The sequence below is a fragment of the Haemaphysalis longicornis genome, unplaced genomic scaffold, assembly GCF_048455015.1.
Source record: "Haemaphysalis longicornis isolate Haplotype H1 unplaced genomic scaffold, Haemaphysalis longicornis Haplotype H1 scaffold_9, whole genome shotgun sequence".
Classification (NCBI taxonomy): Eukaryota; Metazoa; Arthropoda; class Arachnida; order Ixodida; family Ixodidae; genus Haemaphysalis; species Haemaphysalis longicornis.
In genome coordinates this window covers 143,198,698-143,270,786 of record NW_027526460.1, presented here as the reverse complement: position 1 = coordinate 143,270,786, position 72,089 = coordinate 143,198,698, and the positions used below count along the sequence as shown (strand labels likewise).

Here is a 72,089-nt window from a genome sequence, read left to right as displayed (position 1 = left end):
CCATGCGCTCACCTTGAGGGCCAAGAGATTGTGACTTGGTGAGTGGTCCCTGCTGCGCTCTGCGGGGCTGGCTAGACAGCAGCACCGACTTCGGATGGATGGGAGAGGTACGGTACACACGCGGTTTGTCTGGAGGAACCTTGCCCGGTACGGTGACGCTGGGGCCCTCTTGTCCATAACCTTGCGGGGTAGTAGTGGACTGGGGAAGGTTCTGCAATGCTATTTTTGCGTAGGTTGGCGTGCGGCGCTTGAGTTGATGTCTCCTGGGGCAGTCCGATGAGCCGGTGAGATGGGCGCCACCACTCACGATGCATAGGGTGTGGCATAGGTGTTGCTCCGTGGGGTTGACATGATTTCACGGGGAGCAACGGGGATGGGGGTGCGGGGGGGGCAACTTGGTGCGGGATGCAGACGTCCGGCCTGCAGCCTGAAGACCAGCACAGGGAGCACGCTTCGGTTTTTCGTCGAAATGGACGGAAAGGGTACGTCGTTGAGCGATGTCGGATCCAGAAAAATACCCTTGTGTTGTGAAAAAGAATCTGGGCCATGTCAAGGTATTCACACTTTTAGCGTCCAAAATTGGAAGGTCAGGGTTGAACTCGCAAATACTCTTGTAGACTTGCTTTTCGGTGTCGTTTTCTGGGATAGAAAATATTGCTCCAGTGACCGTGTTGGACAGAGTGGCTACATGGGTCGAGACTGGGAAAGGCTGGCTCTTGATTTGAAAGGAGTTTATTGCCGCATACGCTTTTGCGCGTCCTTCGGAGTGTGTGCTCACCAGGATATAACTGGCGATCCTGTGCGGTGGTATTTGCTCCCCGTGGCTCAGGAGGAGATTGGCCGGAGTCAGCACTGCGTCGGCAATAGTAGCGGGCGGTAGCGCGGAGGCATCGAGACTACCGCGTGGCCTGAGAATGATCTTGACATCCTCGGAGGACCGAGGGATTACAGCAGGCGACCTCGCTGCAGGGAGTCGACGACGCAAGGGGGGGGGGGGCGGTGGAGGAGGGCGGACGCTGATTCTTGCCGGCATTAGGCTTGGTGGCCGCAGGAAAGTCGGCCTGGCGATGGCTTGTTTGGAGCGAACGTTGGCGGCGGCGGACATCCGTCCAGTCAGGGTGATTGCGCTCTTCGATGTCCACATCCACCCCCTTGACAAGGATCTCTATGGCGACGCCTCCGACGGGTGTCCGTGGTGGAGAGACGGTGCCGCTGGAGGCGGTGAGCACGTCGGGGTCAATCTAGACCTAGTAGGCCTAGGTGTTGGAACACCGTGGTGGAACCATCAGGCGTCGATGATTTAAAGAACGGAGGTCGAAATCACCAAACATTGGTGTCAGGCGGCCACACACGTTGTAGAGGACTCGATCGCATGGCACTCAACCTGGTGGAAGGCATTAGGTATGGTCTCGGCCGCAACCGCTCGTCGCTGCTGTCCAGAATCAAAGCAACCGCGAAAAGCGAGCTACCCGTGCAAGAGAGTGGAAGATAGTGGTGTCAAAAGAAATGCTAGGGATTGTCATTTCAGGTTATTTTGAAAGCAGGGATAAAATTTGTGCCGATATGCGAAGCCTACGCTTCTCTACGCCAACCGCACGGGCAAACTGGTCAACGGCGGCAACTGCACCTGCTCGAGCACGCGATCCGACGAATGGCCCAAGGATGGAGCTGCCTGTACGTAAGAAGAAACACCGCACAGATCTGTAAAATAACAATCAACGTAAAAATAAAATTCCACATGTGAGCAAAGCGATGCTGGTGAGGTTAAAAACTTTGATGAGGCTTGTCATTCGCAATTTTAAGATAGGAGCGACCACATCTCAGCCTTGATTCTAGGCCCAAATTTTCCAACACCAGGGGCACCATTTTCGACTGCATTTGTTCATGGTCAATTTCCATGTTTTTTAGTTAACAAAACAGAAGCAATCAGTGACGTGATGCCCGTATAGCCATGACGACATGCGTTTAACTTGATGCTAAGCTTTAAAACCAGCACTAGTGACCAAGCTATAAATTATTGACCCTAAAATATATAGAAACGCCTGGCATCTATTATAAAAATTAGGTCGGCAGCTGAGGTTGGCAAGAGAATCATTTCTTCAGTTTAAAATTGGCGTCAACTTTATAAGGCGATCAAGTAAAGTTGATCCGAAGGAGAGTGAAAGGCAGGTATAAAGCTAAAGAACATGACACATTCTCTTTTGCCCTATCTACTTATTTATTTCAATCGCTTTTAGTAACACAATTGAGCTTTCTGATTCAACTGCAGATTTCGTGTGTTATCACCTTCCCGGCCATTACCGTCACCACGCTATCGGGTGCTGCTGTGTTGCCAGTTTATAGCGGGTTTAAGGGAGAAAGACTTCCGTGACTATCGGCTGTATGACGCAGTAAGAACAGTGAAACGCTACGCCCGATAACTGCGCAGCGTACCAATGGTGCTCATTCACTCATTAGTCCAGGTCAAATTCAATGAGCGCAGTTATGAAGGAAACACCTTTGGCTGCCTTCACCGCACTTTCTTTCCTGCACCTACATCTTTAAAAACACTTATATGAGTCATTCGTTAGTCCCAAACTTGATCATGCAGCATCCAACCCTACCCGAGCCACGGCGATCTGGTGACAGCACTTCAGCTCGTGCAAAACAACGCAGCAAACATTATTCTTGGCAACATCACCAGTTCAGCAAGTGTGACGTACATGAACAACTCGCCTCAATTACCCTCTCTAGCTTTACGTCGCAAACACTTTCGCCTTCCTCTGTTTCACTAAATGTACTACCAAAATTCTCACCTGTACAGCGAGTTACTTACCCCTCACTTCTATATTTCTTCTCGCATTAACCACGAACATAAAGTAGGAACAATGTCGTGCAACACCAACGCTTTGCAGTCATTTATTCCGCGGAGGTCACAAGAGTGGAACCGCCTTCCCGGACTAACCGCCGCAACTGGAGACAACAATGGACTCGTGTCCAGGGGTCCGAATTATATAGCTGTGAGCAAGGTGCCGGGTGGTTCGCCACAAGGTAGCAAATTGGGCGAGTTGGATAGCATTCATGGTGGTCAGTGCGAATGGAAACAACACACAGATAAGAGACTGCAGTTCGCGCTGTGCACAAATTTCGCATTAGATAACACAGTAGTCGTTAGCCATTTCTTTTACCATATTGCTGACCACAGTTTTTTCAAATCAGGCTTTTCTGATGTAAGCAGACACTTTGTACTGGTGTAGTAGGGATCATTTCCATTCTGAAAACAGTCACACGTAGTTATATTTTACTGAATAACGTTACACAGCACAATACCATTGCATCCGTTGCTTACTGTAAGGCGACTCGTCATTTACTGGACCTTCAGATATCGCCAGTGCTTTTAGCAATCAATTACCTACTATTCGTTGACAACTTCCCTTGTGCCTATATTCGTCTTAACTATTGTGCAGCCCCGAATCTTCCTTTCTTTATCCCGCGAGTGAAGAAATCGAGACTACTGATGCTGGATTAAAGGCTACCGGGCCTGGCTTAGACGGTCTCATGGGTTCCACATCAAATTGTAAATCGACGTGTTGCACCTATTCTTTGTTATATATTGATTTTTTTTAAAATTCACATCACTTTCCCAAGCACATCACTTTCCCAGGCACTTTCCTCAGCGCCTGTGTCGTCTATTCTTTTCTCTGTGTGTTGTTTCCGTTCTCGCTGACCACCATGAGATTCGCCATACAGTCAAAACAAGTTTGGTTGCAATGGACGCAATATCGAGCGTTGTGGAACGCCTGTAATAACTGTAACATGTAGTGCTGTTCATGTAGTAATTAAAACTATTGTTGTTTATTTAGTGGAAAGCTGCGCAACAAAGTTAGGACAGGACCTGTTGTGCCATAACTCTCAACTCTTGAGAAATCTAAAAAAACAGCAGCAGCAACGTCGCCGCGGTCAGCGAATGATGTAATTTTGTATGTTCGGCACGGAGTTGCAATGATAGTAGCTGGGGCAGCACGAAAACCAAACTGAGAAGTGGTGAGCAGGTTGGAGTTTTTAAATAGCTTGAAAGACGGGTCTCAGTTGCGTTTCCTAAAATCTTATCTAAGACGAAAAACATATGTTTGGGCCCATAATTACCCATGTAGCGCGTGTCACCTTCTTTTAGTAGAGGAGTAATTTTTGCGACTTTCAGTGCCTGGGAAAGTGATGTGTATTTTTAAAAAATCAATAAAGAATAGTGCAACACGTCGATTTACGATTTGATGTGGAACCCATGAGACCGTCTAAGCCAGGCCCGGTAGCCTTTATTCCAGCATCAGTAGCCTCGATTTCTTCACTAGCGGGATAAGGAAAAGAAGATTCGGGGCTGCACAATACGTGAGACAAATATAGGCACAAGGGAAGTTGTCAACGAATAGTAGGTAATTGATTGCTAAAAGCACTGGCGATATCTGAAGGTCCAGTAAATGACGAGTCGCCTTACAGTAGGCAACGGATGGACTGGTATTGTGCTGGGTAGCGTTATTCAGTGAAATATAACTACGTGTGACTCTTTTCAGAAGGCAAGTGATCCCTACTACAACAGTACAAAGTGTCTGCTTGCATCGGAAAACCGTGATTTGAAAAAAATGTGGTCAGCAATATGGTAAAAAAAATGGCTGACGACTACTGTGGTATCTAATGCGAAATTTGTGCACACCACGAACTGCAGTCTTCTCGGTCACGGCGCATGAAAAACTTCAGCCATTGCGAACGTCCCAAGGCCGAAAGACGAGGAGGGTGTGCGAAAAATTTCTCGGTCTGTGCGCATACTACCGGTGCTTCGTGGCAAACTTCGCACGCATTGCACAGCCACTCTCACGCTTAACGAAAGATAGCACTTCTTTTAGCTGGGCAGACGAGCAAGAAGCATTCTGCGAGCTGCAAAAACGCCTGCAAAGCCCGCCCATGCTCGCTCATTTCGACGAAGACGCCAAAACGGAATGCACACGGACGCCAGTGATGTAGGCTTGGGTGCCGTCCTTGTCCAAAAGCAAAGCGGTTGCGAAGAAGTAATCGCCTATGCAAGCCGCGGTCTGTCGAAGGAAAAGAAAAACTACTCAGCCTCTGAGAAAGAGTGCCTCGCTATTATATGGGCGATTTCAAAATTTCGCCCATACGTGTATGGTAGACCATTCAAGGAGGTTGTGACAGACCAACATGCGATGTGTTGGCTCTCAAATTTCAAGGACCCCACTGGGAGTCTTGGGCGGTGGAGCTTGCGCCTGCAAGAGCTCGACGTTACAGTAGTCCATAAATAAAATCCGGCAGGAAACACTCGACGCCGACTGCCTGTCCCGCGCCCCCGTCGACCCACCACCACAAGACTCCGATGAAGACAGCGCGTTCTTCGGAGTCGTAACTGAGAGCGACCTGGCGGCCAAGCAGCGTTCTGACCCCCATCTACGTGTCATGATCGACTACCTCCAAGGATGCAACGTCGCCGTGCCCAGGGCATTCAAACGCCATTTACCTGCATTCAGCCTGAAGAACTCTATCCTCGTGAAGAAGAATTTCAGCCCCGGGACGAGAACGAATTATCTTCTTGTCATCCCGGCAGATCTTCGTGACAAAATTTTGAAAGCGTGCGACGACGACCCATCTTCCGGATATTTCGGCACAGCTCGCACAGTTGGAAAAATCAAGGCGAAGTACTACTGGCACCGCTTACATCCGACGTCACCCACTACGTCCGGAGCTTCCGCGACTGCCAGCGACGAAAAACGCCGCCTATGAGACCCGCCGGACTTCTACAGCCGATCGCCGCCCAATTGAGGCCCTTCCAGCAGATTGCAATGGACCTTCTGGGGCTGTTTCCTACGTCACGACCCGACAACAAGTGGATTGTCGTAGCGACAGACTACATGACTCTCTACGTAGTGACCGCCGCTCTTCCTAGGGGGACTGCACAAGAAGTCGCGAAGTTCTTCATAAACCAAGCTGTGCTGCGTCTCGGCGCCACTTAAGTCCTAATCACGGACCGCGGAACGGCCTTTACTGCGGAGCTGATGCAAGGAATCTTACGCTACAGCCACACGGATCACCGAAGAATGACGGCGTACCACCCCCAAACGAAAGGACTAACGGAACGTTTGAGCAAGACAATTGCGGATATGCTATCTATGTACGTTGACGTTGAACATAAGACCTGGGACGAAGTGCTCCTATATGTCATGTTTGCGTACAGCACGGCTATCCAAGAAAAAAACGCAGATGACACCGTTCGAGCTTGTCTACGGAAGACGGCCGACCACGATACTTGACACCATGTTTCCCCACTTAGAAGACGACGACCTCAACGCCGACGTCCAAGGATACCTTCAGCGTGCGGAGGAGGCCCGACAGCTCACTCGAGTTTGTACAATGGACCAGTAGCTGGTGGAGTGCGGCCGCTACAACCTCCGACGCCGAGACACTGAGTACCATCCAGGGGATCGTGTATGGGTTTGGACTCCCATCCGACGACGCGGGCTCAGTGAGAAGCTTCTTCGACGGTATTTCTGACCCTACCGGATCCTACGACGTATTGGCCAACTTACCTACGAAGATATCCTCGATGGTGATTCTGGCACATCACGACGACGCACGCGACCCGAAGTCGTCCACGTGGTTCGCCTGAAACCTTACTGGGCAATATGACGGAATTTTGTGCTGTTGTTTGTTGCGACTTGCCGTTTTATTTTAGCATCGGGTCGATGCACTCTTCGAGGGGGAGTAATACCGCGAACTAGGCATTGGGTTTGTTTGTTTATGTTTTGTTTTTACTGCCCGGCCGGCCCAGCTGTGTTATCTGTGTCCCAAAAGACGCGCGTGTTCTATTTATTTTTATTCCGCACGGGTTATCTCATTGTGATATTGAGAGCGTTTCGCGCTACCGTCACTAGCCTAGAATATTCCTCTTTGATCTACAATGTTCTAGATGTAAATGGACGGTTCGAGAAACCCTCGCGGCGAAAGATAAAAGCCCGCAGCGCTGACGCTGCGGTATCCGAATCGCCGACGCTCGCACGCACGCGTCACTTTGTTGACTGCTGCTTCGCTGCCTGTGTATTATTTGAGTGCTTAGGGGGGCACAAGTTCACTCTAATAAACATGTTTTCCTTCAAGACAACTGCGTCGTCTTTGGCTTCGTGACAATATGGTAAAAAATGGCTGTCGACTAGTGTGCTCCCTAATGCGACATTTGTGCACAACACGAACTGCAGTCGTCTCGGTCACGGCGCATCACTGCTGCGTCTGCGGAAGCGCTCGCGTGATCAGCGAACGCACGGTGGCGCCTGCTACTTTTTCGTTATCTTGCAGGGTGTCGCCGCCGGCGACCGAGAGAGAGAGAAAGGGAGAAACTTTATTTGGCCAGTGCTTCTTGAGTCACGATTGTCGGACCCTCTTGTCCGGGGCTTCTGTTGGCCGACGTGTAGCTCTCTCTGCCCGGCCTGTAAGCCATTTCTGGCAAGGTGTATGCTGATTGAGCAGGGTGGCCTCCCGTTGTGTTTGGGATCGGTTGTTTGGTGTTCTCTTCTGCACGTTCGGATTTTATGTGCAGTACTACATCGTGTGGTATAAATCTCCCGTATGATCACACCGCAGAATTTTGGGGTTGGGTAGATGTAAAGGTGGTACATATGTAGGGTTTCAGGAATTTGAAGCGTGTTCGTGTGAAACTGTCAGAGTAAGACCTCCTCCATTCTTGTCAGCGAGGGATGAGGATCTGGAAATCTCCTCCTGCCAAGCCTCGGTTCAAGCAGTATGAAGGCAGTGTAGGTAATCAGCTAGCTTTCGTGCCTGGCGGGCAACCGGCGGGGGCGAATGCCTGGAATAAAGAATCGCGGGCTGACGCGTGCGCGGCAATTTCCGCCCGGTCTGTCCCTAATGGCCAGGAAACCATATGATCTGCACCACTTACGGCAGATGATTAGCAATCATACGAATGTCCTGGCGACATATCCTGCCTCCGATAAAATTTCGGCAAGCCTCTTGGAAATCGGTCATTATTATGGAGCGAGGATGAGCAGAGATGGCAGGATGATGGCGACGTCAGTCACTTTCATCGGATAAGTCGATTTGATGGTGTTGCGCAAGAGCACCCGGCCAAAATTCCTTGCACGGGGCGACGCGTTGGTAGCGGGGCCGATTCACGCCTCGTCCAAACCCGACTGATCCGCCCGCGGCGGACAGGCTGAGACATGCAGCGCCGCAGAGTCGCCTCTCCTTTTGCGTCGCGGTGGCTTGGCCGGATCCTGCATCGGGTGAACGACCGGCGACCGACATGCGGCTGCTTGTCTGGAGGCGGTGTCACGGACACGGCGTGGGCATCGCCCTCCCTTTCCCCATCGTGGCGGCTAGTCTGACGCAACCGCTTCGCTTCCATTCGTCGGAATATCAAACCTCGGTCAGCGGGAGTCCTGATTGGCGCGCGTCAAACTTCTCGGGGCTCCAACGAACATCCGGGGGTGTAAAAACCGTCCCAGAGGCACTTATTGTCGGCATTCTCCGGCGGCATTCTTCCGCGGCACTTTTCTGAGGCACCGAGTGGAGAGGTTCTGTCGCCTTTGTGCGAGCCATGTAACCTTTGTTTACCCTTGTACATACCCCATGAAACGCAAAAAGGGCTATTGTAAATCTAAAAGTCGTGTACACAAGACGGTTCGAACTACTTAGAGACGTCTCAGCCAAGAAGTTATTTGCAGAAGCTGTCCTGGCGAAGTCTTGTACCTGTGCTAATGCGACGCTTATAGCCGTCTATTTGTCGCTTGCAAGACGTCTACGGGACTTCTTGCAGGATGTCTCAGCACCTTCTTGTTGATGTCTATATAACTTCTTTTCATGCACTTTTAAAAAATTTTTGAGATGTTTCAGGAATTCTTTATCTGCGTTTACTCAGGGGTAACTTCGTGGCACATGCTACATGCTTTGTTTGTACACACAGGCTAGCCTGCAATATAGCTACGAGCTGTCCTCACAATTGACACACCCGGCAGCTGCTTTTGGAACACTGATTCGACTGCCCGCTGTTCTCCGAATAAATATATTTGCTTAAACTGGCACGCAGTTTAAAAGATTCTTAATCGGAGAAGGGCTAGTCATTGTTGGGTGTTCTGGAAGCAACCACTGGGCATGTTAATTGTTGACAGTTGGCAGCAACATCCACAACCGGCCTGTGTGAACAAAGGAAGCATCAAGCGGATAGCACAATTGAAGGTGATGTTAGCACAACTTAGATAAGGGGTATTTGCATAAACTCACAAGAATAGAGTCGCTTGATGCCAGGTAGGGCTTATTTTACATGTTTTGTGTCCTGTGTAGAATACAATGATAACATAAGCCTGTGATCTTTTGAAAACCAAGCTTTATTTGTAGTGAAACATTAGGTATATGCGTTCAAGCAGTAAGAATTACAGGAGAAAGCTCTCACGAAAAAAAAGTAACCGCCAGCCCGCTATATACTTATGAGAAGTGATGGTAGCTTCATGTGGCAGTCATCAGCAGTATGGCTTGTTCCATGAGTCTGAGTATCCTATCTTGTTGCCTCCAGCCGTGTTGCCTCATGCCAGCGGGATGCCTGGGTAGAACACAATGCACCGTGTTACTTACAATGTCAGCCAGTAGTGAGTAGTGAAAGTTATCAGACAGACAGCTACTTATTAAGGACACAGGTATATAAGATACATGTACCACCTTTATATATACCTACAGTCGAATCGCGCTAGAACTAAATCGACAAGACGTGCGAAAAATTTCGGCCAAATCTGCCCCAACACAACACAGAAGGGTAAGAAAAATAGCCCCGTATATTTCCGCATCATTAGCAGCATAATACAATGTTTAGAAAAAGGAGTGACGCGCAATAACATCGTGTTTATTTGGATAACAAACATAGCCATGACTATCTGTTGTTTCCTGCACATCAAGAGCGCGTTCCGGAGAGGGGGGAGGTGGAGGGGTGAAGAAATGCAGGCGCAAAACGTATTGCTGTACAAGGCGTACAAGGTAGCTGCTGGCCGATTGTGGCAGGCTCGCTTGTTTAAGGATGACACGTGTTAGGATGACACGTGTTTAAGACTAAACATGAAAATATTATTTTTTGCTTTTGACTTTGAGGAATTGTCAAAGGAAAACTTCAGGAACAGCTGCTCACGACGCATACACGAAGGTTCCGCGCCAGAGGAATGTCCAGAGAGGAATGTCCACCAGAATCTTTAAATTGTAGCACCTAGGGGTGGACACCAAGATGTCCACCTCTAGGTGTGTGGAGAGTGGGGAATGGCCATGGCAGGCAGATAGAGAGGAGAGACAAAGACGAGAGTGGGTATTGATTATGGGGTTACGTGCTTTTGCTTTTGCATTGTTGCTTTTTACCTCAATCAGAAAAGCGGCCGCCACAACCGAGAAGCAAACCTGTGACCGTCGGCTGAGCTGCACAACGCCTTAGCTATACAGAGCCACAGCGGCGGGCAGTGGGGTAAAAAGGTCACCGAAGCGAATTTGTCAAGCTCCTGTCTTTTTTAACTGCGTAGAATGGCTCAACTAAACACACTTTTCATCGTTTATCCTGTCGATAAGGCGATATTTATTTTATAAGACCTGAAAGAGGAAAAACTACAATGCGCGGTCTGCGGCAGCCACAGCAACTAATGTAGTGACGTCCATACAAGGTACTACGTGATTGAACGATGTCCAAGATTAGAATTAAAGACAGTTGTGTTTCAGTTCTCTAAAATACCGTATTTACTAGCATAATTTGCACACCCTTAAGTTTTTCCAGGTTTACAGAAACAAAATTTACCTACATATTTCGCACTCCGTAGCTCGCCCAAGACAACCCATCAGCGCGCACACCAAACAAGCACGCTTTGGATGGCGGCATGGCGCATCGGAGCGCAGCGATACACGATACTGCGCGTGCATAGCCCCTTCTTTCCGTCTCCTTGCTTCGATATTCCTCCCCGTCGCCCCTCTGTGACGGACCGTAGACGAGAATGATCATTCAGGGGTCCTACCCGGCCACATTCTCCCTCTCCGCCCTTCCCAACACATGCACACCACTTCTAGCCGCCGTGGTGGCTCAGTGGATAAGGCGTTGTGCTGCTGAGCACAAGGACGCGGGTTCGAATACTGGCTGCGGCGGCCGATTTTTTGATGGAGGCGAAAAGCAAACAAACCCGTGTTTGAGATTTCGGCGCACGTGAAAGATCCCCAGGTGGTCAAATTTATTCTGGAGCCCTCCACTACCGCGCACCTCCGTTGCACTGGCGCATTAAAACCTAAAATCAATTGAATCAATCACATCACTTCAATCGTCCTTTCCGCGGGAGTCAGAACTGCTCAAGCCTTCCTCTTCCTTTCCGTTCTCCTCCACCGTGATAATTCACACAAAACACGCACAAACGCCGTGGCGGAGTCGGAAGGACTAATTTCTGCATTGGAGGAATGAGAAGGCATACCAGCCCCGCCACGGTGTCGCCCCAGCCTTGCCAAGTACCGGCTCCACTTTCGTGCGTCTGCGCTGCGACGGAATCTTCTGCCTCTCTTTCCTGCACATGTCATGAGACGGACTCCACCCTATGTGGTCCAGTTTCGCCGCCAGTCAGTCACCTTTTGTTACAGTAGGGTGGGCTACAATAACCATACAGCGAAGTTCAAACTCAGTATCACTGAATTTGCCGAGGAAAAAGGAACCCTGCCGCCGCAAAGCACTTCAACGTGAACGACAGCCATGGTTGTGCGCGACGAGATGCCTTGGGTGCTCCATCCGTGCACCGAATTGATCGATCCGCGCACCGACCTAAACTTTCTGTGCACCGCAAGTGAGCGAAAGCACAGCCGAACATACTTGAAGGAACGTTATCTGGCTATGCCGTCAAGGAGGATACTTGCGTGCGTGCGCTTAGTGGCAATGCAAACTTTCTTAACGTTTTATTTTTGTTGGCTGCAAAATTGCCCGTGTTCTTAGCCAGTCCTTATTCCTTTTGTTCTTGTTGTCAAGTGCCAGAATGATTGTGCGTGTTTGCAGTTATAGCACGCATCAGTGTTATAGGTTGAGTTGTCTCGTTGTTCGTGGCGTTTACGCGCCCCGGAGACACGACCCAATTTCTTTTTACTCGCAATTAGTGTTTTTAGCATTTTAAATGCAGGGCATTTCTTAGCCTCGCCTCTTCCTGCGTCCGACGGTGTCAAAAGCTCCGCGTCCGCAGCAGGTGCGCCTCTCCTTCCCTCCTCTCTCTCAACAGCAGCTGGCGCGCGCATGCGTCGTAGTCAGCGCGTTCGCTCCGTCGCGGTCTCGGCGTAACAGGTGCGTGATAGCAGCGCGATGGGGCGTGGAAGGGCGCGCGCTGCTTGCGCATGCGCGCTCTCCCCCCCCGTACTGCTCTCCCTCTACTGCGCGCGCTGCAAGTATAGCGGCTAGCGGTCGCTCGTGTTTCAGTCACTGCGTTGCTCCTTCCTTCCTTGGTTGACGCTCGTGCCCACGTTTACTCGTGTCTGCTACTCCAGCGTCACGGAAGAAGCGATGGAAGCAACACTGCCTTTAATGAGTACTGAGGCCCCAATGCATTTACTCGTGTTCCCCTCGCGGGAAGGCGCGGGAATTTTTTTTAGTGTGTTCGGTTTGCTAGATTATTCCGTCCCATTAGGAGGGCCAGTGAATAGGTTGTGTTTGTAGGTTAGGTGAGAGAGAGTACGGATTAGCTGAACTGCAGAAATGTTAGGGGTCTCATTGGTGGTTAAACCTAGCTCCTTCGACGTGTTTTTTTTTGTTCCGCTGTTATTGCTGAAGGAGAGATGAAACGAGTGGCCCTTTTAAATTCTTTTCGGATTGACTGAACCAAGCGGTCCAGTAACCCTCTTAGAGGGGGGAGTTGTAAGGTCCACTTATGAGGTCAGTGGCCAGGCCCGCAGGCTGCGCGTGAGAACCCGCCACACTGTCTGGTGGCTTAACACTGCGGACTCTACGCGCCAGCCGTCGCCAATTCGTCGTGGCACGTATGGGCGCCGGATAGTACGGCCAACGGGATTCCGCTGGGATGATCCCTCATTCAGGACGCAGTCGTTGTCGACGGATTAGTCAGACACACTGATGAGGTCAGTGGACAGGCGCCCGGGCTGCGCGGGAGAACTCTACACTCTGTCTGGCGGCGTAGCGCTGCCAACACTGCAGAGCAGTCGACACCAATTTGTCACGGCACGCACGGGAGATGAATTGTCTAGCCGACGGAACACCGCGGGGATAATCACCCATTGAGAACGCAGACGGCGCCGCCGGGTTCCGAGATTCGTCGACGTGGCGCGCGGGGGAGGTGGAATTACCGGCGTCGGAGCGCGTGCCGCGCGAGACACCATTGTTAACGCTCTCCGGTCGGCACGGTGCGCAGTCGCCGCCTTTCGCCCGCACACCTCGGAGTCGCGCGCGCTTGCTCACCCGCGTGCGGGCCGTTGACCCAAAGATGTTCGTGCCCCATTGAATATTCCGTAGTGCGCTGAGTGACAGCTGTCTACGTGAACTTGGGCCCTCCCTTACGCGCGTACAAACGCTACATGGGCGTTCCCGAGAGAGCGTGATCTCGAGGCCTTAAAAGGCCGAACTTGGCCGTTAGAAATCGTTCTTGTCTGAACGCTGAGCTGGGCAGTTCCCGGCGGGACAAGGAGTCTCGACCGTTACAGCTAGGTTGGGATTTGTGAGCTTCCTAGGCTAAAGGTTAGGATCGCGTCGGAAGTTTAGAGTACAGCGCCGTACCGGGCAACTAGACGGATCCTGCGGCGAGACAGGGTCTCGCCCGTCGTTTCTCGAGAAGTTTGTGTACGCTCCGAGGATAGGAGAGTTAGACGAAGTTTGAGAAGCTCCAGTGATTTGTACGCACTTAGAGCTAGCGTCTAACTGTACTGTGAAGTTTTTCCCTTTATTACTAATGTACCCAGTTCTCCTACTGTAAATAGCTGTATATAAACAGTTCGTTTCATTTAATCAACCCCAACGCCTTGAGTTCGTCAATTCGACCGCCGTCTCCAAGAACTTCAACATCATCGTCCTGCCAGCCCCCTGCCAAATCAACCGGAGCCCGGGCGATTGGATTCCTGATCGACACCGGACTTCGGTGAAACGAACTACAACCATCTTTACTACACCTGTGAACAGAAACTCCTCCCAGCTTGGTGTGTGCATGTGCGCCGTAACGCATTCCCCAGAGCTGATGTAGCGATTCCCCTTTTTACCAGCTTTGTATGTGCTGACATGAACGAAAGCAGTCCTTTTTGAATCGAGGGCAATAGATCCAACACACATGGTCCCTGCTCTCCTCGAGCTCCATATACAAAAGCCGCATCAATCCCGCAACCGGTGCTTCCATTGTTTATGAAAAGACATCGAGGGTGGAATGAAACAGTTCAAAACACTTCTTCAACGTGATGTGTAGTGCCCTGTGAATTGAGCTGATACAGGACTAGGAAGTCGTCAACGAAGCGGAAAATCTTCTTGACGTCAGGGCGGAGCAACGGAAGCAACTGACGAAGTTTTCTGTCGAAATGTGCGAGCAGGAGGTCACTGAGTATTCGGGCAAGAAACGACCCTATACATTCGCCTACCTTAGGAACATAGGAACAGCCACATACCCCCTGAATTGGCTCACCTGGTTGGGCCGCGGCAACCGTCGCAGAGTCACAACCGCCGGTTGTGACTCTGCAACTTGCACCAGCCAGTGCAAGTGCAGGTTGCAGAAACCTGCCGGCTCCCGACGTGAACCAATATTTCTTGTCCAGCTTGAAGAGCTTTCAGAGCGGCAGTTTTGATGTCTTTCCCTTGAAAGCACCTGCCGGGGTTTAGGCGCGCACGGGGTGTGTGGGGAGGGTAGAGGGTGGGCGTTCACGCGCAGCTATACACCATTTTCCATAAGCAGTCGGGAAAGGACGAAAATACTCGCAAAACACTTCTCTCGGCGGCCCACGCGCCTTCCGCTTCCGGCGCACCAGCGTTGCCTGTGCGCGCTGGGCTGTTAACATCGCTCGGCGCAGTGTGCTCCGCTGCATAGTTCGCGAGTGTTTCTCACCTTGTGCTCCGTTTTTGCGGAACTTTCAACTATTTTAGCCAATGCTGCGATGCCGTTCAAGGTGCAAACGTCGCTTGGTCAGCACTGGCAGCAAGACCGCAACCAACCGCAACCTCACCAAGATCCTCAACACGTACAAGGGAGACGGCCGCAGGCTACTGGAAGACCTGAAGGCAAAATACCTCAAGACCGAGCGAGGCCAGTACCCGATGCCCGAGACGTATGGAGGCCCTGAAAACGAAGAGATGGACAGACCGTTCACCATGACGGAACCCTGGTCGGCCATTGACGACAGCAACAGAAAGAGCGCCCCCGGCAGGGACGCGATCACGTACAAGTTGCTTGGAAACATGAGTGAAGCGGCGGCCCGCGGCCTCCTGGTCCACATCAACGAAACCTGGCAGAGCTCGCAGCTGCCGAAAGAATGGAAAGAGGCAGAGGTTCGATTCATCCCGAAACCCGGAAAAGCGCTGACGATTGACAACATGCGGCCCATCTCCCTTACGTCATGCGTGGGGAAGGTGATGGAACGTATGGTCCTTCGCAGACTTCAAAAACACTTGGAAGGAACAAACCAAATGCCCGAGACCATGTATGGGTTCAGACAACACCTTGGCACCCAGGACGTCCTGATCCAACTGCAAGAACTCGTCGTCAAGAAGGCGACGGGGAACGCGGCGCGGGGGATACTCGCCCTAGACCTAAAAGGGGCCTTCGACAACGTGTCTCAAGCGAGCGTGCTCCAAAATCTAAACAAAACGGGATGCGGTCGGAAGACCTTCGGCTACATCAAGGACTTCTTAACGAGAAGAACCGCGACCATCAGGATAGGGGAAGAGAAGTCGGAACACGTCGAGCTCGGCGAGAGAGGCACCCCTCAGGGGTCAGTCTTGTCGCCCCTGCTCTTTAATCTGGCCCTCCTGCCCCTGCCCAGTCTACTCAAACAAATCGAAGGCGTGGACCACGCGCTGTACGCCGACGATATTACGGTGTGGACGAACCGAGCCGGGTCCGATGCCTGGGCGGAGGAAGCCTTGCAGAGGGCGGCAACTACCGTGCACGAATATGCAAAGACCTGCGGGCTGAGCTGCGCTCCCCAGAAATCAGAGCTGCTCATGGTTCAGCCGGGACGACCCAAGAAGGAACTGCCGCCGAACGTGACCATCACCATTGACGGCACAGCCATTAAACCGGCGCAACAGATCAGAATCCTGGGTCTGCTGCTGCAAAGCGACGGACGAGCGTCCGCGGCCGTCACGAAGATCAAGAACACCTCGGAGCAGATATTAAGCATGATCCGAAGTGTCTCTAACCGTAACAGAGGCCTGAAGGAAGACGACGCAATGCGCCTAGTGCGGGCATTCGTCGTGTCGAGGGTGACCTACTCTGCCCCGTACCTCCAGCTAACGAAGGCAAACAGAGGCACCCTGAACACGATGCTGCGTAAAGCAACCAAGCAGGCAATGGGCCTGCCGATCTACTCGTCCACGCAGAAACTGCTGGACATGGGGGCCCACAACACGGTGGAGGAGCTGATCGAGGCTCACCTGTCCAACCAAAGGGTACGGCTAAGCCAAACGGAGCACGGCCGGGTCGTCCTGCGGAAAATAGGATGGCAGATAGAACCACTGCCAACCAAGGCAGCCCTTCCCGAGCAGTGGAAAGAGGCCATTCAAACCAAGCCACTCCCCAGGAACATGCAACCGGGGAAGAACGAAGGGAGGCGGACCGCGCGAGCCAAGGCCCTGGCTCGACAGCTGGAGGAGAACCCTAGGGTACTCTACGCGGACGCCTCGCTCAGAAAACACGACGACCGAGCAACGGCGGTAGCCACGTCCATCGACAAGCTGATCGTCAGCGCGTCGCTGAGGACGACAGACCCAGCCGTTGCGGAAGAAGCAGCCGTGGCACTCGCACTCGTGCAACCGAGCGTGGACACCGTGGTCACAGATTCAAAGTCAGCCTACGGAAGCTTCCGAAGAGGAGTGATCTCTCCCGCGGCGCGAGCCATTCTCTCCAAGCACAAGCCTCCGGGACGAGCCATCGAGCTCGTGTGGGTACCGGCTCACTCGAAGGTGGAAGGCAACGCCCTCGCCGACCACCACGCCCGAGAACTGTCCATCCGGGCCGAGGACGAGCCGGCTGAGCTACCGCATCCCGTGACCAGCTTTAAAGAGATTACTCAGATGTATAGAAACGCGAGGTGCAAACTTCCCGAACCGCACCCACAGTTAATCAGGCAACAGCAAACGATCCTGCGGTGCATGCAGGCGGGATCGCTAGCGCATCCCGTTCTGTTACACCGAATGTACCTGGCGCAGCACGACACACTCTGCCCTTTCTGCAAAACGGAAAGAAGCACTCTGGCACACATCATAGCCGAGTGCAAAGACCTCAAGAACCCCCCACCACCCTTTCCCCCCAACACCCCCAATCCCCAACCCCCCGAGCGATGGGAGACCTTGTTGTCCAGCCCCGCCCTGCCAACTCAGATAGCACTGACGGCCAGGGGCCAGGAGTTGCTGGATACATATGGGTCCCGTGAATAGGGAACCACCCCGTCTGGTGCCTGCGCGCACCATCGAATTTTCGAGCTCAGTAAAGTTGATTCTCTCTCTCTCTCTCTCTCTCTCAGCACTGGGTGGTGGTGGGTTAACCAACAACCAGAGAAAGCGAGAAAAAGCCGCCGACGGTATGCATCTGCACGACACTGCATGGAGAAAATGCAGTGGGGTTGCGACGTGTTTCTGCTGCATCGCTTCTCAACAGACACCGGGTTGAGATATCGGTGGACGCCGTTGATAAATCGCAACGACTTTGTACCAACGAAAAACTCTAGGGTTTGTTGGGTGCACTTAGACGGCAAGCAGACGGAGCAAAATCCATTAATCACACGCAAAGCTGCGACAGGAAACAGAACCCCTGGAATGTTAGAAGAACTTTATCCTTTACAATACAGCATTGATTTATTGGTTGCTTGATTAATTGATTGATTATGGGGTTTAACGAGCCGACGCTTCATAGGTAATGAGGCGCGCCGTAGTGGAGGGCTCGGGATTAATTTTGACCGCCTGGGGATTTTTCACGAGCGCCGATACAATATATTACAATAACTTCTGGTTCCTTGTAGTCAATTTAAAATACCATATATTGTTTCGTCATCATAGCTGATTATCATTAAACAATCCCCTTTTCATCTAATCTAACCCTTAAAATTACGGCGTTTTCTTAACTTTTTTTCACGCGAACGCATTACACTGCCAAGCGATATGAAAGGATAACTTTCTCCATCGCACACTGCTGGTCGATAGCAGGATAAGCAGGCAGCCCATGTGGAAACGCAGCTCGAGATGCGTGAACGCTTCATTTGGAAAATAGCTCAACCTGTTCATAACGCCGTCAAAGGAAAAGCTTCTATCGTTGTCACGGAATATAAAGTACTACAATTACAAAACAGTTACTGCTGACCGCGTAAAGCATTTGTAGTGCAAGCAGCGGTTCCACAAAGGTTGGCTCCAAGCGACAGGCCACATGCGCTGCGCAGACTTAGGCCAATCATGATCATGATCAACGAATATTAATTCGCCCAAATGTCGATTCTTTCGCTCAACCTTCGAATAGTAATGCGACTGGTAGTGCGGTCGTGTTATTTTTACGCCTACGTAATTTCGTTTCGTCAGTAGCCGTCATAAGTCTAGTAAAGAAGTCAACAGCGTAGCAATCGCCTCTTCGAAAGTCCATCGCGAGCGCGGATCAGCGTGGCACACCCATGCTGGGCGCACACTGCATTCGACGTCCGCGCTTCTGTAAACATGACTGATCGGTGAACATAACAAGCATGGTGGTATTGCAAACACGTATTTACTCCGCGATATCGATTTCTAACGTCAGTCGATGCCATACCGGTACGTTTGCATCGCGGAACTGCGGAGCACCACCGGCATCACCACTACCAGTGCTACTGCTGCTCGCAAAAAACCGGGTCGGCATCTTCCGCTCTGGCAGCAAATTAGGACCTAAAATCCGTACGCAGATGCTGAAAACAAAACAGAACACACACACAAACACGGCCACCGCTAACTTAACGCCAAACCACTACGGTTCACTCGGTAATGCACGGATACCGAGCAGGCGCACGAAAAGAACGGAGCGCTTAAAGGGACACTGAAGTGATATGTAAACATTGCGGGATTACTAGCGCAAATTGTAGTCCGGAGTCCCCAGGCCATGTTTCGACCACTCTAGGCGCGTTTACGCGATTTTATTTAGCAGAAAAACTAATTCGAAAATGCTGTCCTCCTCTCTTTACGCTCGCCCATTTTTTGTGGCGTTTTCGTGTGACGTCAGGAGGGGATGAGCTGGCAATTGGCTGGCTGCGCTACTGCACGGCTCCCCGGCCTTCGGACAGAGTCAGTCGGCCCAGCGTTTCGTCTGCCGGCCGCCGACGGGTCGTCGCAATTCGTTCGCTTAGTTGAAACGAAGCCAGGACACGTTTGTGAATGGAAGAATGTACCTTTCTTTACTTGGTTTGTTTGTACACTGTATCTAGCTCCAAGTCAAGGTCGCTTCACACAAGCGCTGCACAAGCCCACATGCGACGCTTCGCTGACTGGTACGCCAGTAGGAAAATATAAGGCCTCTTGAAGGCGGGAGAAGAGTCAGCGAAGTCAATATAGGTACTAAGGAAATAAAATCAACTGATATTTTTACCGTACAGCGTAAAACTAGGGCGCGGAGAGCACTTTTTTGCGCTGGGCGAACAAGCACAGCGGCACGGAGCAAGAGTGCACAGCGGTCAGCAGCACGACTACGCATCTGCGAACGCTTTTACGTCTACGAAATGCAATGGCTGGACGTGAGCTACTGTGGAAACTCGGGCGACGCTTACTGCACGAGCGTAGTACAACAAATAGTCACCTACGCTGCTTGAAATGCCAAAACTAAATAAAAGTGTAATCCGGTTGTACAATATATACCCTGTATTACCCTGGCCGGCAGAGCTAGCTCCGTGGCCGAGTTGTTTGGGGCGCTAGTTGTGCCACCGCAAGTGTTTTGCAAGTCAGGAGTTCGAATCCCCGCGGGTACGTGCTTTTTTTTTTCTGTAAGTTAACTTTTTCGTTTTCCGCCGATGTTTTCTATATTGAGTGCACCTTTTTTGGGCGGCAACGTTCATGGCTCCACGAACTAGTTCACAAAACGCGCGCAGGCTGGCACTGGCGCGCTAGCGAGTTCTCGTTGGTGTGCTGTTTAAGCACCGACGGCTTGCAGGCAGTGGGCACAGGCCAGAATGAACAGACCCTTGGCCTGGTACGAACACGCTTTTTACGATACAGGCATGAGGGAGGCAAGCTCCAAATATGGGGGAAAAGCGCATGACATTTGGGCGTCTGCGGGTACGCGGAGGGCGTTCATGCACTGCGTAGGTCTCGGCTAGTGAATGCTACGACTACAAGCCGTCCTGGGAGGCTTATCTTTTGCATTTTACAGCCGACAACATGGCAGAAGCGCGGTACGATGATTACTGAGATATTGAGAATGCCCATCCAGCAACGCCATTGGTTATGTTTTACAGAACCGAAACCGAAACCGAAACTTGTTTGATTGCTAACCTTGGGCATCGTCCAATCACGGCGCCCCTCCTCCCAACGTCACAGCCTTAGTTGGTGCGGCGGCCGCAAACCGCGCATGGTAGTTTTTCTTCTTTCGCGCTTTGTAAAATAATTACGGATTTGTCAACCGGATAAACGATGAAAAGTGTGCTAATTTGAGCCAGTCTACGCAGTGCAAGCAAAAACGGGAGTTTGACAAATTCACTTCAGTGTCCCTTTAACAGCCCAGCGCGGCGGTTTAGGCGGTAGCTTCATAGGCGGCGCTAGCGTCTGGTCAGAAAAAGCAAATGGCGGCGCCCACCTCTAGCAAGGAAAATGCCATGGAGGAAGAAAAATGTTAGGAGGGAGCATGACGTCAGGCGGCCCAGCTTCGGCAAGCCAATCTCCTCTGAAGCCGCTTTCTCCTCTCCTCTGGCTCCTCCCACGCAATACATTATGGAAAATCCACCACGCTCATGCCCGCGGTAGCATTTAGTGGCTCCGGCTGGCCACAGAACTGGGAGATTGTTCGCCAGCGTTGCGCTCCAAGCTTCGTATCGTGGAAGTACTTCCGCTGTCGCTTTTCAGAGCAAGGCGAGACTTCGATCGCAGTCTTACGAAGCACCCTCGCAAGATGGAAGCAAAATTTCATTTCTGACGTTGGATCGCTCGAACGCGCCGCCGTAAACATTCACAAGCATGGAGCGGCCTACAGCTGCGCGGTGTTTGCCAGGTGTGCTTTGACGATTGCGTTTGGCATTGTGCTGAGTTATCGCGCGTAACGAGTGTCGTGTCGGCGGGGAGGTGGTGAGACTAGCTTTGGTTTCGCTCGCGCGCGCTTTTGCATATGTTCGCCTTTTCGGTGCTCCTGCGTGGGGGAACGTTTTTATCTACTTCAGTGCACTGGAAAACAAAGGTTTCAAAACCCTTATGTTGGGTGTGGCCACCTCGCGTCGCGAGCAGTACGTTGGCTTTTTGTCCGCTGAGGACCGCTCGATTGGTGCGATACGTAAAGGAAAAAAAAAAAGAAAACGAATGCTAGATTACGCCTGGGTTATATTGCTGAATTGTGGACTGACTGCGCCTTGGCAATAAATATTTAAAGAAATGGGTGAAAGTTGAAAAGATCATCTCCGCTTCTGCACGCGGCGGCGGCACACAACTCGCCTACTGCGGCGTGAACTTCGACGGGTCCACGGTGTAAGAATAGTTTAGGTGGTGACACTCGCCCCGGCGACGCGACCACATCTTGTTCGGCGCTCCGCCGCTTTTCGCAACCGCCGGTAGATGGCGCTAGTGTATGGGGGCCCAGCCACGCTGCTGCAGAAGTTGCGGCTGCTTGCGCGCTGTTTGCCCGAACGTGTAGGCTAAGCGCACATGATTTTACTGCAGCACACAGCCTTACTATCTTAAGGGTAAAAATTTTGCCGGTATACATTTAAATTTACCGGTCATTCTGAGCGCAGTAAACCCAAACGATGGGCCGGGGTAACATAACGGGTTGGCAACGTTAAGAGCAAGCACGGTGTAAGAATTCTTACACCGTGAGAGCAAGTCACCTGCCCTTATTTCCGGCGAGTTGTGTGTATATGCTTCTAATAGATCGCAAAACCTTCAAGGCCCTAAATCGCTAATGAAGAACGAACCCACGCAACGACTTTTTGCGCTCTACGTAAACGTATCTACGAGCGATTTAAATGTGTGCCGATACGTGGTTTACGAGATAAAGCTATACTAGTGTACTCCTTCTTCCTGTACAATGCGGAATTGCCTTATATATAGCCGGTCCTTTTTCGCGATTTTCAAATAGCCGTTTTGAAACAATGGAATCCCGCTTTCGCGCACGCGCCGCGTGTCCAGAGATCGCAGAGCTTTTCGGTCGAGCAGCCAGTCTACGAGAAATCGCATGTTTTTTGACAGGACGCCATCGGTGCCACTAAAAAATCTTTCGCCTAAATATATTTTCTGCGCTTGTTGCTTGCCTTATATTTATGGTATTATTTAAGTTAAAGTAAAACTTTACAGAATGCAAGTGGGTGCCAGTTTTGTTATTCCTGTTTCATCTGTGCCCCGAGTTTAAGATGGTCGAGTTACTATCTTCACCAACCTTGTCACATTTTCTGTGCTTGTACAGCTAAATTCTCTATTGTTATTGTCTCTCTTGTAACCGATGTCATGCAGCCTGGCGAGCAATAAATAATAAATAAAATAATTTACTGGAGACAACTCATCTAGGATCGTGCCAGGCAGGGTAACTGCGGAATACAAAAAAGGGTAGTTATGGGATTGCGTGTGTATGTATGTACATTTGCATGCGTGCGTATACCCATGTGTTTGTGACGATATATATATGCACACTTACATATTAGCGCTTCGTACACAATCAAAACGCACAATATTTTGTTATACGCCTCCTACAATGGCAATAAGACTTCCACTCAAAAAACACCTTTATTCAAAGTACTCGCAAAAAAATCACCGATAGCCAGTGAGGCATTTCGGAAAAAAAATGCAACAAGAAATATTTTCTAACCAAGAAGCTGTTTAAAATCCGCGCTTGGAAGATATGAGAACATTTAACTAAATACACAAGTTTAGGCTCTACTCTTGCATCCTGACCTTGAATAATGTTTTACACATTGCTGACCTCTACTGCACTTTGCTTTTCTCACTTGCTAGATGGCTACGACGAGCAGAGCTTTGTGAGCTTCTTCTTCTCCTGTGAATGCTTCTTTAGAGCCCCGTTGACATGCTGGCAATGCTGCCTCACTCGCATGCTTACGTCGTAATGCAGCAGCTGCGCGATTACTTCTTCTTTGTGCTCAGAGCATGGGAATGTTAGCGTGTACGTGTCGAGCACACCATCGATCGTATCCCAGTAGACAGTGTTCCAGTCCGCATAATCGACAAATAGCCGCTCAGCATGCTTGAAGAGATTAAAGATGCCAACAGCGGGATGTGTGAGGCCTCCTTTCGTTTTTGCATTCGTGAGAGCTGCTGCAGTTGAGGTGTTGGTCTTAACGCTGAAAGCCGACAAACAAGCTGCGCATGTCGTGACCTTTCGCATTTTTCTGCATATGAACCCTGTTACATAGTAGATTATGCAGTCCGTCACTTCCGTTACGTCACCACCGTGCTGGCGTATGACCTCTTCACAGTCCCAGTCGTGCGCAGAAACCAAGTTGTCCAGTTTTTCCTTAACCTGGGCTACGGAGTCAGTGGAAGACAACTGTTCATCTGTGCTTATAAGCGCTCTAAAATCTGAGACCGCCAACAAAGCCTTCTCCCCTTCAACCGCAGAGCAGTTACCATACTTAGGGGGCTTCAGGATGCTGTATATTGACAACGTTTGACAACGTTTGCTGTTTTCGCAGGCAACACGACTTTCCCTGCGACGGGCCGGTCACTTGTGGTGGGCTGTCGCTTCCGAGGAGACTTTCTAGACTTTTGTTCCCGCGTGAGGTACTTCGAACAACCCGGGAAAATGCACGGGACAGCATTCACGGACAACGTCGGCCTTTTCGGGCATCCAGGAGAACCCTGCCGTTTGATTCTACGTAGTACTTTGTACACACCATTTCATCCGGAAAATGCTTCGCGCATCGACCGCAACGCCCTATCCGATCTCGGAATGGCGCGGCGCCACGTTTCCAAACGAGCATGCTCGGACGGGGCTTTAAAAAGCGGCACTCGTTCTGCACACGTTCTGTAGCCAGAATTGCAGTTGGGAACAAAGCACTTCTTTCCCATTGCCGAGGAGATTCAGCGCACACAGCTCAGTTTAAAACATCACGCTTCCAAACGCGGCCACAACACGAAAGCACAACATAGCACCAACTGCTGCAGTGAGCCAAGCCGCGCTTGCCGTTTGACTGGGCCCCCATACCGCAGCGCCCTCTACAATTGCGAAATCGGCGGCGCCGCGCGCTCCGAACACGATGTGGTCGCGCCGGTTGCCGAGGTGACGGCGGAGTGTCACAACCTAAACTATTCTTACACCGTGGACGGGTCCGAAAGCTGAGTAAACAAAGATGTTTTGTGCCTCTCCCGTCCGACCACTTTGCCCGTACGATAAGGCAGCTGCGCGTTTCGGGTTGCAGGCAGAGCTGCGCGCAACGACTCGTCGCAGAAACTCGAATACGCGGGCGGCCCGGCAACCACACGGATATACGCACACACGCAGCGTCGGCGAAGGGCCACATGAGGCGCAAAGAACTACCGCTTGCCTGTCACGTGAGGGGGGGCCTCTCCCATCAGTTTTCCTTTTTATTTTTTATGACTAGGCTTCACGATTGTCACGTGACGCTTCCTCCTAAACTTTTTTTTCCTCCATGGAAAATGCTCTCACTGATGACATGACCGTTGTGCCGGCGGGAGGATTAAATGTGAACGTCAAAAGACCCAATGCGACCTGTCCGTTTTTGTCAGTGGTCAGGCGGATTAGGTTGGTATATTGCACCACGGCTGGGCTAGAGCGGCGGCGTGCGCTGTGTTTATACGGCCTTCGCAGCGGCGGCGAGAAAAATGAAGCCCAGTCTTGACGTTAAGTTCCGCCGCTGCTCGTGTGGGGGCTGCGGGAGCATCCCTAGCCTGGTCCTGGCGCGCTTGCATTTAATGGCTGTTTTACGGGCGCGGGGGCTGTTTTCCCAGAGTTCGTGCTTACGTGATTTATCAGCTATCATATCAGTGAACCCCTCCTAGTGTGGATGGCGCTCTAGCGTCGTCTGCTCGTTGACAATGCGCGCGGCGCAAGGCGCGTGCTGCACATGATAAAAAAAAACGAATATGGGCACCTGTTTGGCACTAAGCAGTGGCATAATTACATCTTCGTACATTTTAATTTAGAAACGCAATAATCAGCGGCTGTATGGGGATAATACGCTAGTTTATCGCCGTTGTCACCGCTTGAGCGTGAAACGTGTTATAAACATTGTTTTGACACATTGGACATTTCTTGTTTATGAGTGGAGTCATGTCGCATTTCGGGAACATGAATGGGGGCTTTTTGAAGGTGGCATGGTGGTTTTTAGGGACAAAAGTTTACTACACGAAACGGGTAAGAAGCGACAACACCCATCCATACCCGTTCATTTCCCACACCCCTGTATAATTGCGCTGTGTCCTTTTAGAAAGAAGAAAGAAGATAATTACACTGCACACGACCCGTGCGCTATTGCCCATACATTACCGGGGGCGTATTTTACACACGCAAGTGCCTGCTTTATGGAGCTCTTCCCATACCTTTTTGAAAATAAATACCATTTTTGGGCAGTCATTGCGTATACTTTGTTGGTAATTTAATGCATTATTTTAAATACGATTCTGTTGATCCGCATGTGTATTTCAGGGGAATTTCTCGTTAAAATTAAGCAGTTCTGAGTTTGCATCTGTCCTCTAGATTTCGTGTGTCATTTTTATATACCCCATTTTCGAATCACAACATAAATCTCTTTTCCAAAAATATTTTTTCACGCAGCATAACCAAGCGGATAATCTGGTCAGGTCCTAACCCCTAAAGGTGGACCTTAGTTTAAATGGGCCCTCAAAGGCATTTTGAGCACACTAAATGAACTAGCGCAACCGTTAGATTGGGTCGTCAACGTCCTCTGTGCCAAGTATTACTCTTTTTACGCGCAGCGGAAAGCTCACACTTTTGTTGCGAAGTTTGTCGTTTTTTTCTCACCCTTCCCTTCGTGTTTTTGGACGCCGCCATCTTCACATGTCTACATCATCGATTCCCAGATATTCGTCATGAGCTAGAAATCCTGCTATTGGGCGGCTTTTTCACGCACTTCCGACAAAGCGATGAGTCTTCTGCTGTGCATCGGCTCGCCGGCTGAGCTGCCAGCGGAGTGCCGGAGTGCTTGGGCATTTTACGACAAACGAAACAAGTGTAAAACAAACGCTTAACCGTTTGTATTGAATGCAACACGGCCATAACACGACATGGATATTCTGTTACCTGAATACGTTCCATAAAGAAAGCGTTGAAGCCCCGTGGCACTTCTTTCGTGTAATCGCGGAGAACGCCCTGAGCCGAATGCCTGGGTTGACGCATACATTTTATTCAACTTCAAAACAATCCAGAGATGCGTTTCTAACGAACACAACGTCACAACATGCGTTGAAAGTCTGAAGCATGATTGACAGAAGATGGGTTGCCTCCTGCCGGTCGGAAATTCGGTACTCACCCTTCGCGCGCTTTGCGGGGACGAACAGCAAGTCACTTAACTCTGGCGCACAAGCCGATGGCTTTTATCCACGCACACTGCACATACCCCATGCGAGGTTGAGTCGTACGTCGCTCGAGAAAGATAATCCAGACCATGGGATGCACTATCCACCCGCAGAAGCACAACGTTGCGTTTCATCGCGAAACAGGAGTCCACAACACACACACCATCGCCTCCTGTAATGCCAAACGCATCTCGCACTTCCCAATGGGAGTGAGTGGTACGCCTGCAGTGCCCACATGTCGCGAAGTGGGGCCCCAAGCTGAACCGGGATCACGCAACCGTAACTGACTTCTGGAGCGGTTTGTGCATTGTTGCCAAGGCAACATGTTTGAGATTGTCAAAGAAATGGCGCTCGCTCAAGCGCTAAAAAGCTCAGAGCCGCGGCGGAGCATGTTTTGCTAACGTTGCCGCTCTCCACCACGCGTCGCCCCAAGCTGAACTGGTCACATGATTGAAGCGTTTTGTGCACGGGTTCTGTATCGGTTTATAATGACTTTTTCACATGCCGCCGGCAGGAATTACCACCGCCGCAAAATAAGACCCGGCACCAGCGGGGCCACATCTGATACGGCGCTTTTTGTATAAACAGTGCGCGGTGCATCAAGGGAACGAGCGCACGACCCTCCCCGTGCGGCTGCGAGTTCGCCCTTGAGTTCGCCGCCGATAAAAAGTCATGTGCCGCCAGCAACGTACACCGCGAAAGGGCAAGGCGAGGCCACCGCATACATGCGGCCAGATTTTTCGTTCGCTTTTCCAGCCTTGACCGGAGTGCGTGATTCACGGTGTCAACAAAGCTTGCCCGTAGCAGACGACAGTCTGAGCAGCGCAATAGCAGAAGTACGTCACCGCTGCGGAGCGCAGCATCATGGGAGGCAAGGCTCGCGCGCCGTCAACAGCGGAGAGTAAGTCGAAAGGAGGAGGAAACGCGGAGCGACGATAATGCGCGGTTTTTGATTTACGATTTCTCAACTAATACTCATCGCTTTAACAAAATTCTTGCGGGAGGAGACTGCAAATACATTGCTTCATTTGGGTACATGCACATCCATGCATCGGCGGAAGGTATTTTAGGACCCCTTTAAAGAAGAAAAAATCGCGTAATATAATGCACTTTGTTGCCCACATGTGTGGAGGGTGTGCGCCACGACTCGCTGAATATTTTTTCCTCCACAATGCTCGCTTTAAATACCATTTTAAAACGATAATTTAAATTCCTAGACAATGTCGGGCAAAAAGGGCGGTTAATCAGTTTTCAAAATACTGACGTTTATTTGTTGAAGTGCTTTATTTTCACCGCTACATAACACGACGCATATCGTACTACCAATTGGAAGTAATTCTGGTCGCCAACATTTGGTTTTTCCTGGAACTTGGTTTCTCTTCTTGCTGCGTTTGGAATGTTGGCTGAACCCCTCTCCCCAGCCTCCCCACCCCACCCCCTCCCCCCAGAAAAAACCGAAGAGCACACAAAACACTTATTCGTGCCTTTTTTAAACCAATTTCCGAGAATTAAATGCCGAGAAAAGCGAGGGTCAGTTTACAACACAAAGCAGTTACCGGGAACCCATAGCACTATTTTGTAACTAGAAATAAAGAGAAATATTTTACTGCATCTGCAACAGGGCACCTTCATTTGCCATCTTTATGGTTCGTAAGCGACCTTACGCAACGATGCAAACACATCTCGCTGTTCTAGGCACCTGTTAGATTTTAAAGGGAACTGAAATGGCAAACAGTGCAGCCGTGACAGAACATTTGTGCTCACTGTGAGGTCGCAGAAGCTTGGTTTACACACTGTAAACCTGCTTGTCGCTTCACAAAAGTCTAGTAAACTCGAGATGTTGATTGTACTGCGTGCGTTAGTAATTTAATTCGCAAGTTCACTTAAGAGGAAAGCCGTAAATTAGTAATACGACACCGTTATTCATCAAACCTGCCTCCAGTGTCGCAAAAATTTCGTTTAAACAAAGCTGCGTGCAAAAGACCCGTTAGAACGGTTGCATTTATATCTCTGCGTTGGTTGAAATTCACTAATTTTATGTTGCCTTTCGAACACACAAAAAATGTCGTAACCTCTTAGAAAGAATGTCGGGCAGTTAAGTGGTGTTACCATTTCAAGGCATCCCAAAAATGCAAGAATTCGTCAAGGTACCAGTGAAGGCGATCGAAATTGCTGTTGAAAGCTGAATTCCAAAGATCGAGGCTTCCTAATTTGTTTCTATTTTATGCTTTTATTGAAGGCTCAAAGCCATAGTCTTGAAAGGTCGAGCTTGCTAGGAGCAACGGCGTAAAAGTTCATTGTCATTATTCCGGCGGTTCTGATATCCCCGATGGGTCGCTGCTTTTTTGGCGTAGTAATGAAAACTTAGTGCCGCTTCCATGCTATCCATTGAACGTTGAGGAACCAAACTACAGCATACCACTCTCGTTTGCACCTTGCGTGCGCACATATGGCGCGAAAAAAAGCAAGAAGCACGCCCACAGCGTGCATTCTTTCGGACCACTCAGCGGAGCATCCACACTAGTGGCGCGACGCTGTCGCCACCTACATGTCGATCTCTCGGTGAATATTATTGCGGTAAACATTGCATGCTGGACGCCGGAATTGGACGAAATTTTTGTCAGGGCCAGACAACGCCGGACAACAAACGATATTAACCACTCATTCGCCATCCGGGGCCGATTTGTGGGTGCGCCCTCGAAAGGCGGGAGTTTTTTGTAAGCATTACGATGATATTCCACTAGAGTCTAGGCTTGTGCGAATATTCGGGCGCTTAGAATATTCGAACGAATATTACAGTATTCGAATTCGCTTCGACTCGAATTTAAAATTTCCGATTTTTGGAAGTATTCGGGGTGAATGAATACCAAAACTTCGTTCAAGCTTCGTATTCGGTAGGCAAGCCGCAGTGCCATTGACATCAGTTCTACATCTTGACTACATGTAGAGTTAAGACAAGCTAAGCCGCTAAGCCACATTCAGAGCGTTGTCGTCATGGTTGTCGTAGCCTTCTTACGCGTGCATGTTCGGTAGGGTAGTCGAGGCTACTGTTTCATTGTTTTAAACACTAAAATTGTTCATTGTTTGCCATGGGAAACTTTCGGCTATCACGAACAGGCCTGCGCGGCCCGGCGGATGATACGAACGAGCCGGCGAGGCGCCCGACTGCCGAACGAGCGAGACAGCGACGTACAGCCGGTAAAAGGCTTGTCTATATTTATTTATTTATTTATTTATGATACCCTCAGGGCCAAAGGCATTACAGAGGGGAGTGGTGTGAGAGCAATGAAATAAAAAACAACAACAACAAAAAAAGAAACAGTACAAAGTCGTTAAGATACAACATACAATAAAATCATTAACACAATGTAATTAAAAATTGCAACTGCCACTCATCAAAAGCAAACATTAGAAGAACTGATTATACAATGTTAGCTAGAACATTTCGAAACTGGTGTACGTCATTAATAGATAGTGTCAAAAGGAAGGCGATTGCAGTCACGACTTGTCCGGGGCAAGAAGGAATGAAAACAATACATTGTTTTGCATATATCAATTCCGACTTTGCACTCATGGTCAACGCGACGGGATTGATAATGTGGCCTAGGTATAAGCTCATCACGCAGAACGGGGTGGTGATACAGCTTATGAAAAATAGTTAGTCGTGAAATTTGACGCCTAGTGGAGAGAGATGGGAGGGCTAAATCGATTTCGTTCTAGTAATGCTCGCGGTTCGATGGTAGTTGGCTAGCACAAATCTAACAGAATTATTTTGAACAAGTTCTAGTGCAGTTATAAGTTTTCCGTGACATGGGTCTCATACTGAGCATGCATATTCCAGTTTCGAACGAACTAATGTTTTGTAAAGCAATAATTTGAGTGATGAAGGAGCTGTAAAGAAGTTGCGGCGCAAGTAACCCAACATGCGGTTAGCCTGGTTAACAATATGCTCAATATGAAGGTTCCAGGATAAGTTCGTGGTAATGTGAATGCCAAGGTATTTGTAGGAAGCAACTGATTCTAATTGGACATTGTTAAGAGAATATTGTGTTGGGTTGGTCTTAGTACGAGAAACACGCATTGTCTTGCATTTGTTAGTGTTGAGTTCCATTAGCCAAGTTTTAGACCAATTAACAACAGAGTTCAAATCAGACTGCAAAATGGTAGTGTCGTTATCAGAAGTTATTTCGCGGAAAATAACACAGTCATCAGCAAATAAAAGGACATTAGATTTTAACAAAGAAGGCAAGTCATTATTATAAATAAGAAACAAGAGGGGCCCAAGGACTGAACCCTGCGGTACACCTGAATAAACAGGGCTGAATGGAGAGCAAGATTGATTAGCGACAACAAACTGCGAACGGTTAGTCAAAAAATATTCAATCCACGTCAACAAACTTCTGTCAATGTTTAATTGATTTAGTTTATGAAGCAGTAGCCCGTGTGAAACCTTATCGAATGCCTTTGAAAAATCTAAAATTATGCAGTCAGCCTGCGAGGACCTATCTAAAATTTGATGTAATTTGTGAGTAAAATAAATTAGTTGGGTTTCACAGGAGTATGTCTTGCGAAAACCGTGTTGGCCTGCTGCGAAAAATGAGTTGGATTCCAGATAATTAACCAAATTACTGTAGATGACATGCTCTAGTATTTTGCAGCAGTTACTGGTAAGAGAAATGGGGCGATAATTACATGGATTATTTTTGTTGCCGGACTTGTAAACTGGAATCACCTTTCCTATTTTCCATTTCTTAGGAAGCGTACCCGTGTCCAACGATTGCTGAAATATTTTTGTTAATATGACAGAACAATAAACACCAGTGTTTTTCAAAAATTTTGTGCTAAGGCCATCAAATCCAGGAGATGAGGAATTATTTAAGGCAGTGATAAGTTTAAAGATACCGGAAACATCGATTTTTACAGGAGGCATAGCTGCGCAACTGAGTGCTTGGGTTGGAGGCTTCGCAACGGTAGATGCCGCGGAAAAGTTTTTTACGAATGTTTCGTTGAGAAGCATAGCACAAAGATTGCTGGGAACTGGTTCGTCAGATGTGTCGTTTAAGTTGATGGTGTTATCGGACGGAGGGTTTATGGTACGCCAAAATTTTTTTGAGTCTGAAGAAAGCATTGACGGAAGAACATTAGATAAAAAATTCTGTCTAGCGTTTCTTATAGCCGAAATGTAATCATTGGAAGCAATCTTGTACGCATCCCAACGCAAGTTAGAAGGTGAGCGTCTGGCGATGCGATACAAACGTTTTTTCTTATTCGACAGACGCTTGATATGAATGTTGTACCATGGTGCTTGAGCATGCGTGGTGATGACTCGCTTTGGTATGAATTTATCGATGAGTTCCTGAGCTTTAGCTTCAAACCTGTTCCAGTTAACTTCTACAGAGTTGTCAAATGTACTCAAGAATACATCTGTAAACTCGTGAAGTTCGTTATTGAGTGAGTCGAAGTTGGCTCTGTTATAGTCAAGGATGGTTTTGCATTTTTTTGAACGTGCTGAAGGAGTAGTTTTAATGTGAAAATTGAGCAGCAAGTGATCACTAATTCCAGGAGAGCAAGTAACAGCAGAGATGAGATCCGGTGTAGTAGTTATAACACAGCGTTCATACTCTCAGCCCTATCCTGCCCCTCCGCCGCGGGATTTGAATAAAACTACTGCGGAATTCTGAAGTCCTAGCCTTTCGCTTTTGCCTCCGACATGTTTGGGACGAGTATGTTTCGGTAGTTTTCGGATGTGGCTGGTTTAAGTTGAAATCGCTGTTATAGACAAGCGTTTTACTGGCTGTACGGGCTCTTTCTCAAGGAACGGCCGGGCTGTTGTTTTCTGCTCGCGAAAACGTGCCACGGAATCCACAGGCGCGCTGACGCCGCGGCGAAACCAATCGTAACAGCGGCCGGCCGCGGGGCGCGGCCGGCCGCGGCAACCAGGCGGCAGCTTCGGTCGCGAAGTGGTGCGGGGCGATCGAGCCACCGCTTCTAGCCGCTACTTAAAATGCCGCTCAAAGCACACACGAAGTTTCTTGTGCGGTAAATGAGCTAATAGTGTGAGCGAAAACGGTTCTACAAAAAATCATCCGCGCCGCTAGTGAAAGCGCCCATAAAATATCTGCCGGGGTGCTAAGCCTAAGCATCTCAGGTGAACTGCGGAACTGCCGCCCTGAGGCGCAAGCCTTCCCATTGGCGCAAATAGTCAGGCTCCTCCCACTGCCACGCGAGTCACAGGCGACCGCGGGCGCGAAATCGCCGAGGCGGGCGTGAAAATCGCGCGCGCAACGCCGACGCGTACGAATCGCGTGCAAAAATGCTCCTGTGTGAGCTTGGGCTCCGCGAGTGAGGAGATGAAAGCCCAGACATTACCGCTCGGCGACTTGGAGGTTAAAGAAAAGCAGAAAAACGTCACGGATTTCTTTACGCAAAAGTAAGAAAAGAAATAAATGAAAACTTTTTTCAGTGCTCAATTTTTTGGTCTGTGTTGGGTCATACGAATTTCGGGTGATATGAATATTTTTCGCGGTCCCGCGAGATTCGTATCATCGAGATGTTACTGTAGAGCATTTTTATGAAGGTCCTGCAAGGACCGGAACGTCTCAGTGACACCTGAGAGCTATTCGAATTCGCTTCGAAAGTATTCGACCCCTTGGGCTATCAGCTTCGAATTCGCTTCGAACTAAAATATCACTATTCGCACAAGCCTAGATAGCACTAACATGAAAAATAAAATAAAATACTTTATCATTCAATCGTGTTTTAATACGTTCCCTGGGATTTCCAATGGCCTTTCTGGCCGTCGTCGAAAGATGGTTATTACTTACTATTATTGTAACTATTATGCACATTATTGTATTATTAAAATGTAATAGATAGGGCTGGGCGTCGATTAGAAATTATAATTCGATGGGTTGATCAATATTAATTAACCAATAAGTGGGACGCGTTCATTTAAAAATGGCTTAGAAATGAGCCTTTATAATGGTCGTTTCTATTAAATTGTCGATGCTACTGAATGCAGGTCATTTTATGCGATCAAACTCGTCCATGCAGTTGCGGAGGCCGAGAAATTCGTTGAAAATTTGATCCGACAACAGGGAGTTTTTTTTCTTGATGAGAGTCATCCTGGCTGTGCTGATCAGCACAGCACGCTCGCGTTGAGATAAGCGCGATGCACAGCAGCCCTTTTTACAATGGATGCTAGTTCCAGAAAGGAGGGATCTCGGCGCGTGGCACCCTTCCAAGGGATCCAGATCGTCCTTGGCACTTGCCTCGCCTGGACTTGAATGAATTAACTGATTTAAAAAAATTAATAGTGACTAGATCATTATTCTATTAATCGGAAGGCAAATCGAACAATCGCCCACCCCTAGTAATAAAAAAAGCCTTTAATACTACTTATAACGTGCAAAAGTACGCAGTTGCAACATATATCTACGAAAATAAAGAGTGAATGCGCCTAGCCACTGCTTCTGTCCGTCAAACGAGCAGGGCAAAATTATATAAGTTATGCGCAATTACAAATTAGGCACAAGAATAATCAAACGGCTGTCATAGCAAACGAATGCATAATTTAAGACAACCTATCAAATTGATGTAATTTTCACGTGTTGCTGCAGTCGCTGGGCCTACAATGGTGGTCACAATTAACACACTTGACGGAGCATAGCTTCAAGCAGTCGGTGCTGCGTGGTACTAAAATGCCTCCACGCCAGATGATGACGAGTTAGAATCTAATGATGATGAGGTAGTAATCTAATACACCGATGATTTTTCTCCGACATGGAATGTTAACAGCCGCTGTGCTGCTTTTAATAAGTAACCTCCACGCCAGAGGATGACGATGTACCCGATGTACAGCCGCTGTGCTGCTTTTAATAAGTAACCTCCACGCCAGAGGATGACGATGTACCCGCCTCTTTGTGCTGCTGATACTTGCCTTACGTTCAGGATTACATCGGCCAGCTGATAGCTGGATTGGGTTGTGAATCTTACGCCAAATAAACTGTCCGAAAAAACTCGTTTCCAGTCTTCCTCGTGCCCTTCGGTTCTGAGGTAGTAATCTAATCCACCGACGATTTTTCTCCGGCATGGTATGTTAACAGCCGCTGTGCTGCTTTTAATAAGTAACCTATGAAAATTACAGTATTCTCTGAGCAATGTACTCCCAGCCTGCATACGAACCCGAAACATTGAAACTAGCAAAGACGAATCCATTACGATTGATTGATTGATTGATTGATTGATTGATTGATTGATTGATTGATTGATTGATTGATTGATTGATTGATTGATTGATTGATTGTAGGATTCCACGCGACGACGCAACGCAGGCGATGAGGCGCGCCGTAGTGGGGGCCTCCGGATTAATTTTGACCAATTCAGTTACGAGTTCAAGCACGATTAGTGCAATTTTGCTGCGATTAATCTGTTGCCCTCAGTGGCGGGTGCCCACAACAGCTTAGTACTGAGGATTTCAGTTCTGGGAGAGGGGGCACCTGAAGGACCACAAAAGTAAATAAAACAAAACAAGCGAAGGAAAATTTGATTGCTGCATTGAGGTAGATGTCAAATTTTTCTCCCCACAAACTTACTCCGCCTGGGGTTTTCCCCTAAATCTGGCCAATTAAAATAAAACAAGGCAACAGAAAGAGCAAAGGTAACAATTTATACGAGTAATTCTGTGCTCTGTCTCATTTTCCAATTATTTTATAAGTTTCCTTAGAGAAATTGCATACATCAAAGCCGCGTATGGCTGGTGCGTAGCGTGCGATACAAAAATATTTAGCGAAGTCCTCATTCGTTGAAGACCATGTCTTCGCCGGAAGCTTCGTACCCCGCCCGCCTTTCCACTCTTTTCTGTAGGCCCGTAGCGAGGATTGTAGCGAAATACACCATCTTGCCGTGGGGAACCCTGATGAGGATGCGAAGCATCATAGGGGTTTCGTGTGGTTCCATTGTGTTGCCATTATGTTGAGTGATCTGGTGTTTAGTAGCGCTATATGGAATTCCGCGTCCGGGTCCACACCGGTGGCGAAGGCACGCAAGTACAGTTGTGTGACGGTGAGTAGGCGGTGGTTCCCGAGCTGCCGAAACTCGTCCATCATGTTCTTGTCGATGTTGCCGTCTCTGTGGTAGAATCGGTAGTCTCCGTCACCGTTGGTGAAGTAAAGGTTGTTAACGTTGATGCACCGGCTGAGAGCAACGTACACGCCCTCCTCTTCGCAGCTTTGTCTTCTTCTCCTTCGTCTTCTTCTGCGGTTCCCCTACGGGAAGATGACGACGGTGGTTGAGCGCGAAGCTATCTTCTGCTGGATTCTTTGGCTGGCCAATCCCTAGGGGCATCCTACCACAATAATCATCAGAGGCGCTGCGGGCGGGGCCCGGACAAGTGACATGCCCCCGAGCAATAGATGCCTCGCATCTAACGTTGGTGAGGTAAAGGTTGTTGACGTTGATGCACCGGCTGAGAGCAACGTACCCCTCCTCCTCGCACCCTTGTCTTCGTCTCCTTCTTCAGTGGTTTCCCTACGGGAAGATGATGACGGTGGTTGAACGCGAAGCTATCTCGTGATTGGATTTTTTGGTTGGCCAATCACTAGGGGCATCCTACCACAATCATCATCTGAGGCGCTGCGAATGGGGCATGGACAAGTGACATTCCCCCGAGAAAGAGATGCTCTGCATCTAAAAGAAAAAGAAAAGAAGAGCAGCAGCAGCGCATAGCTTGCCCGCGGAGCGGGAGACGCCCGCATCAGCAGAGCGGGCTCGCAGCGCCGGCTCCTCGCAGTGGCCGCAGGCAGGAACTAGGCCCCTTGCGAAGGCCGTACCAACGCGCATACGCCACCGCTCTAGCCCGGCCGTGATTGCACAAACAGAAAGATGTCTAAGAAGCGGGAAGGGAACAGAAAGCGCCATGTTTGGCCACCAGGGCAAAGCTCGGCTTCTAAATTTTATTCTGCAGCTATAGGGCTACGAAGTACGATCAATCACAAATTACAAACTAGCGGGTTTTGTTTAGTGCATATAGTGGGTCGCGTCGGGCTTCGCAGCTCATCCTTCTCAAAGTGGAACGGAAATAAATCGTTCAATAAGGAGTGGTTTGGCAAGGGTAGTGTGATATGGGGTCTCCTCCCAAGAAAATGACGCATTATCTTCAACGATCCCTAATCATGACTGACTGATCACCGCCTCCTTCTCCCTCACTCCCGTTCCCCAGCTACAGAAATTTGGCCTCCAACATCTGAATAAAGGATATTTAATCCACATCAAGAGAATATCCCAAGCACCAAAAACTACCAAGCCCAAGCATGGCAAATCATAAGTGGCCAGTGTGTCCGAGCTTGGCAATACCTCGGCCGCCATTATTAGCTAGTGTTTAGGAAAGGTGACATGCCAGCAAATGGCCAAACTCTGGAAGGCAGTATTGGGCAATGCTTGGCAACGCATATCCCCGTGATACTTCCTATGCGTTAAAGTCCCTTCATCAGCTTTAGCTAAGTAGCGACAACGATTGATGTGCCGACGCGCCCTGCTATTGGCTCACGCCTTATTTCCTGTTCCGGTTTTAAAAAATTTTCCGGTTCCGGTTTGCGTTTTCCGTTTCCGTCCGCCATGATCGATCAAGGTGTTTTGCTTGTTCCGCCTAGCCCCCGTTGTTTCTGTGTGTGCTAGCCGCACATTCTGAATTGAAACGGTCGCTGACGATTGTGAGACACTTTTGAACAGTATATCTAGTCTTGTGGGTAGGCTACCCGCCCCGCAGTGCATGGCACTGCGAGATGACGGGGTGCTGCGCGTTTAACTGCACGACACAGTCGGGTAAAGGCAAGGCGTTGTTTGCCGTGCCATTCGGCAAGCACAATGCCAAGCGCAGGAAAGTTTGGCTCCACAGGATAGGAAGAAAAGACTTCCAGCCTACCAAGTCCAGCAAACTATGCGAGGTGAGTTTCAACTTTACTGCAACACTCAGCTGCAGCTGCTGTGGCACGGGCGCAACACCGCGCGATCGCCGTATTAAACGTGACAGCCTGGTTTGCGTGTGCAACGTTAAGAGAAACGCCGTGCCTTAAAAAAGCACTCGGGGAAACCTCTAGTTATGAGCATTTGATTCTCACTTGCTAGTATTGAAAGAAAAATTCAGGTTTTAGGTGTTTCTCGCACAGATCGCTACACCTGACCTGGGTTATGACGCGTGGCTAGTGGTGTTGGCGCGCTCCGGGTTAATTTTGACCGTCTGGGGATCTTCAGCGTGCGTTGAAATCTCGACACACGGGCGTTTTCGCTTTTAGCCTGTATCAGAAAAGCAGCCACCGTGGCCTGTATCGAACCTGTCCTTGCGCTCAGCAGCACAACACCTTAAGCACTGAGCCACCGTGGTGCGTTGAATTTTGAAAGCCGTTAAAATAGCTTCGAATGAGAATGAATGCAGTCTAATAATACAAGTTTTTTGCCGCATCGCCTCAACGCTTTTAATCCAGATTCGTAGTAAACTTCATAATCTGCTGCCAATGTGTATCACTTTAAACATTGGCAGAACCCTCTACCCGTTTACATAAAGGGTCACTCCGTTCACTTGCTCTGATTTTCTGCAGGCTGGCCTTGAACTGCATTGGCAGCTTGACAGTGACTTCTTTTTGTGGTGTAATGTCTACCTGTTTCTTTAACACACCTGCTATGCAGTCTCACTTCACAGAGGACCAGTTCGAGCCAAACATCCTCCGGAAGTTCGGCATAAAAAAACTGAGGAGCACTGCTGTTCCATCGATATTCAGCCACAGGCCAGAAAAGCCATCACGCAAGCTGCCGCACCCTCGAAGTTCTGCTGAAGTAGGAAGCGCTGGAAGTGAGTGATGGCTTATTTAACAAAAGGTTATGATTGATGCTATAAAAGCTAAATGTAGATTCCCATTCATGCCTGTGTATATCCATAACCACAAAAAATCAAATTTTCAGCGACTGGAATCGGACAAGGACATTCTCTTCCGATATGCCCACTTGCTACAGCTTCTGGTCAATGTTCGCAGCTACAAGATGAGGTGCAACACATGGCTGGTAAGTTAAATGTGCAGTATTGTTTTCCTACCTAAAAATGCATTCAATTTCACCCATGATACGGTTACTCAACAAACACGGAGCAAAAAGGTTAACGCAAACACAGAACGAAAAGGTAACTCCCTTCTTTTTTTTTTGCAGAACCTGTAGCCCTTCCTACTGATGTTCTGCTGATGCCAGCATCTAAGCCAGCTGATGATGCAGCTAGTATTGAGAATGTGCAAGTAGCTACACAAGCCACGTCGCAGCTGTCAGGTAAGTCAGCTGTGCAACTTTTGTTTGCAGTAGTAGTAAGCCGTCTGCAGCCTTGCACACAATCCTAGTGTTTACATAAAAACAACGCGTTCTTTTCAGAAACCTTGGTCACTACGTCTAGCCGGTCACTGCTCAGACACAGTCAAGCAACGCTTGCGTCCATGCCCAGTTCCCGTTCTCCTCTGCAGCAACTGCAAACAGTTACTGCATCACAACTTGATGGTGAGTGTTGTTCAGAACCAGAAAAGGTGCACTGGGAACATGCCAACAAGGAAGAACTTTCTTCGCTTTCAGAATTTCCGGTCTTTTCTGGGCGTTCAATACTGAAATGTAGACGAACAGCTAGCACTCCACCCAGTGTTAACCATCCTCAGCCAATGCTGGCAAAGGCTGCATCACAGCTAGCTGGTGAGTTTATTAGTGAAATAGTGGTTTCAAGGGGGAGAGTGAATTCAATTTAAAGTACAAATTTGCAGACATGCTCATAGAGGAATATGTCACTTTTAGGTCCAGTGGTTGTCTCTGGCAGCGCTGTACTACAAGGCCATTTGAAGGTCTGCACTGACACGGCTAACAACCAGAGCTTGAAGATAGCTGCACAAGCTACACCGAAAGAGTCTGGTGAGTCAACGGCACAGCACTATTTTGCAATGACAGGCTATCAGAGTATTTGTGTATAATCAGAGTATTTGTGTCAGAGTATCTGTGTACAAAAAATTTGTATTCCTTTCAGGACTGTTAGTTGCTGGTTCTAGCCGATCGCTCCTGAAACGCCCCCTGACACTGCCTAGGTTCTTGCCCAGTACTGATTACCTGCAGCCAATGCCGACAGTAGCCACAACACTGCAGGGTGGTACGTTTAGCATACATTTTTTTCCTAGAAGAGAGTGGCTCTAGTTTAATGGATGAATTCCAAACATGCTGGCTGACAAGAAAAAAATGCTTCTAATTTTCAGACTGCATGCCTTTTAGCCGCTCACTTCTCAAGAACCGGCAAGCAATGCTCACACCCAGTGTGAGTGTTGCAACTGCAACTGGTGTCCCTCTGCAACTGGTGGCTGCACCAGAACTACCTGGTAAATATGTTGCTCATGATGAAATGTCCTTTATTTACCCACAAATCCCAGGCATTCTGAAAATGAGAACTGTTGTGAGAAAATCGGAACCTTCATTTGCAGCTGTAGGCTACCAGCCGAAGTCAATGAAAAACACCATTTCTTCTGGAGCCACCATTCCCTCTTTGCAGCTCACATCAACAGATGCTGAAGATAAGATTTCTGGTCAACTGCTGCAAACACAGGCTACATTCCAAGCTCTGAGTGAGTTTTCCCCATCTGATGAGATTTCTGCAATTCTTGGCAGATACTTCGGGTGTATTGACATAAAATGTTTTTTCAGGGCCTACAGCTGCTGCTGCTGCTGCTGCTGCTGCATGCACTTCACTACAGTGGCAGGCTACGGGGAATGATTGCAACACTACTGCCCAGAATGAGCTTGCTAGGATGTCCCAGGTCATAGGGGGTGAGTAAGGACTTGTGGGGAAAGGTAGTCTTCATTGTGCGCATGTGCCTCAGGCAAGCTATAATCTTTTGCTTTATTCTTGCCAGAAACAGACCCTAGGGCTACATGTACGTTGCATCAAGACATTCCTGACAATGAACCACCACTCAAAAAGGCAAAGGTTGTGGCATGCCAAAACACCATGGTGGGAGTTGCATCCAGCACAAAAGGTAAGAAACTAACCCACTGTATAAAAAAATGTGTCCTATGAATCATTACTGTGCTTGGAGGAGTGGGGACCCATCCGAGCTGATAGTGTACCTGTAAAAGTTCAAATGTGACTGGCCAGGAAAGTGACAAAAGGTAGATAAGAGCAGCTTTCAGCTAAACTTTTAACGACAATTCTAATGCTAATCAGTATGGGTACATCTGCAAATGCACGCAACACTGGAAAAATGGTGAAAGCACTTTGTGAAATTTCAAGTCGGTTGTGTCTGCAGCTGTCACATTTACGCTAAGCTGCTTGCTCACATAGAACATCGTGACCAAAATGAAATTCAGGGGCGAAGAATTGGTTCGGGTAATGTGGGTTAGGAATACCCGTGCCACACGTACACAAAAAATGACATTAAGTGCTGAAGGCCTTAAGATGCCAAATGACATTAACTGGGCGGGCCGTGCTACACGCGAAACCGCAAAGGCATTTTAAATGTGTTAGGCATGATGGTGAGCATGACCAAAAAGAGAAATTTACTCATATTTTAGAAGTCTTTAACGTAGGGAAAAACATCTCACAAGGGTTACAAATGTTTTTTTGTGAAAGAAAACGTTATGAGAAACAGTGTTTTCTTAAAAATGGTGTGAGCCATTTCTAAAAGTGGCTTCATCAGCTGCCATCGCCTGCCAGTGGTAGCCAAATCCGAAAAATTTAGCACGACGAGTGACGTTTTGCCTTTTGCCGCTGTTTTAGTGAAATTCGTCTTTTGCAATATTTCGGCACCAAGGGTGCACAAAAAATCGCCTTATTTCGAAGTTCGGCTACATTTCCGCGTCAACACTCTGCTGCTGAGAGTTTAGTAGGTTTCTTTTTTTGCTCATGGCGTTCGAGGGTGAAGTTAAATGAGTTGTGGGGAACTCCTTAAACCAAAAATGACATTAGAGCGAATGGCATTAGATTTTTGCGTGTAGCAGCGAATTAATGGCACTAAAAGTTAAGGCATAAGCACTAATGTCATTTTTCGTGTACGTGTGGCACGGGTATAATACCCCTGTCACACCGCAGATCTAATGGCATTTAGAACAAATGTCATTCGCTCTAAATGTCATTAATTCGGTGGTACACGAGAATACCGACTGACATTTGAGGCGAATGACATACAGTGGCTAACGGAGGTCCCAGACCGCAAATAGCAGCCAAATGAGTAGCCTTGACAGAGTGGCACGTCACTGGACAAGAAAATTCAGTAGAAACCAAAGAATACTGTTTGTAACTTACTGTCAGTAAACTTATATTTTGTTCTTCATGTTGTTATTCAAATAAAGAAAGACAAGTACTAAAAGAAAAGAAAATCTCGTCCCCGGTGTACACGCTACCCAAATACGGATTTTTGTGGACTTTTTTGTCTCGGTTTGTGATGCCTACTGATGTCATCTAAACCAGTGATTTTCTTATAGTTATTAAAAAATATTCAGTTATGTTTCAAAAAATATCATGTGTGAAAACATTGTAGACGCGCTTTAAATATATTTTCGCAGTTTTACAAGCTCAGCAATTATCACCGCTATCACAATCAAATGACATTTGTTTCACAGTGTAGACCCGCACGGCCGAGCCAGATGTCGTTCACTTAGAATGACATTAGATTTACCGTGTGACGGGTATTAGTGTTAGAAGCCTACGGGAGACACTTTTATCCATAGATAAGCTGCTGCTGGCGGATAATGACGATGGTGTTGTCTTTTTCTTCTGCATAAATTTCCAAAAAAGGTCACATATTGTACTTCTGACATTTCAAACGCTTCTTTTGTGCCTCTTGGTGTGAAAAATGACCTATTCTGTGCATGCGCATTACAGGTACGCAGAGCTCAACAGTTGCAGATATGCAAGCCGAGATTGACTCCTTGAAAAGAAAACTATCTTCATCTCAGAAACGGGTGAAGACTTTGGAGAAGCAGAACACAAACCTTGTACAAGGTAGCACAATTTAATGAACCTATACCTAGCACCACTAGTATGTCTACCTCAGAAAGTAAACAAACTATAGTTCATCTCAGAAGCTAGCTGCAGCACTGTGGAGGCTACATTGTTGTCCCCCTCAGGGCGCCTAACTCACCGCGAAGGAAGCGACAAAAGGCGCCGGGGCCGCGCGGTGCCACTTGCCGAGAGGGGAGAAGGGAGTGTCCTTTCAGGACCCCCTTCACGGCGGATTAGGCGCCCTCAGTGGGCGCACTATTGATAACAATGTAGCCTCCACAGTGCTGCAGCTAGCTAGTGAGATGAACTATAGTTGCTGTTTCTTCTATGCTGGGTTCGCACTGTGTGCTGTGGTCTGGGTTTGTACAGCTTGGGTACCCACCTTGTATAGAACTGCAGTGTAAAATGAAATGAGAATGGTACAGGAGTGCTTGGAAAAAGTGCCATTTTAGTTGGAGCGCTCTGTAGCATCTGTGCCGCTAACATAGTATGTGCAGGGAATTAATGTAATTTTATGGTTATGACAGAAATAAAAATGTGGGAATTAGAGCACGGTAACCAAAGTGGTACAAAGGCTTTCTCGAAAGGCAAAAAAGAAGAAATTATCCTGAGCTCCTATTGGTATTAGTATCAGACAAGACTTTGGTCAACCTTAACAAAAGGCATTTGAACTGCATTTACCACTGCTTATCCCAACCTAATAAGGCAAAAATATTTTAGCAACTCATAAGGTATAATTCAATGCTCGCAGTCATCCCAAATATTCGAGTGCATGCGAGACAGTGCTTTGGACAATGCCGTAGTGCCTAGTATGCATTGCCACCTGAAGCATTGTGTTATTTAGTTATAGCAAAAAGTACTTCATCATTGTTTTGCACATTTTTCTCGCTTTTTTTTGCTGTTTGTGAGGTTTTCACTCTTATGTATTAATCTGCCTATGGTGGTCACATATTCTTGTATTTTATTGATGTTATACTTCAATTCAGCATATGAATAGCGAAATTGGCAATTGAAATTATAGCTTGCTCTTTTTTTTGTACTGTGCCCAGGTATCGACAGGTTTTTTAATGAGGACCAGGTTGGCAGCCTGCATAAGAAGACCATGCAAGGAACGACGTGGAGTGAAGAAACGGTCGTAAAAGCCATCAAACTGAGACTATCCTGCGGTTCGCAAGGTTATAATCTAGTTCGTGAGCTTGCCAGCCCTTTGCCTGCAGAACGGACCTTACAGCGTCGGATGGAGGCATTCAAGTTTGCTCCAGGAATTATCCAGGAAATGATGGACTTGGTAAAGATCAAGGTATGATAATAACCTCGTTTTATACTTAGCATTACCTACTTGTGGTGCCCGAATATAACTGGTATTTTTATAATGACAGCTCTAAATGCAGCTTTTAGCAAAAATTAATGTTGTGTATTTATTGAGATGCCCAAGGAGAAACAATCACCCGCCGCGGTGGCTCAGTGGCTAAGGCGTTGCGCTGCTGAGTACGAGGTTGCGGGTTCGATTCCCGGCCGCGGCGGCCGCTTTTCTGATGGAGGCGAAAAGCAAAAACGCCCGTGTGTACGAGATTTCGGCGCACGATAAAGATCCCCAGGTGGTCAAAATTAATCCGGAGCCCTCCACTACGGCGCGCCTCATCGCCTGCGTTGCGTCGGCGCGTTAAACCCCAAAATCAATCAAGGAGAAACAATCGGAAAGCGTAAAAGCAGGTTAGCCCTGATCAGCAGATCAGAATTTCGTAAATACAAGTGTAGCTCTCGCATCAGCAGCAGCAGTTGTTTATTTAAGCAGAAAATGACAAACATGTGAAAACAGATACTGTCCCCCCGAACACTTCCTGGACTAATTTGGTGTGATCAGTTAAATTGATGGAGTGTGCTCAAGTAGTTTTCTGAAACTCGGAGTCAGTAGGCACGTGTTAGTCAGTGTAAAATAAATGTATGCAGAACCTTTGCAAGTGAAGTCAAAATATGCTAATGGGTGACTGAATGGGGATGCGTACCATGTATATATCAAACAGCCAGTCTCAAAAATTTTCTTCTGATTGGCTCGTGATCTTTGCTACAAAACTGAAAGGCAATGGGAACAACCACTCTAAGAGATGGCTATGAAGTGAAGTGTAGAATAGGACCGCAGCTTGCCCTGAGTATTTTGTGATGGCTCTTTAACGTCACTTACAGTATGAAAGGAAAATGGGAGAGAGAAAGGCCAGCTTTGATTATTTATTTCTCAGCAAAAGAGTAAGCCGTCGAATTAAATCTGAAAGTGGTTTCAAATAAGTGAGTTCTCAGCTTTTAGTGCCCCTTAAAGTAGAGTTCTCAGCTTTTAGTGCCCCTTTGGCATTTATAAATGAGTTTATGAAACTGCACATGAAGCTCTGATAACGGAAGCTGAACTGGCACACATTAATGAGAAGCGTTGTTGGTCTGTCTGCTGCATGGAAAATAAACGTTATGAATAAAATGCTTTGTTGGCTGTGTTTGCGGAGGCTGTTGAATATTATACAGTTGCTGCTTTCGTTTGGAAAGATAATTGCCTCCTGCACAATTTATTTGTTTTTCTCATTGCTTGCACGCTTTTAAACCTTATTAACTGCATGTTACAATAAGCACTCATTAGCATAGTTTCAGTGTAGACTTGTTCCTGACATGCATGTTATGTTTCTAGAAAAAAGATGCACGTTATAATTGGATAAGCCTGATACTCAACAGCTTGTTACGGGTTGGGCTATGGTTTTTTTCTTCCAGATGAACCTTCTCGAGGAAAGTGAGCGGCACGCGGTTCTCATGATGGACGAGATTCAGCTCGCCAAAGGCCTGGATTTCGATCCCTCCACTGGCATGCTCATTGGTCGACCAACGGTACCGTTATCCAATGGCAAGATGCCAGAAAATGCATTAGCTACCCATGGGCTGGTGTTCATGTTGGGGGGGCTGTCCACGCGTTGGAAACAGACTGTAGTGTACGAGCTAACGGAAAACTCATTTCATGCTGACACTGTTAAAGACAGGATTGTGGAAATCATTGCTGCCTGTGAAAGCATTGGCATCAAAGTGCATGCTCTCATTAGCGACACGGGCTCCTGCAATCAGGCAGTGTGGAACCGTTTCGGGCTGCGTGCTGGGAAGGGAGGACAGCGAAGCTGCTCTGTGCAACACCCACATGATAGAACGCGACGGTTGTACTTCCTTGCTGATGTTCCGCACCTGCTCAAAAACTTGCGGGGCCACCTGACGAAAAACCAGACAATTTATCTTCCAGCCAAGGTGGTTGAAGAGAACAACTTGCCAACCAACAAAGTGTCCTTGGCTCCAATAGAAGAAGTGATTGAGTTAGAGGAGGGTGCGGAGTTTGAGATAGCTCCAAGGCTGACAAAAGCCTCGATAAGCCCAAAGCACTTCGACAAGATGAAGGTTGGGCCTGCCTACACGCTTTTTCACTATGATACCGCGGCGGCGTTAAGGTATTATGTGGAAAAAGGAGAGTTAGAGGAGCTAGAGGCAGAAGCTGTAACAACTGCCTGGTTTGTTGACCAGGTGCAGAAGTGGTTTGTCATGCTTACATCCCGAACAAAAAAGGATGCTATGATGCACCGAAACCCGGATGGTGTGAAGTTTCTTGAAAGCTTCATACTTCTTTTTCAAGGTCTGGCGATAGGGAGTGAGGGAGGACCCTGGAAACCAATTCAGACTGGAGTCCTTCTGTCAACAAGGGCTGCTCTTGAACTGCAGGAAAGCCTGTTGCAAGACTACGGTTTCCTGTACGTTTTGCTTTCCCGCCTCAGTCAGGATGCCTTAGAGAATTTTTTTTCGACAATTCGGTTGAAAAACCCCACACCGAAGCCAAAAGACTTCAAGTCTGCGACCAGGAGTGCGTCACTGTCGCAGTTCTTGCGGCCAAATCCCAATGGCAGTTACAGTTGTGTAGAAGGGGAAATGCTTGTCGGCATCAACAGCAGTAAGCCCAGGAAGCAGCCAATTCGTGTTCTCTGTCCGACAGCTGACATGCTTGAACGGTTTGTTGTGGACGACGCAGGTGCGTTTGAGTACCTTTGTGGGTACATTGTCGGGCAAGTGAAAAAGAACTTCAAAACATGCAGCATTTGTGCCGCGGCTATGTGTGCTGACAAGCCAGTGGAAGAGTGCAGCATGGTGCTGCAGTTGAAGTCTTACCTCCCGAACAGGATGCCATTGGTTACTCCCACAGCAGCTGCACTTGAAATCCTCAGAACATCGGAGGCATTTTTTTGGCATAACAAGGAAGCACTGCTTGAGAACCGTTCACAGCTAGCGGCCATCAACAAAGCCATTCTCAAAGTTACGTCCACAACCCTTCCAGGCTGCCATGGCGTGCCGCAAAAGCTCACGAAATGCTTCCTGCGTACCCGGGTGCACCTGTACCTGCGTAAGCTGAATGAAAAAATTTCCGAAGAACCACCTGCACCGAGATGTGGCAGCAAAAGTATCGGAATGCGGGAGGCTGCCAGAGCCATCATCTAGCTTTACATGCCCTGCTACGTCTAAGCCCTGCTGAACCCCTTGTCCCTCCAGTTGTATGGCACGCTTCATTAGCAATATCGTTGGCATTTTGTAGTGGTCGAAGAACCCCTTGTCCCTCCAGATGTATGGCATGCTTCATTGGCAATATCGTTTGCATTTTGTAGTGGTCGAAGTAAACATGTCGTAACTGAGAAGTTTCAAAAGGAGACTATTCCGGCCTTTTCTTTCTGCGTGACCATGATTGGTCAGACATTCATACCAGCGCAATGTAAATGAGGCAGTTGGCATACTAACAAGAGTTATACATGAATCATTCCAGGTGTTCATCCCGAAACAACAAACTTTTAGGAGCAGCTATCCAGCCTGGTTCTCTCGTGAACTAAAATGTTTGTTATGTAAGAAACTATTTTCGTTCCTTTGTTGACGCATATTTTTTTTTACATCTCACTTTCGTAGGGCATTTTTTCTTCTCTGTGGAAGAAAGGCGTGCTTGCCCCTGTGTTCAAACCCAGTGACGAGCGTGCCGTTACAAAAAAACGAGCAGTAGGTTTGCTAAGTCCTTTTGCCAAGGTTTTTGAAATTGTGTTATTCAGGCATTTATCTTTCTTTTTTATATGTCAAAAACCAGATGCTCACCATGTATTTCTAAAAGGCTGATCGGTTGAAACCAACCTGACAATGTTTGTTGGATGCACTAGCTGAATCATCGCCAATCGTGGCCAGGTTGATGTAGTGTACTTTGATCTGTCTAAGGCTTTTGACTTGGTGGATCAAAATCTTCTAATTCAAAAGCTGGTACGATATGGTGTTTGCAACAACCTTTGCATGTTCATTCGTGACTGCCTAAATAGCCAACCAAACATTGTACGCGTAGGTGGCATGTTGTCTAAACCCCTTTTTTCCAAGACAGGAGTCCCTCAAGGATCCATTTTGGGTCAACTTTTGTTCATTGTTTTTTTAACGACCTCTCTTGTTCAGTAAGCAATAGCCAAATGCTTCTCCACGTGGATGACATCAAGCTATTCCGAAAAGTTGACTCCCGTGAAGAATGTGCCCTTTTACAGTCCGATATTTGCAGTTTAAGTACTTGGTGCCTTGTTAACAAGTTATAATTAAATCCTACCAAAACACATGTAATGAGTCTAACCAGGAAATGCACAAGTGTGTTATATGATTACATGTTAGATCAATGCATCCTGAAAATGGTTGATGGGTGTCATGACCTTGGGATTTTTTTCGATTCAGCACTACGTTTTCATGTGCACATTGAAGAGGTTGTTAAAAAGGCATACAGTCAGTCAGGAGTAATATCAAGCACCAGATGTCCTTTCCATAATGTGTCGTGCCTCAAGCATTTTGTTTTTATCCGTCGTCATTCCGAAACTTCATTTTTGGTCTATCCTATGGAACAACTTGTATGCAAGCCAAGCTGTGAATATTGAAGATGTTCGACGACGTTTTGTTCGAATTGTTTATGAAAGGCATTTTGATAGAAGAGTTATAGTGTCTCATGTGTTGATATTCATGTTTCTTCTCTTTTGAATTTTGAAGGGTATTTTCTTTCATTTATATTTATACAGGAGCGGTGGATGGTCATTGCTCATGTTTTGGTTTTGGCATTCAGATGAGTGATTGAGAAGCTGCTAGTTGTTTGAGTTTTGCCTGTGGTGACCTCTTTTCCTCTGATGCATTGTTCCTACACCTGCGAAATTTTATAGTTGCTCAATTCAGCCTTCTGAGCATTGTGTAATTCTGCCACTTGTGTTCCTTATCATTTGCTTTTCACGTATGCATTACTGTCCAATACATAAGAGCGAGTGCATTTTAAGTTTGCTGTTTAGTTGATGCATGTTTTTAAACAAGTCCTAATGGTGTGTGTAAAAAGTTTATTCTCAGGTGATGGCCTTTGTCCCCCACTGTTTACCTGTGCCTTTTCGCAATACTTTCGGAACTACTACATGCAACGATTAGGATGGAGTTTTGAGCAAACCTGGATAACGTCTCTAAATATCTGGCTGTGAGCTACCCCATTACAGCTGGGTTTCTTTTTTTCTTTTTTTGTTTGGTTTTGTTCCCATGCTTTTTTGAAGAGTTGAATTGTCAGCTGGCAGTTATTGAGATGTACAGATGTTTAATAAGCCTGAATGCTGTATCTAACAATTTCGCTCTAATGTATCCTCCTCTTCCTTCCCCATTTTTCACTCAAATCTAGAGCTTGCAGCTGTTAAGATGAGCAGATTTTCTAACTGAGTTCGATTTTTTGCACCTGTTTGTCTTCCTATCATTGAATGAGCAGTGTTTTGATGTTAAACGATTCTTTGTGTGTTTCTTCAGTTATGTCATATGACTTTTCACAGTGTGAGGTGTTTATTTTGAAATGTTTATTTGAAGGCAAATAATGCTGTACCCTGGACTCCCCACAAGTTTGCTGAAATTTTGCTTAACTGTACACCAATAAAAAAGATTTCGAACACGTCACGTGAGATTCTTCCAGATTACTCCCAGAATATATTCAGTTGAAGGGAGTACATTTCTTGCGTCGAACTAAGGTAATATCTTTACACAAATAGATCTCTACACAAATAGATTGACAGCTACAGTGTCATGCATGGCATTTGTGGCACCGGATTACTTTATATAAAACCTTGCTTTATCTTCAATATTGGATGTGTTAAATTCTATTATTTGAGCATGATCCGAAAAGTGTTTGACTTTGACAAAACCTATTTCTCTAACGTTCAAGCTAACAGCATGCTGCATGCAAAATATCACCTTGTAATATACATCCGCCAGATCCCTCGGAAAATTACAAAAAATATAAAATACGAAAATGAAATGCAGCTCCCACTGAGCCAACTACATGGTTTAGACTCGGAAGTATGTCAAAGTTTTACCCACATTTCATATGCGAAATTGCAGGAAATAACGGAAATCCCTGAAGTGAGGCTTTATTGTATTCTATATAAGATAGCAAAAAAAATACTTCAACAGAATTACTCTATGAACTTCTAGCATTGCTGCCTGAGAAAATAGGCTTGCTTTTATTTGAAACTAATAAACTGCAAGCATTAAAGGCTACATTTCATGTTTTTTTTAGAACCTCGGCGGCTGTATGGAGCATATACGCAGACTGACAGGGCAAAGCACTACTGTCTATGAAGCAGTTCTGAGGAGATCTTGTGGGTAGAACGATGTTTGGGAGGTACTGGGCAGCACTCTATTCTGGAAAAAATTGCATTTGTTTTACAGAAGCTTAGCATGCTTTTCTACCTTGGCGACTAAGAAACGTCCGTGTGGAGTAATTACCAAGCTGTTATCTACTTCGGTGTCATAATAGTACAACATTGCGGTACATAAACAATCTTGTAACGCAACTTTTCAAGGCTGCATTCGTAAATGTGACAGTACGCACCTTAACTACTGCTGCGGGGAACTCCCAGCGCGCAAAAAAATTTGTTAGAAAGGCACACTGCGAAAAAACAAACAAAAAATACTCGCGAAGGGTGCACGGCCAGCATCGCCGCCGATCAATGGGCTTAATATAAAAGCAAATCCGTCGAGGCAGCTTTAGCTAATGTTGATTACCTTTATCTATACTTAATCCGAACATGAAGGCACTTAAACATCATCCACATGCCTTACGAACCGTCAGACACCGAGTGCGACGCACGCTGGCCTGAATCTGAGAGCCAGCAAACCATGCTCACTGCCGCGCTCACTGCTCAGTGACGGCACGCGTAGCTGAAGTCCCTTCATCGGCTTTTCACCGGGTATATTCAGCGCTTGACTTCCTTTTTTGTGTGGTATGGCATGAATAATAACGTTACCGCTGTATTCTGCAGCGCAACGTTGGGGAAGCAGCTTCGCACTACTGCGCAGGCAGTGCGCGCGACGCTGCCTATGTGCCGGGCGGGCGTGCAGCTGCCGCGAGTTAGGAAGTTCATGGCGGACAGCGCTAGCAGACGACGCGAGGGGAGCGGGAGAGGGGTGGAGAGGAGGAACTTGTCGCTACTTGGCTAAAAGCCGATCGAGGGATTTTACTATGCGTGGAGCCCGTGCTATTTTCCTGCACATTTCTTTCTTTCTGGCCAGTCCTTGTGGGCAATGCCTATTCTATCAGTTCCCGCGCTGCTCGACCTTCCTTTACACATGCCATTATACAGAGAGTTATAAAATGCGCACGCATTAAAAAATTTGCTGTACAATGACATGTATAAAACAGATATCAAGCTGCAAGGCACAATAAACAAACTGCGGCGACTTTGGGAAGCAATTATTCATCCACAAACACAATCGAGCAACATAACACAGCAGATCTCTGCTTACTTTTTTATTATGCACATCAAATTTACAGGGAGAAGCTTGACTTAACAGTGGCAAGAATACCAAATAATTTGTTCAAAACTTAAACACAAAAACAAAACACCAACACAATAGAAGACAAAAAATTAAAAACCTCATGAAGCGCGAACCAATCCATCCTTTGTTTAGCTGCTTGAGATGCCTACAAAACAGAAGTATTCAGGTCAACGAAAACAATACCCTTTTCTTCTGTAATTCGCCGATCTTCCAAGATCACAATATGTAGTTCAACAGCACTGTTGTAGAAGAGTCCAGCTTAGAAGACTTCTTATCTCTCCTGCATCCGCCACTTGTCCACCAGAACCACTTTTACGGTGTACCATCCTGTGATCTAAAAACAATCGTTCACTACAATGCTAAATGTATGCTGAATACTAAGTAAAGCACCTAGCACTATCCTAAGCGCATGCACGGGTCGAAATATTCAGCCGACACTTTCAGCTTGTTAACACTCGCTGCCAAACATGAAACGTACTGCAGTTACGGCTATTTATTTTTCAAAACTGTGCTTTACGATAGCAGTTGCTTGGCTCGTTCTTGAGAAAACAGTCCGGAAGTTAACCAAAAATGTGTTTCACACTATGGAAGTCGCAAAAGCTAATAGGAAAAAAAGTTTAGGATGCAGAGCAACACGCCAGCGGTTGCGTGAAATTTTGTTGTGCCAACCGTAGTCACACAAGCAATCGCAACCGAAAAAAATGTCGTGCCGTCAACGGTATATTAGCGTAAGTTTTGTTTTGTAACAACGCGGGATCAGAGACTACAAGGCAACACACTACGCAATGGGTTGGAAATGCACGAACATTCACATATTTTTTCGCAAGACATCTCTGGCAACCTGGAGATAGATGAGGTGCCCTGTGACCTTTTAAAGGAGCCATGAAGAGAAAACACAAGTTTGGTTCATTCGAAAGATTGCCTCGTTAGAACCATAGCGACACCACTTGTAACGCAAACTTCGCTCAAATAAGCTACATAATTAGGAAAAAAGGAAATGACCATGCGACCCACCAGCTCATTTTCCACAACAGAACCTATGATGTCACTCGAGAATGCTCTGCGATTGCCGGAGTCCGGCAAAAGCAAACGCATATCTTAGCGAAAAGTAATACGTTTGAAATACGTACGAGTACGCTTGAAGTGCACTTCAAATATGCTTTTTATTTGTAAATGTATTTTAAGTGCATTAAAAATTGCATTTTCTCAATTTTTGGTAAATATTGAAAATACATTATTAAAAATACGGGAAAAATACAGTTCTTTTAAGTACCCTCCAAATAGATTAAAAATGCACTGAACCTCATGAATGTGCGCTTAAGGCATTCAGAATATATTGAAAATGTATTTCTTCCCGCCAAACGATCATTTTGTAAATGCACTGTAAATATTATAAAAATACACTTACCTAACTACATTTAGAGCAGCACTCTGAGTATACTTTCAAAGTGTGCTGAAGCATGGAAATATACTCCGAATATAATCTAAATACATTTCAAATGCATTTTACGTTTGTCGAACGAACATGGTAGAAATACACTCTCAATGCATGAAAAATACTTATAGAAAATACATTTTAAATGTATTCATAAAGCTTTGCCGAAATACATTTCGAGTACACTAGAGGCACTGCTTCAGTTGCTGAAGCGAAAGATTCAGGTAAAGCATATCGTAAGTGCCGGATAAAATACATCTCAAATGAATAAACGCACTGAGAATTTCTCCTCGATGTTTACTTATAATAAAAGAAACTGAGGGAGATACTTTCACTTACTGCGCTGTCTAAAGCAGACATAACTCTGCGTATTGAGCAGAAACTCGGCGTACAAATATGTAAGCGGCGGTGTTCCAACGCAATCAGCAAAGAAAAAACATCGAATTCAACGAGTACATATATGTACGAAAACACTTGCAATTTGCCAGCGTTGTTACGACGGTATCGCTGTGGAGGCTTTGAAAATTTTCTTTTTCTGAAAAATATTGGCCTTAGATGGACAACCCTGGCTATGCTTGCGAGGGCGAGCAGCTCGGCGCCTCTCACTGCCGCTCACTACCTCCTCCTCTGTGCCCGGCACCTGCGGCGCGAGTTGAGCGGCTCACCCCTCCTTCACGTTTTGTCTGCCTTCGCTGCGTTTCTTTTGCCTGTCCTGTTTCGAACTCCTCAACGCGCGGTCGTCGGGTGGACGCAGTCTCTGCTTGGACGGCGCGTTGCAGCTGCGTTGGCCGTCTAGCCAAGGTAAGCACGAACCGGCAAGGTAAACCGGCTATTTGCGCGTACGGTGTCGCACTACAATTAATGGACGTATGTTTGCCTTGCAATCGAAGAGTGCTAATGTCCTTTATAAAATCCGCACGTGGCTGTTAAGCTTACCTCCACCTGCGAGCAAGATTTCCTACCGTAACTACGCCGTGCAAGGGAGTAGTCACAAATGAACGACAGAAAGAAGGCGTAAAAAAATGGATTTTAGTGCTTTATTTTTTGCGCCTGATTTTTAGCTCGGGCCCTGCTGAGTGGACGGGGGACTGTTGCTACGAGTTTCCTTGTAGATCGAGTACTCATTGAGAACTAACACTTGCATTAAACACATAACAACCAGGAACGTTTTTAGCACAGCCTGTTCACAGAAAGTCCGCCGTCCATGTTTACGCGCTTGAGAAATTTGCGAAGTGTATCCAGGGACGCAGCTTTCTTTTGTTTTCTGTTCGCAGCAGCCGCTCACAGCTGCGCATGTTCACAGCAGCCGCCGTACGGGGAAGGAACCCAGTTTGTGGCATACATTCATCCGACTAATGCGCGTGGCCGGGCCATACGGCGGGAATCCGAGCAGCCTTCGCGATTTTTGTCGGTCGCATGTCGCCATTCTGTCAACTGAAGCCATGAAAGAGTTTATGCCGTCTGTTTCGAAGTGACCAAAAGTGTTAAAAGCGACCCACGTAATCTTTGGTGCATGTGGCAGTAGCGAAGGTGCTTCATTTCCAGGGACAACAAATTATTTGTCCATCCAAGACAAACTATGAGAGTAGCCGCTAAGTTACAATCAGTTTCTGTTTCTACCGCCACCCAGAACCAAGAACCAGCAAAGGAAGGAAGAAGGAATGCGGGTGGGGAGGGGGACTTCGAGGGAGGAAACCAGTTCCCCGCGCGAGACCCCTCGGTTCCCGGAACGGGTCCCCCGGGGGTACGTCTCTTTTTGTTCCTTGGATTGCTCCCCCCAAACTCCGCGAAACTTCAGGACGTTGGCCCCTTCCTGTTTTGTGTTTCCCTGCAGCTTTTTCCCTCCTTGCCGTATTCAATTCGTAGCGCATTCACGAACACGTGTGCGCGTTCCGAGATGCCCTTCGGCCGCTCGTGGTCAAGGGACAGACACGCGGAACCCGACGCGCTAACGCTGGACCACGCCACCGGAGAATTTCAGATATGTGCCCAAAGGCACCGAAAACAGCATGGGCAGCTTGGCGGTTGTGTGTGTTTAGAAGCCGCAATTTCCCATTTGCGTCTAAAGGGTGTACTTAAACGAGTTTCTTTTAGGTGTCACGAGTATTTATGAAGCAACTATTTTTACTTGATGGTCCCTGAAGCTAACAGGTGTTTATCTTTTTTTGTATGTTACAGACGCGAGCATTTACAATTATTTTCCGCGTTGCGCCCTAAATTAATGATGACGTTGTCTGTGTACAGCAAAAAGTTTAAAATTACCTACCGGTTATGTGCGGCGGAGAGCAAAAAAATTACATACGTGTGCAAGCACAAATACACGTTTTCTGGCGTTGCTTGTTTGAATTGCTTCGGTTAGGTGCCTACGATATAAGAGCTTGTTATTTTAAGGACAGCGTGAAATTTTTCTTGTTTTCCGAAATAACCTTACTTTGCCGTTCCTTTGAAAGCATTGTTGAGTGCACACGCCAATCTAATGACATTTCTGTAAGCTTTGTACTGCAATCTTGCCCATGCATTTTTAAATTGTTTCGCTGCGCACTATTTTTTTAAACTTAATCTCCAAAGAAGGTGACGCCGAAATATGGAGCACATAACAATAATTGTAGTTAATAAGATTACTGCCTATCTTATTTTATTAGCGTCCTGTGAGGTCACAGACCAGTTTTGTCCAAGTTAGTTGGAAAACTAGAATTGCCACCGTTTCAAGTTAACTCAAGTGCCTAAGAAAGAGAAGTAGCAGAACTCTAAGAACTCTGTCGCATGTTTGGTAACTTGTTATCTTAGCTCTCTTTTTTTTTTCCTAATTTTCGCACATTTTTATCCCTAGACAATTTCCAAACATAAGTCGCCCTCCTCCCCCCCCCCCCCCCACCATTCTTTCTTAAAAATGGTATTGAAGATCCGATGCCGCGTGACAATATAAACTATGCTTACCATTACATAAATTGTCTTACGTCCTTCAAAGGGGCATTGTTTTCACGGCGGGTTTTTTTTTTTTTTTTTTTTTCTGAAGGGGACATTAAAAAATCCTTGCTCGCGAGGGACGTTGGCACGGCTAGAGAAAAGGCCTGATTGATATGACATTTATTTGCCTCTAAAAAAAGTGTTTCACTAATATTTTCCCATTTTCTTTTCACTGCAGCTGCTGGTGAAATTTCCGGCGTGGAGAATCCGAAGTACGAGGACTGATGCACAACGCTTCATCTGCGCTGGCTACCGAGGTGGCTGAAAGGCATTCATTCCTGCTGCTTAGTAATCGCAAAATGGGCCACTCGACTGAGGTGTACAATAAACAACTTTCAAACTGCCAATTTGTGCGCATACGTGCTGTTCTTTTCAGTCATTTGCTGGCCCGCATTCCGAACATGGCCGGTTTACATTTTCACAATGGAGCATATCTTTAGCCTAGCGCCTATTAAACTTTTTCAAACCACAATATAATATTTTCTAGTTGAACGTTAACAATTCCCCCTAAGACACATTGCCATGGCATCTCTCAATGTATTTAGGTTTTATTTACTATACACTAGTAACACATTTTGAGTATATTTGAAGCAGTATTTTCTGTGCATTTAAAATGCATTACTAATACATTTTGCACGTATTTAAAATTACATTTTCTGAGCATTTTTAATGCATTTCAAATGCATTAAATATGTATTTTTCATGCACTGCTTATGTAGTTTTGAGGTACATTTTAAATACATTGTAAATGTATTCGAAATGCCTTTGGAATGTGGACAAAATAATGCAAAATAAATACAAAGTTGATATATGTATTAAATGCATTCAAAATACATTAAAAATACGGCATCTTTTCGCTAAGGGATATGTTAGGCAGGGCTTACAGTTTGCATAACGAGCTAAATGCCCGTGAAACATACTGCACATTCTTTTTATGACAAAGAACGGTGGAGTAAACGGTTGAAGTTCCGAACGAACACGCAAGCGTGTGCGCCAATGCGTACGAAACTACCGCCGGCCGAGCTCGACATCTCGCCGTCGCGCAGACGAGTTTTCGGGTTCGAGGCTCTTAGGGGCCAACGAACGGTCCCAGCACGCACAGCCGCGACCTTGCTTGATATCGTAATCCCTTCACAGGAGGTTGGCCGTCATATCGCCAACCAGGAAAGGTAAAAATAGAAACGAGGGGAGTAAGGAACAGCAAGCAGGGACGAGATAGTGACAGTCGTCGCAGTTTCGGAATGGTGTTGGCTTGCTGCAATTGTTAGGAGCTCGTTTCCAGTTTACAACCACTGAAAACTTCAGTTTGCTCGAGTACTTTACAATGAAATTTCGTTGCTACGTTTTGAACATGCCCATGTAGTATGGGCAAATTGTCGAGGGAGGGCGACATCCCCGGTGAGGAGATCTCCTTTCATGTGCTGCCCAACAACGAACCTCGGCGAAGCAAGTGGCTACGTTTTGTGAACGTTGCAAACGGAGGAGAAAGAGAGCTAAAGGAAGTACGAGTGTGCTCGCTTCGTTTCCGAGGAAGTGATTACGGCAGGGACCCTTACGTTAGCTCACTCCTGGGACATGCTGGCGCTCGTCGCCGACTTCGTCAGATCGCCGTCAACGCGCTCTGACCTTGGGGGAAAACTGCCGTAAAAACCGCGCATTGACGCTCGTATCTTTCTGGTCGAAGCTGAGAGCTCGCGCGAACGGCTTTCCATACACGACACCGGCCAACTGGCATAAGCGATACTGCTACTGAAATTGAACTATTTGTAACCATAATAAAAATACGGCACTTACGTACCAGTCTGTATTCGTCCGTCGCGACGGCGCTGACGAGGCGGCGGTGCCGACGACAGGGCGTTCGTCTGTTGTGGCTATCGCGGAATGGTCGCTTTCTCGTCCACCGCGTATCCCACAACTCTTGCCGCTCGTGCACTTAGAAGCATTGAGCGTTCAAATGGTGTGAGGCCGTTAAATGCAAGCCCGAGCTCCTCGGCGAGAGTTTCGTTCTCCGGATCAGGCGATTCCATGACTAGGGCTGCGGGTGCACTAGGTTTTACTAGTATTTTTAAAATGGCCGCCGTCTCGGTCGACTCCCGCGTGTGGGTGCTATATGGAGTCGACATACTAAGTATCTGTTTCATGGACCGGCTCGTATGGCGCCATGGTTCACGTCACGGAATGTGATATTTTAGCGGGAGATTTAAAATTTTGGCTTAAATTGCCTTATTTCTCAGTGAATAAAGCATCATTTGCTTCCGGGAAAGCGCTTGGGGTACTATGAAACACCTAATCTTTCGAATAAAACAAACGTTTGTTTTCTCTTCATGGCTCCTTTATTGCGCTGTATTGTAGCGTGAGCTACATTGGCTGAGGTAGAGCAGTTTGGCGTGGCTCATGGAGAGCCGCGCTGGGCATGCGCGAGGAGCAGTGACGTCACATGGTCCCAGAACCATCCAGAACGTTGCTGGCTGCCCGGCTTCTCACACACACCCCACGCGCCCAGCGTCTTCGCCTACCTCCATTCCGCACGTGGCGGCCTAGTCCACTTGATAATCATGTGAGGGGTGGCCGGGTGTGAAACCTATGGCTCGTGCATTGAAGCAATTCACCGGCGTGGGGCTGTGGAACCAGCTTAGCTCTGGGGGGATTGGTGACCCTGCGCCGGAGTCACCAATATACAAGTGTCACATTTCGTATACTGTGTGTACGAAAGCACGATAATCCAGCAGCAGAAATCATGATAATCAAGGTAATCCTAGGCAACCAAGAAAGCTAAGAATAACCAGCTGAACCTTAGCTCACGCTACGTATATCCTGCCATAGCTGAGCTAAGCCACTGCTAGTTTTTTTAAAGGGGTAACCAAGTAAAGCGACAATTCCGAGTGACACTACAAACCTTAATGATTGGGTATTAAACTTGTTAGGTATATGGTGTCACTGTCGCCGTCACTCATTTCTGACTCGTCCGACGCGCCAGAAGCGAATGGAAGCGACTTAAGCCCAGCGGCAATTTAATTAGTTTGTTGCTCGGCAATATCTGTACGTAGCTCACGAAAATATTGGAACGGAAGCTTCATTTATAGCTAACCTTTAATGACGCCAGCTTAATATATCCGTAACTCTATTACTGCACATGAGTCTTGCTTGGACGTATGCTGGACGTGGTGAACCTGCAGTGGAAGCACAACCGCTTCTTCGGAAAACAAAAAGCCGGAAAGATGATAGCTAGTACTAGCTTCCCACAAATGGAAGCTCATGTGTGTGACCGCTTAATTCCACGCGAGAACCAACAACACTAAGTAGCACTCAAGCGCGTGAACCGTTTAAACTACAGCTGAAATTTAGGCGGGAACGAGCGCGAACCCTCTCGCACCGCGCACGGAAAAATGAAGTGCTGACTCACATTTTCAGCTGCCGGTCGCAGTAGGCAAATGGTGTTATTCCACCCGGCCGATATACTTCAAACAGAGTCGCCGACACCAAAACCTCTCATGAAAATGGACGTTGAGTTTTAATAGACCCCCTATTGCGTTTCTGTAGAGTCAATAAAAAGTCAATTAAAACTCATCGCTTATAGACTGTCTTTGTTAGAAAGTCAACAAACTTTATTGCACAAACTCAACCAACATTTTGTTGCCTTCAAGACATTGAGTTTTAATACACTTCATATTGCGTTTCTATAGATTGAACCAAATCTCCCTTCCTAAACACTGCGGCCAATAGAAAATCAATAAAAATTCTATTGCAAAAATGCAACATGAATTTGGTTGCCTTCACTATATTGAGTTTTAACAGATTCTGTATTGCCTTTGTCTGGGGTCGACCAAACTCCTTATGTGTGGACTGTGGTCATTAGACAGGCAATCAACATCTTATTATGAACACGCAGCAAACATCTTGTTGCCTTCATCATGTTGAGTTTCAATAGACTCTGTATTCGTTTCTATAGCCCACCCACGGAGGTCTGGTGGTCTATCCGCGCATATATGTGGGGTGCCATTGCGCCACCTGCCCCGCCGCATCAACAGAGCTCGCGAGATAGACGTACCATCACTTCGTCTTGAGAGCACTTGGGTGCTGTGGTGCCCGGGGTGACGGACATCGCCGCCGGACAGTCCGAGCCCCTACAAAGCTCCTCTGTTAGAACTTGCCAGAAAACTTGACTCACAGGCATCAGGATATTACGCCTATACTCAATAAGAACTTTATAGAAAGCTAATAAAGATAAATTTAATAAAAACTCATCACAAATTCTATTCAGACGTAGCTCATATGCAACATGTTGTGATGACTGGGCACAATAAGAATTTTACAGAAATCTCATTGAGATAAATTTAATAGAAACCCGTCAGAAACTGTATTCTAAGCGGTCTCACTCACAACAGCATGTTACGACGATACTCAATAATAATTTTAAGAAAGCCAATTCAGGGAAATTTAATAAAAACCTATGAAAAAGTTTAATCAAAGTTTATTCACACGCAACAGGACGTTACGACTATACTCAATAACAATTTATTAAAAACATTGCCATAAATTTAATAAAAATCCGTCAGACACTATACTCAAACCTGACTCACACGCAACAGGCTGTTGCGACTATACTCAGTAAGAATTCTATAGAACGCTTATTGCGATTTTTTTAAAAACCCTATAATAAACTCGTAAGAAACTATATTCAAAAGCGATAAGGTCTATTGACTTGGCTCTATAGACTTTTAATTAAAGCGCGGTGGCCAATTTGTAATGGAAACTCAATAGAAATATTTTATAAAATGTTGACAAAACGTTTATAGGATTCTTTTGAGCAATCTCTATAACAAGTTTAATGAATGTCGGTAAACATTTTTATGAGGGACACGCTTCACAGACACCTACAGGAGTACTACGGCGTTTTGAATGCCACCAAACAGACGTAACCATCACAGCGACGCGTCCGTCCGGTTCGAAAACCGGTCGCCCATCCGACGAAGCACCTTCTGGGACCCTGTTTGGTGACGCGGAACTTCCTTAATTCTTTCATTCTGGCGCGTTTCTTCTACCTGTCGGCTGTTTTTATTCGTCAGTCACCCTACCAAAGTTTTTTGAGCCCTGCGCCTCGAAAAAGCCATCAGTTGAGTAAATCAGGTCGTCGATAGCTTGTAATATCTTTTCCTTAATAACACGACTACGTTGGAATTACAGCAATTCAAGAATTGTTCGGGGGCAATTCGATTTCTGATAGACTCAAAGGTCTTTTCCGTGCCTGAAAGCTCCATACACCGATCGAAGTAATCGCTGATCCGTGCTGCAATCTGTCGGCCGGTTTCCGCTTCTTCTGGTTGGCAGCACCTAAACTTTTCTCTGAAACCTTCAGCAGTGAAGCAAAATCTCTGCAGGAGCCCAATCTTCACGTTATCATAGTCATTGGAGTAACAAGCTGGGATTCGCCCGAAGGCGCTTAATGCTTCGACTGCCAAACCCAAGCTCAAGGCCGTAGCCCATTCGTACCTTTCCCAGCCCTGGCCAGTGGCTAATCTCTCAAAACGTTGTAAATAGGCGTCCAAGTCGTCCTTTTTCTAATTGAATGGTGCCCTGAATTTTTGGGGGCAGATCTTTGAGGCTCGTGGTGATACGAAACCAGATCTCTATCTTAACTCAATGTTTGTATCCTGCGAAGCGAGTTCAGCAAGGCGTAGGTATTTTCAGTTCTAATATCCTCTGCCCATTCTCTGCTTTTTCCTGTTCGCATTGGGATTTCTTCTGCTCCTCCTAGGCTGCTCTTTCGTACATCGCCAACGCCTCCTCCTTCGTAAGCCCTGGTGCCTCGGAAAGGCCTAGCAGTTTTTCTGGATCCATAGCCCACCTGCGTGCATTGACAGTGACAATAAAAAATGATGTATCGTGGCAGGCTCTCCAAAATTGTCGCGCCAATTCATCAAATCTACTGGACACACAAAAAAGCGTTTAATTGACGAGCTCGATAATTCAGAGCACATGACAAGTAAAGGTAAATTGTCAAAGAAGTGCTCTCGCGGTTCATGGTCGTTTAAAAGTGGTGAAGGATGCTGTCACCTCACGTTACAGCAGATGTCTTCCGATTGACGTAGGAATCAAAGAAACTGTCCTGTCTCACCGAGTCGTGCTGGAATTGAGCCCAACTGTCGCCGCCAACAGCCAAGGGTGCGTAGCCCCCCAGGTGTGTTGTTGAACTGGCGTCGGTGCGTAGCCCGAGTGTCCCAGCTTAGCTGGTAACCTGGAGCCACGGACGGAGCATTGCCCTGGGTTCTCTCTCCAGGATCGTCGCCTGGAACTCCAGTCAGTAGGCCTGAGGCGTCGTCAGGCCCCGATCACGCTGGGGTCAGTTGTTGATGATGATGATGATGTCCTCAAACATTTTGGCTTGTACCCAAAAGGAAGGTTGGCCAGGGCTAAATCGGTTGCTGAAATACGTGGGGACCTCAAAATACTAAATGATTTCCGGAAAGAGGCCGTAAAAGGAAAGTTAAATATGAATAAAAAATGAAATGAATTACCCACCCATTAATTAGCACCCTTCAGCAATTCAAACGACCCGAAGCAGAAAAAAAGTTTTGAAAGCAATATATATATATATATATATATATATATATATATATATATATATATATATATCCCTGTTTGCAAGTCCCAAATTTGATGCACCAATAGACAATATAAGTGGAATCGAAAAAGTCAACCCCAAAAGCTGAACTGGGTCCTTCAAAAGCAGTTTTCTAGCTGTTGAGAAACGGCGGCAGTCGAGAAAAAAATGTTTGATTGTTTCCAGGACCTGGCACCGCACACATAGTTCTGTGCGTGGAAGTCCTGATCCGAACAGGTAGAAGTCAAGCCTTCGAATCCTGCAGCGCAGCTCGGTGAAGGTCACCGCGCATTGCCGAGAACCACAAAAATGAACATTCCACCGGAACTTTAAATATTGATATTCTTCAAATGATAAAAGTGAGTCTGAACAAGTAGCGTCTAAATGCCAATATCGTCTTAATCTTGAATATGCAAAAAGAGCCAGATTTCTTATGCTGAATTGACCAGGAGGTGTGACAACGAGATTAGCTTAATGGTCCGCTACCTCGTTGCCCGTGATGTGAGCATGGCCGCGGACCCACGCAAAACGTACCTCCTAAACGTGACTTGGAACAAAAAATAATGGTGTGCGGTACAAGGGACAGTCCGAAGACGAAGTTAATGCCAATATAACGGACATCGAATGGGATATGATGATTTTTGAAGCACGTTGCGGTAGTTTACATAGAGCGAAAGCTATTGCTAAAACTTGGGCCATAAAAATGGGTGTGTAGTCCCGGTATTGGTAGCAAATAGCTCCAACCTAGAGATTATGAAAAAATACCAATTCCAGGTTTCTCGTAATTTTGAGGTGCGTTTGTATAAATCACAGAAGTAGGATACTTGGATAAATACTCATTTAAAATTCTGGTTAATAGAGAGCATGGGAGAAGTTTTGCACTCGAATGGATAGGATTTTGAGAGAAAAGCTCAGTTTTTTGCTGTATAGTGGATAATGGGATAACTCCGTATAGCTTAAGAAATTCAATCAACGCATGTTTGGACGAATTGCACTTGGGGGAAATTAGTTTCGGCCAAAGAGATTGTAGCGGCATTTTCATGATTACCACAGCAGCGCGCATCATCATAACCTACGCTCCGTCATCATCGTCATCATCTAACACTGGTGCTGGCGTGGGCGTTATAAAAGTGAATCTGAACGAGTAGCGTCTAAATGTCAATATCGTCTTAATCTAGAAGATGCAAGAAGAGCCATATTAGGTATTCCGAATTGAATGGGAGCTCTCACAGCAAGATTATCTAAATGCTTCGCTAGCTCGTTGCCCCTGATGTCCTTATGGCCAGGGACCCAAGACAAGCGTACCTCCTTCACGTGCCGAAGAACAAAAAATAATAGTGTGCGGTACAATGAGGAGTCGGAGGAGGAAGTTAATGCCGATATTTTTGCCATTGAATCGGATAATATGATGATTTATGATATATGCCTGGTCTTCTTCTTCTTCTTCCTTCTCCCCATGCTTGCCCCCTTCCTCTTCCTCTTTTTCTCTCGCTGTGCATTTCACCGTTAGCACACTTCGTACCTTTCTGTGTGGCACATATTTCTTGGGCGGGTTTCAGCACATACACCTGCAGAGGTTTCGGCACATACCCGTTTGAAGTGGGGGGGGGGGGGTTCATGACACGCCAGGCTTCTAAACTACCACTAAAGCCTTGAGCTCTTGCTGCCCCCCCCCTGGTTTTTCTCAAGCACTAGAATAATTCCCACTCTGACCAGCGGTGACGTCGGTAACCTGTTGACCTTGTTTCAGTCGGGGTGTTCGAATAGGAAGCACAAACTATTATCGGGCGTCACGGACTCCATGTTCCGAGAAGTACGTTCAGGCCAAATCACCGTATTGAACGACACCGTGATGTGGTAGGGTAAACGTTTAGTCAACTGAGAAGAGGAGGTCGGCGTGAGAAACCTATCTTAAGTCTGCTGCTTACCACTGGAGCAGCGGTTACTGGGACAAAAAGAGGAAAGTGAAAACAGAAGGTACGAGAACTGACAGCGAAATCGACTAATGAAATGTTGATCGGGCCTTCCCTCATTAGTCCCATTCTTGGAGGCACGTTTGAATTTCTGTCTCTTCTTCCTTTTCGTGGGAAAATAAAAAGTTTCCGCCTATGCGGCATATGAATTCTTTTAATTGACATTCTGCATCGCACAGGAAGTGCGTAGCTTGTGCATAAATGTCGGAATGGAATATCGCGTCCCTGCCCATGCAGTTCGTTGCAGTACGAGAGCAGTGAGGATAGTACAGCGCTGATATTCTTTTCCGGAGATAATCTCGCCACCGTGCATAAGGAGGAATCAGTTCACATGATGTCACTGGGCACATTCAAGTAATTTGTTCTCACGCGAATAGGCCGCGTTGCTGAATTGCTCACACGTAGGTGTGTGCACCCAGTCACGTTGGTTTCTAAGGGCGTTCTTACTGAGTTCGCTATGCATTTTGTGGTGCCTTGCTTTCTCCTCTCCTTCTTCAAGCGAATTATGTTCCCAACTCAAATTAGGACTTGATATAGCCACAGCTTTTTCTGTGGTAACGGGGCACTATCATTCGAAGCCAAGGTCATCACCACACTAATTATCATCGTCCTGCGTGGAGAAAGAGAAGGAAGCGGAGACATCACGAAAAGGGCGCGCGAGGAGACTGAGAACATGCGATAGACGACAACGTAGCGCTTCTAGGCACCCATCCACTGCAAGCCGCAACCTCCTCGTCCATTTTTATAGCCGACAGGATCACAGGTCAACCTCTTTCCCAGGTTTCCGGCAACGAATCACTCGGCCCAACTGTCAGCGCAATGTCCGCAGCCAGAGGCCCCCGAGTCAGACAGAAGAGCACGCAGTCCGGGGCACCCCGCCGGCGACCCCATTCGGCGAATCGGCAGTCTCCGGAAACGCGCGAGGCCGCGATCACGGTAAGCATACGCCTGCGTCACGTATCGCCAGGTTAGCTCGCGTCGCCTAGCTCCAGGTGAACGGCGTTTTAGTGCGGAGCACTTACCCGTTCGCTACTGTGGTTTGGCGGTGTCGTCGGCCTCGAAACCGAGCGAACGAAGGGAACACCGAAGACCGAAGGAAAACAGAGGAGGAAAATGTGGCGAAAGTGTGAAGGGGGAGGGCGGCATGCCGAGGCAGCGCTAAACGCTCCCCGGCGGCGGCGCGCTACGAGATAGCCGAAAGAACGAAGACGCCACCGTTTATGAGCCCGCAGGAAAGTGGGGGTAAAAAAGAATGGTGGCAGTATGCCGAGGCCGCGCCATAGAAGCCTAGCACGCGCTGATTAATGCACGTAAATCAGTCCGTCCACATTCTCCTACTTGCGTGGCTCATTGGAGCCATGTGACTTTTGCTCGGGAGGTTCGCACACGATTTATAACATACTCGGCGGCAGTGACGTTCTGGGATATAGCGGCAGAGTAGCGAGCGCGGGCGTGCGTTCCCTGATCATGCTATCGCTCCTTGAGACGCAACAGCTATGCGATGTGACCGACAAGACTACAGTTGGCGCTGCGCACAAATTTCGCTTTAGGGAGTATCGTAATCGTCTTGTGATTTTTTTGTTGGGGTGCTGTCTAAGGTAAAGGTGACTGAGAAATGTCTACTTGCGTCATGTCTTGTGGGTGTGTCTGCAGGCAACCAAGCAAGCGGAGGCATCCCCAACGAATGTCCATGACCATCGGGCCCGGGACGACCAGAACACGCCAGTTAGCCCATCCGCTACCCAGAAACCAAAAAGGAATGCAAAGGTAGCTCATTTTCACACTTGCTCTGTGTGCTCATGCGCCTGATTTTGTACTCGTACCGCGCCCAGTTATGAGTTCCCTCCTATGAGCGCAGTTGAAGCAGTTGGAAGTCAATGCGAGAGAACTTCATTGTGCGGTGGCCAATGGGCTGATTACAAACAGAAAAGAAACATAGAAGGGGAAAACCCTTAATAAAATTTGAAGAGGTCAGCCCCACTAACGTTAAGCATTGCTACTCCAGATGGGAGTATCAGAGTAAGACGAAAGAGATATAAAAGGGGAGGGGCCGCAAGAGTAAAATTGCGCCCACCACCCCGCGAGGGGAACCCTGTGTAGATGTGACGCATCGTGGGGTTGACTTGGTGTTTCCGTTGGATTGATTCTGAAATCGCCTGAAACGTGTCGGGAACGCGTATTGATTATTATGTTTTATGATTATTATGTTTGATTGGCAAATCTTGGTCAGTCTCTCAAGTGGTATGCTTGGGGCTTTGCTGTCGCAACGACCTTTAATCCATTTTCGTTTCTGTAAGTGGGAGCTTCTTTTCTTTTATTGCAAGTGTTAATCATTGCCCCATCATGCGTTGTAGTAGTAGCTTCTTGACGTAGTTTGAATGAGTCAAGGATATAAGGCGCGTTCGTAGCATTTGATTCTGTTTCGGTTTTGTGGCGCAGTGGGAAGAGCACCATGTACCTCGCGTTCCGCCCACAGGGCCGTGGGATCGAAACCGGGCGCCGCTAACTATTATTTTTTTTATAGTGTAGGGGTAGTGGTATGGACAACGCCGTATGGAGGGACAACGCGGGTGAATAATATGCAGTCGCATCTAAAACATCGGGATATAATCGCGACACGAACGGTGAAATGCACGAGGGTAAATCAATTTAAAGGATCCATGAAGAGAAAACACAAGTTTGGTTAATTCGAAAGATTGCCTCGTTAGAACCATACTGACACCACTTTTAACGCAAACTTCGCTCAAAAAAGCTACATAATTAAGAAAAAAGAGAATGACCATGCGACCCACCAGCTCATTTAACGCAACAGAACCTATGATGTCACACTAGAATGCTCTGCGATTGGCGGAGGCCGACAAAAGCAAACGGAAGTTACCCAGGGCTTACCAGTTTGCATAGTGAGCTATATGCCCGTTAAACATACTGCGCATTTCTTTTATGACACTAAGAACGGTGGAGTAAACGGTTGAAGTTCCCAACAAACGCGCAAACGTGTACGCCAATGCGTGCGAAACTACCGCCGTCCGACTCGACATCTCGCCGTCACGCAGACGAATTTTCGGGTTCGAGGCTTTTCGGGAATAACGAACCATTCCAGCACGCACAGCCGCGACCCTGCTTGGTATCTTAACCCCTTGACAGGAGGTTCGCCTTCATATCACCAACCAGCAAAGGTAAAAATAGAAACGAGGGTAGTAAGGAACAGCAAGCAGCGACGAGATAGTGCCAGTCGTCGCAGAAGTTTCGGAATGGTGTTGGTTTGCTCCTGTGGTTAAGACCTCGTTTCCAGTTTACAACCACTGAAAACTTCAATTTGCTCGAGTACTTTACAAGGAAATTTCATTGCTGCGTCCTGAAATGCCCCTGTAGTACGGGCAAATCGTCGAGGGAGTGCGACATCCCCGCCGGTGAAAAGATCTCCTTTCATGTGCTGCCCAACGAGGAACCTCGGTGAAGCAAGTCGCTACGTTTTGTGAACTTTGCAAACGGAGGAGAAATGGAGGTAAATGAAGTACGAGTGTGCTCGCTTCATTTCCGACGAAGTGATTACGGCAGGGACCCTTACGTTAGCTCACTCCTGGGACATGCCGCCGCTCGTCGCCGACTTCGTCAAATCGCCGTCGAAGCGCTCTGATCTTGAAAAAAAAAATACCGTACACACCGCGCATTCACGCTGGTATCTTTCTTGTCGGAGCAGAGAGCTCGCGTGAACGGCTTTCCATACACGACACGGGCCAGCTGGAATAGGCGATACTGCTACTAAAATTGAGCTGTTATTACCCGTAATAAAAATACGGCACATACGTACCAGTCTGTATTCGTCCGTCGCGACGGGGCTGACGAGGGAGCGGTGCCGACGGCTTGCAATTCGTCTGTTGTGGGTATCGCGGAATGGTGGCTTTCCAACCCATCCGTGTATCCCAAAACGCCTGCCGTTCGCACACTTAGAAGCATACAGCGTTCAAGTGGTGTGAGGTTATTAAATGCAAGCCCGAGCTCTTCGGCGACAGTTTTGTTTTCCGGATCAGGCCATTCCATGACTAGGGCGGCGGATGCACTAGGTTTTACTCGTATTTTTAAAATGGCCGCCGTCTCGGTTTCGGCACGAGTTCCGGTTCGTGCATGACTCCCGCGTGTTTGTGCTATATGGAGTCGACATACTAAGTATCTGTTTCATGGACCGGCTCGTATGACGCCATTGTTCACTCCACGAAATGTGCAATTTAGCAGGAAATTTAAAATTTTGGCTTAAATTGGCTTATTTCTCAGTGAATAAAGCAACATTTGCTTCCGGAAAAGCGCTGGGGGTACTATGAAACACCTAATCTTTAGAATAAAACAAACTTTTGTTTTCTCTTCACGGCTTCTTTAAATATCGCTACACAAAACAATGTAACTGCCGAAGACGGGGAGATGTGCATACATATTTAAAATGTACAGTCATTGCAAAAGGAAATGAGAACACAAGAGTACGAACCACAACACGAAAGATAAAAAGAAAGCTTTTTGTGGAGGTCCAATAACGGCGCACTATTGGTATATGCGGAAAGCCGGATTTCCCAGCGTTGTTTTTGTAATTTGGCTACGAATCTTTTTGACTTGCTTGGAAGGAAAGAATATTTTCCTGTTCGTATTTCATTTCTCCAAGACTGTACATGTGCAGAGGGTTCACAGGACCTTTTTCAGCTCTGAATACTGGAGAAAAACACAGTTTTAAAGCAACGCTTTCTAGGTACACCCGCCAACGGCTCTTTCGTGGCGTGCGACAAAACGAACTCCCAACGTGGCAGAGGCCGTTCCGGGAGGGAGAGGGGAGGGTTTCATTCGCTGAGCACACACCCTTGCAGCGCATAACGTGACTCACCATGGCCACTTTCAGCGCTGCCCAGAAGGCCTTGTGTTCAGTCAGTTTTGCTCAAAAGAGCAGCGGCGGCTGTGGCGGAGATCCCGCTCAGCTGATAGGCAGCCGACCACCGCCGCTGCCTCGCTGCCCGGTAGCTCTGGCACACGCATGCGTCGTTGGGTCAGGAGCCCGGCGGCGGCGCTCGTGGTTCTCTTTTCGTCCTTCATGTGTCTGCGCTACCAATTCCCGTTGTAGACTAAGGAAGAAGGCGACGGCGGGCGTGTTAAAGCAAAGCTTTGTAGCTCTACCAGCCAACGGTTCTTTCGTGGCGGGCGGGACAAAAAACTCCTAACGCAGCGGAGGCGGTGGAGGGGGTGGAGGGTTTCACTCACAGAGAACGCCGTAGGCGGCGCGGCGAATTTACCCAACATTGCCCGCGCGGAAGAGCCTGCTCGCTGGCGACGGTGTCGGTGGTACGGCTTTGTCGTCTCCATTAGCGACGGTTGTTTTGGGCCTGTTTTGGCGCATCTTAGCGTCCATTGCGCGCTGCCTTCGCACGGCTTGATTAAGTTGTTCGACAGCACCTTTCGGGCAATCCGCATCGTTCGGAATTAAGTGGAATATAGGGGAAAGGAGAGAAGACTCTACCGCAGTTTCAAGTTGGAGCACGCCTTCCGTGGCGGTTTGGGCAAGGCGCTCGGGCGCAACAGTACATTGACACGAGAGTGAACACGTAGTAGGTGGCAGGAGCCCACGAAGGGGCCATCAAGAGAAAATACAAGTTTGGCTCATTATAAATACCACTTTCTTCCGACAACAATGACGCCAATTTTATTGGATCCTTGAAGAAATAATCGAGGTAACAAAAAAAAAAAAACGTGTCACGCAGTCGCGACTCTAGCCAATTTCCGGCAAATTTTCTATGGAGTCGGAGATTAATTTGTTCTGCGAAAATAACACTGAAAGTAATGCTTTCGGTGCTGACCCACATGACGTTATTTTTCTACCCATAACACGTCCCTTTAGTGAAAATCGGAAGGTTTTTCGACACTTGAGTTCTGCTCTTCCTGGATAAAAATGGTCTTTCGTGGCTGGAATGGAGGTGAGTGGGGTACGAAAGCATAGTCATTTTATAATTAACAATGTTGTACCAAAAGGGGCTCTGTCAGTGCTTTCCATTTGGGTGGGTCCACGCAGAGTTGACAGGAAGACACACAGAGACGCTAACGGATACTAGCAAATGTTGTGAGCTTCAGGGATGTGCATTCAGAATATTCTCCGGCAATCCGCCATCATCATCCACCATTCTGTTACCATGGGGTATGCTACTCGATCACTCATTGCCAGCCTCCTACCGTCATTATCATCTGTGTATAATAATGATCATCGCGCGCTTGGTTTGCTCGGAATGTTCGGAGTCACCACGCTAATAAACTTGGCCTCCGGGAACAACCCGACTCTCAGGTGGTGGAGGGTGCTTTTCATCCCGATGTCTACCTGTCGGGGTCGCACCACAGGAGCTCCTTTCAGGTCGGAGGTTGCTTCGGCCTACCACCCCCATGCAGCACGAGAGCAGCAAGTCGAGCAGCAACGCTGCGGCCGTGGTCGAGCCTTCTTTTCCCTAGCCGGCCGCGAGCGTCATCTTCCGTTTTTCTCTGGTCTGCGCATTTACGATTGAGAAGAGTGGCTTGGTCAGCTCAACCGTGTAAGCGCATTCAACATATGGGACGATAAATTCGTACTTAAGAACGCCTCATTTTCTTTGACTGAAGGGGCAAAGCCCTGGTTCCTCAAGAATGATAAAGACATCTCTGATTGCAACAGCTTTCTTAAAGGACTGCGTCGTATTTTTTGGGACGTCCTAAAATTGGTCAGATGGAGCCAAAGGGAAACTGGCCATCCGTGTGCAGCTCCCGAACGAGGCGTACTCCTCGCATATCTAAGACCTGATCGCACTGTGCTATCAAGGTGACAAGAATATTTCGGGAACCGCCAAAATGTGCCACATCATGAAAGGGATCGTCGCTTTCGTCTTTAATGCTATGACGGTTCAGACCCCTACCACTATTGCTGGTGTAGGCACAATCTCTCAGCGTTTGGACCACCTGCAGTCCATTCACCTCCAACATGATTGTTCGTGTTCCTGCTCCCTTTCAGATTCAGCGCTCCGTACTCTGATCCGAACAAACATACGAGATGAGCTACAGCAGCGCGAGACTACCTGCTCCCAGAACGCCCACGTACACGCCCATAAGATGCGTGACTTGGTCAAACAGGAGCTAGCACGCATGACTTACGTTACACAGCCTTGTGGTCCTGCTCCTACGCACGTCCAATCGTACACCGAAGCGGTTACGAGACCATCCCTCCCCATGCAGCAAGTTGCCCCAGCGACTACTCATGGCCCCTTGACGGGTATTTGTGCGCCTCTTCCTTCACCGCCACCATTCCCAGCGTCGCGATCAACGCGTCCAACAAGCGACCGGCCAGTGTGTTATTACTGTGGCATCAGAGG

General features: G+C 47.5%; 1 protein-coding gene across 2 annotated transcripts; it reads left to right on the top strand.

Moving 5' to 3' along the window:
* The first annotated feature begins 37,366 nt into the window (after positions 1-37,366).
* LOC144151678 (uncharacterized) lies at positions 37,367-49,867 on the top strand. Of its 2 annotated transcripts, XM_077682792.1 has the most exons (15): positions 37,367-37,830; positions 38,570-38,732; positions 38,843-38,941; positions 39,083-39,196; positions 39,296-39,418; positions 39,491-39,604; positions 39,704-39,817; positions 39,930-40,049; positions 40,153-40,272; positions 40,375-40,515; positions 40,595-40,717; positions 40,804-40,926; positions 42,771-42,890; positions 43,940-44,190; positions 45,642-49,867. In XM_077682792.1, exons 1-15 carry the CDS (start codon positions 37,669-37,671, stop codon positions 47,391-47,393), a joined length of 3,639 nt encoding a protein of 1,212 aa, XP_077538918.1. In that variant the 5' UTR covers positions 37,367-37,668; the 3' UTR covers positions 47,394-49,867. The 2 variants fall into 2 exon arrangements, with proteins under 2 accessions (XP_077538918.1, XP_077538917.1); XM_077682791.1 differs by having other exon boundaries at positions 39,296-39,604.
* The last annotated feature ends 22,222 nt before the right edge of the window (positions 49,868-72,089 follow it).

Coding starts and splice junctions, on each gene's coding strand:
- LOC144151678 (XM_077682791.1), top strand. CDS start 37,669: ATGACGGGGTGCTGCGCGTTTAACTGCACGACACAGTCGGGTAAAGGC. Junction 38,733..38,842: donor TGAAGTAGGAAGCGCTGGAA/GTGAGTGATGGC, acceptor TCAAATTTTCAG/CGACTGGAATCGGACAAGGA. Junction 40,718..40,803: donor GATGTCCCAGGTCATAGGGG/GTGAGTAAGGAC, acceptor TATTCTTGCCAG/AAACAGACCCTAGGGCTACA.